At 41.0% G+C, this 72,089-nt stretch overlaps 2 protein-coding genes across 6 annotated transcripts in view; both read left to right on the top strand.

The window, feature by feature from the left end:
• The window catches only part of muc13b (mucin 13b, cell surface associated), a 91,485-nt gene extending 73,843 nt beyond the window's left edge, over nt 1–17,642 (top strand). For 3 of the 4 annotated variants that reach the window (XM_048614797.1, XM_048614799.1, XM_020511295.2), the window contains exons 10-12: nt 1,864–1,951; nt 4,499–4,676; nt 13,962–17,642. In XM_048614797.1, the coding sequence (XP_048470754.1) occupies nt 1,864–1,951; nt 4,499–4,676; nt 13,962–14,084 (389 nt within the window). In that variant the 3' untranslated portion in view covers nt 14,085–17,642. The remainder of the gene's footprint in view (nt 1–1,863; nt 1,952–4,498; nt 4,677–13,961) is intronic. The other variant, XM_048614798.1, reaches the window with a different exon arrangement.
• Nucleotides 17,643–31,554: 13,912 nt separating this feature from the next.
• On the top strand, nt 31,555–57,892 carry LOC109911920 (all-trans-retinol 13,14-reductase). 2 transcript variants are annotated; one of them, XM_048614768.1, is made up of 11 exons: nt 31,555–31,739; nt 32,605–32,787; nt 35,393–35,634; nt 38,799–39,000; nt 43,592–43,789; nt 43,881–44,000; nt 48,325–48,463; nt 50,813–50,922; nt 52,178–52,344; nt 53,597–53,756; nt 57,029–57,892. In XM_048614768.1, the coding sequence occupies exons 1-11, from the start codon at nt 31,580–31,582 to the stop codon at nt 57,172–57,174; spliced, it is 1,827 nt and encodes a 608-aa protein (XP_048470725.1). In that variant the 5' UTR covers nt 31,555–31,579; the 3' UTR covers nt 57,175–57,892. The 2 variants fall into 2 exon arrangements, with proteins under 2 accessions (XP_048470725.1, XP_048470726.1); XM_048614769.1 differs by lacking the exon at nt 57,029–57,892 and adding an exon at nt 56,257–56,833.
• The last annotated feature ends 14,197 nt before the right edge of the window (nt 57,893–72,089 follow it).

Genomic DNA, 72,089 nt, shown 5'->3' with positions numbered 1-72,089 from the left:
CCCACTTAATATCTTCACCCCCTCCGTCACTCAGACAAGTGATAGTGGCATGCACCAGCTACAAGATCTCTGATGCAACTCACCAAAGCTGCAGAGACAGCACCATCCAAACCGACAACCGCTGCCACCTAGAGGACAACAGGTGCATGGGGAACATCACTGCCTAACACATTTTGATCCAATTCATACACTGTCTTGACTTGGTGCTAAATTGCTGTCCTCTCACTAGCGCTGGATTTCCCTCACTAACAGCATTGTGAGTGTCCGTGCACTCTATGGACTGTCATGGTTCACCAACACCTGCTTGAGGACAATTGTGAATGGGTAATATATTCAGACCTAAGCAGTGACCCCCCATTCCATTAAATACAAAATATGAGTGGGCTCCATCGCCTTGATTCCTGCCGTGACAAATTTTCTTAGCAAGGATTATTTTAGAATGGTCTGTTGATAACAACTTATCAGATTTATGGCGCAATTGAAGTTCCTTTCAGAGTTTATCCTATTGTGTTTGAGTAGCATCATGGTATCGAAAATAAACTCATGCGGCAGGAATCCAAGGAGTAGATATTTTGCTAATAAACTGTAGAATATTTGATATCATGTTAACCACCTGGACTGTGTAGTTGGTGGCAAATGGGTACCCATTGTAGAGGAGACCACATTGTGAGCAGTGTGCACCTATAGGATGTGTTTGCAAAGTCACTCAATGAAGCTTCTGCATAACTTAGACAGCAAATTCCTGATTCTGATATTTAGCTGGCCATGTGCAGAAGTGAAATTATGCTTTAATTTAATTAGTACTGTAAATTGCCACAACTTTTTTTAAAAAATTCTCTCTTTATTTTGGATTGTGGACCAAAATGGAGAAAGGATTCTGCTTTACACTGAGAAGGAATTGCTGCATTCTTAAAAACAAGTTCCTGGAACTCATTGAGAGTTTTATTCACATAGTTACAGGGGGTGTATGCAGAGCAAGCTTCACAGAGAGATAAGACTGCTGATTAGTTTGTGCAATCAGGACCAGTTTTGGAGGTCAAGAGTTATCAGCGTGATAACAAATTTCAGATTTTGTTCGCCTCCAGACTATAACAGGGACAGAAATTGTCATGTGCCCTCTCTCTCTCTCTCTCTCTCTCTCTCTCTGTCATGCACACTGTCTCTCTCTATCGTGCTCTCACGCTCTGTAGCGTTCGCTCTCCCGGTCAGTCGCACACTCGCCCTCTGTTGTGTCTACTGCAGCTATTGAAACATGTCCAGGGACTCTGTCTTAATGTCCAAGGACTATTCTGATTATCTAGAAGAAAATGGATGTTAGTTACTTTTGGGTTTTCACTATGGAAATTGGTTATTGGTAGAGTCCGAATAAAATCACCTCTGGAACATGAGCCCTGAGGATTAAGAGACTGCAGTCTAAAAACTTATGGATCAATATTGAGGAGGTATAGCAGATGCTGCCTAATCTGCCCAGTCTATAGTAGTGATAAAGTGGAGATATATATACAAAAATGGGAATGTATGCATGACCTGCATTGATGTGCTTCGCCTCCGTAACCTTCAATAACAGTGTGGCTGAGAGCTTGAACGAATTTGTTCAGGGAGAGGGAAGACAGAAAAATTTTCCAACAAACACTTCATTACAAATAATCATCCTGTAAATTATAAGTCTATATCTACATGATTTGAAAATGGAATAATTTACATTTTTCTGTGAATTTACGTGTTTAGTTTAATATTTTTCTGATCACTTTAAAATCTGATTCTTTCTGGGTATGCTTGATAATAGGCATGTATCCCGTTTTCTATGTGTCAAGACGGTAAGATTTTGCATTGAATATTAATGCATGTTTTCTGTTTCTCCAGCATATTTACTGGCACTTGTGGTGATCTCCTGTGTGTTGGGTGGTATCCTCCTCCTCTTGTTGTTGGCCCTAATTGCAACCTGTCTCAGGTAAGGATGTGACATGAAAAGCAGTTATTTCTATCCTGCGCTGTTTAATGAAGGGTTGGGTTCTGGGAAAATAATGGTCTTTATTCCCAATGGTGAAAAAAGCACAACTGACCAGTCTTCCAAATTGGTAACTTCATGACACTGATGGAAATGTTTCTTTAGAATGTTGTTGTATTAATGGTCTGTCAACTGTGTTGTTACATTCTGAAGAATAAACTTTCACAGCTAGTTTTGAATGAATATCAAGCTGACGATCTGTTAAACATCCTCCCTCTCAGCTGTGAAATCCACCCCCCAAAGCCTTTTGGATACTATTATGATAACTGGCCAAAACCCTAAAGTACTATAGATATTTTTAACATGTACTTCCAAAATGTAAAAGATACAGTCAAAAATGGCTGTAGATATAAATTAAGTGACTGTCTGCATGTATAAAGAGAGAGAGATACAAGGAATGTCACACCTAAAGAGGTAAGAAGAACTTCAAACAACAGCCTTTCAAAGGGGAAGGGCCAAGTCAGAACTGACTGGACTGTGATCTTCCGTGACTACAAAAATAACAAGAGGCTGAGAAGCCCCTGCACAACAGCAAGCCACCTCCTCTGGAGCATGTCCCAAGCTGCAGACATGATTTTTAATTTTCTTTTTGAAGAATACACAAAGTCAGCAGTTAAAATGTCAGTGTTCTACTGAGACTGAATGTTCTCACATGTGCCAGTGGGCGAAGGTACCCTTTATGCACCGGCCTGGGTCCTACTGTCAATGTGCTGTGAAGATCACTGTCGAAGAACTATCCCCTAGTCACCCCTTTGTTGCAGGTGAAGGGACTCTCTACTCTGAGTGCCAGAAGCCAACGAGCTAGCAAGCCAGATGAAAGGAAACAGGACAACAGAAGAACTCTCCCCAATGCTGAATGCTGGATTTCAGTCTCAGTCAAAAGGAATGAGAACAACAGAATCTCAACCAGTCTGCAAAACTGAAAATCTTCAAATTACTTGTTCAACTACCAATGTCAATGCTACCAATAACTTTCATCCAAAGGCAATCCACAAAGGAAGGGATCCATTTTCAAATTAACCTATTGCATCCATCAAGTTGCTGGGTGAGGGTGGTTTATGGAAGAATAAACCTTCTTTTTGCGAGTTTGATGGTTTAGTGTATCCTGTCTAGGACCATAACAAATGAAAGTACCTTCCCTGGAAACTGCACATAACAGTACCTACCCTCCTTTAATAGTACACAGCAGTTACAGTGCTATTTTCTGTGACTGAGTTGCCTATCATACAGTTGTACATAATTTTATGTTTAATAGCCTATATTTTAGCCAAAATGCCTTGGTAGGAATAAATGTTGGAGAAGCAGTGCAGTGCCTCCGTGGCTGTTTTTCCATGGTTCCTTCAGCAGCATCAGTATGTTGATAAATGTTAGCCAACAATTAATTTCCCTGACTTCCAGGTGAGAAAATTAAAACTTTCACTTGTCCTTCACCTGCAATGCCCTTAAGTGTGAATTTGCTTTGCATTGAATGCACATTGTCATTTTCCCATTGTGTGCTTCATGTATAAACCCTCTCCATTGTCAGCAACTTGCATATCTCTTAACCTTACCCACAGCTAAAGTACTTATTTTCTGTGCCACTCTTTGACTGTACAGGAATTTAGAGATATGCAGATCAGGTGGAAAAGTGGAACTGAGATTCAGGTTCAACCGTGAGTTAAAGAGCGGAGTGATTCCTTGTTTTACAAATTGGTAGCTTAATGACACAGAATGATTTAAGTTTCTGAACTTGTTGCTCTAGCAATTTATCTCTAAGGAATAAGTCTTCACAGCTAGTTTCTTTTACTGTTCTTAGTCATGACAGTGAAGGCGTCAATCTGGTGCACATCATTGTCTGTTATTAAAAGATGGTGCTAAAAATAATTTAATTATTGAAATACTGCTGCTTTCTTCACTGCGGTAAAGGAAGTGTGATATTTTGGTTAGTCATACCTCAGTACAAATACTCCTTGGTTAATCGAAACTGCTCAAAGGTCATTTTGAAGCAACATCCTCAATCAGTTATTAACCAACTTTACTGCAAGGAGGAAAATAAACACAGTGCAGCAATTTATATTATCTCTAAAGCTTCAGTTCTATTTGGGCATCTTGGAGGTAGGCAGGAAGGAAGAGAATAAATACACATGAGTGCGCGCACACACGTACACCCAGACACACGCATGCACGCACACACACCCATCTAGACACACGCACATATACACACACACACACATGCGCAAACACATATACGCACATACACGTGCACACACATACACACACATATATATACACAGACACATACACATGCACACGCATACACACGCGCACACATACATACACACACACACACACACACACACACAGTTGGTGGGTTTAAAGTATGATTTGAGTACTGTAAGATTTGCATACCTCTAATTGCAGAATGTAATCCCGTTATAGAGTTACAGAAATTATATTGTCAAATGTTCAGATTGGAAGTGTAGCTAAAGCAATGTTGACTTTTATCTACAGGTCCAAGAGTGGTTCGTGCAGTTCCTCATCTGGTTCTCACGATTATGTCATGTGGCCCAAATCCGAGATGCCAAAGATTCCTCGTGCTACTATGCACTGGGATGGCAATCAGCTTGAAATGCAAGAGAATGGAAGCACCAGCAGTTTAAACGATATCCATCGGGATGCTGGGAGAGCAGTGAGTGCACTTAAAACTAGAAAGTGGAGGGTGGGGAAATAAAAAAATGGATACAAGTTGGGCCTTTACTTTGATTCAATTTTATCCTTGCTGGTTTCGTAAAGCCATTGCTGTCCAGCATTCTCTAGCCACCAATACAATTAACAAAGGTCCTCCCAGCTGAGAACTGGAAAGTGGATACTTTTGGCAAATGTTGATATCTGGTCTTGTCTCTGATTTTCCTCTGCACATTCTGTCTTTGATGGCCTACATCCTTCTCCAGACATACATGTCATTCAATGAAGTGATTTCAGACTTTTGTTTTAGAATTGGAAACAATTTCTGGTTCATCCCGAAATTTTGTGAAGCTTACTGGCCAAACAGATGTAATTAGTCTGACACAAAAACACAACAGTGTCTAAAGTTCTTCATTCAAAATAGTCTTTTGAATTTTATATTTGTCTCAAAAATTGCTGCCCAATTTTTCACAAACACTCTTGTACTTTGGAACTGGAATAGTAACTTCAGTGTGAGAATGTTTTTACTGATTATAATTATAGATACAGAAGGCCAATTAGCCCATGTAACTTCATGCAGCTAGAGAGTTTTTAATGTTCCCCCTATCAAGCTTCTAGACTTTTTGTCTCCACTGCGGTCCACCTGAAAGTCCATTTCATAAGTAAAGCACGCTTAATGCAAAAGAATCTCTGGACATCATAACTGGTCCTAGTCTAAACCTCTGTGCCTTTTCATGGAACAAAACTGCTTCATAAAATTGTAGAACCAGTACATGATCAGAACTTGGTGTTCCATTTCCTGAACAAACGTCAAATTGCCTGTGAAATGTATTTTGTACTGTTACTATTTAGCAGCAAGCTAGCCATTGTAAAGGGTGAAAGGTCATTTGGTTTGGTGCATGGCCATCTCATTGGCAAGCATCAGATATAAATGGATCTGTAAAGCTGCAAAGACTTGTTACCAAATAATGTTCAGTTACTCTAAATGGTATTTCCCCTTTAAAAGACTTTGATATGGGTAGATATCCTATCTTATTAATAATGTCACTTGCACTTCACACTGGCCCAATTCCAAAGGTATATTAATGGCAACCACTTAAGTAACAAGTGAATGGCTCCAATTCTCTACCCCTGGGAATGAACTTAGAATGTCCAGCTTCTCCTCTTTAGGAATATTAGTACATGTTGTTCAGATCCTGTAAGGGACTTTTAATGTTTAAAATAAATTTGTCATTAACTGAAAGAATGATGCTACAAGATTCCTTAGTTTCATTGAATAACTTTACTGTTTAAGTAAGTACTTAAAGCAGAACAGCAAACTTAACACTAACTTATAATAAATGTGAAGTCATACATTTTGGTAGGAGTAATAGTAAAAAGGATTATTACTTGAATGGTAAAAAGTTGCAGCATGCTGCTATGCAGAGGGACCTGGGTGTCCTTGTGCATGAATCACAGAAGGTAGGTCTGCAGGTACAACAAGTAAGTAGGAAGGCAAATGGAATTTTGCTCTTCATTGCTAAAGGGATTGAGATTAAAAGCAGGAGGTTATGTTGCAGCTGTACAAGGTGCTGGTGAGGCCACACCTGGAGTACTGTGTGCAGTTTTGGTCTCCTTACTTGAGAAAGGAGGTACTGGCACTGGAGGGGGTGCAAAGGAGGTTCACTAGGTTGATTCCGGAGTTGAGGGGGTTGGCTTATGAGGAGAGACTGAGTAGGTTGGGATTATATTCATTGGAATTCAGAAGATTGAGGGGGGATCTTATAGAAACATATAAAATTATGAAGGGAATAGATAAGATAGAAGTAGAGAGGATGTTTCCACTGGCAGGTGAAGCTAGGACAAGAGGGCATAGCCTCAAGATTAGAGGGAGCAGATTTAGGACTGAACTGAGAAGGAATTTCTTCACCCAGAGGGTTGTTAATCTATGGAATTCCTTGCCCAGTGAAGTAGTTGACGCTACTTCAGTAAATGTTTTTTAAAAAAAGGTAGATTTTTTTTGAACAATAAAGGAATTAAGGGATACGGTGAGAATGCGGGTAAGTGGATCTGAGTCCACGAAAGGATCAGCCATGATCTTATTGAATGGCGGAGCAGGCTCGAAGGGCCAGACGGCCTACTCCTACTCCTAGTTCTTATGTTCTTATGTAAGTATACTATGAATCCACTTTTACTTTCCCCTCTCTTTCAAAATCTAGAAGGCTCATTCACTTCTTGAGGGACCAACTCTGTATGCCACAACCAATCACAATCCTGTGGAAGGGTCACTAGACCCGAAGCATTAACTCTTGAGTTCTCTTCTCAGATGCTGCTTGAACTGCTGAGTTTTTACAGCAATTTCTGTTTTTTTATGACAAGTCATAGAGTCATACAGCACAGTAAAGACCCTTCAGCCCATCGAGTCTGCACCAACAATAACTACCGCTAAAGGTGCATTGATCCCAATTTCCTGCACTTGTCCAGTATCCTTGAATGTTATGATATTTCAATTGCCCATCCAAATTTGCTTTTAACTTTGTAAAGTTTTCGGACTCCACTACCTTCGCAGTTAGTGCATTCCAGATTCTCTCCACCCTACGAAAAAGATTTTCTTTCCTCAAATCCCCTCTGATGCTCCTGCCCCTTACCCTAAAACTATGTACCCTTGTGATTGACCCCTCAACCGAGGGGAACAGCTGCTCCCTAGTCATCCTGTCCCCGTATCCCTCATTATCTTATACACCTCAATCATGACCCATTCAGCCTTCTCTGATCTCAAGAAAATAATCTAGCTTATCTAGTCACTCCTTATCGCAAAATTTCTCCATCTCGGGCAAAATTCTGGTGAACCTCCTTCGTACCCCCTCTTAGTGCTATCATATCCTTCCTGTAGTGAGGTGACCAGAACTGCACACAGTAGTCCAGCTGTGGAAAAGCAATGCTGTGTACAATTCCAGCATTATCTCTTTGTTCTTATATACTGTGCTCTTCCACTGATGAAAGTAAGTGTCCCATATGTCATCTTAACTATCCCATTCATGTGTGCTGAAAATAGTAGCTTTCATGGTGACTTTGACCTAGAGCCAGTTCCATAAATGACCAGATTTACTCAGTTCAATTTCACAGTCTGCCTTTGTGCTTTTTCTTTTGGCTTTTCTCGCACCTTTTTTTGCTGTAAATCAACTTCACAGGGTATTGGAAGAGGACATTTTGCAATTATGAAACTGAAACCAAGCATCACATCAAGATCCATTAGAGACTCCTAATTTATTGAAACCTGACTATCAGTGGACTGTGAACTTTCTGATTTCTAGAATCTGCTATTCTTTGGGGGTTTTTTTCGTCTAGAATTCACGTTTGATTTCTCCTTAGTTTCATAGTCAGGCACTTGGAGACTTCTAGAGCTCTTATTCTGCAAGGATTCCACTGCTTTTCACCCAGACTTTGGAAACTCTAAGCCTGCCCTTCCACAATTTCTTTAAAGCACTCTCTGCTTTCTCCTTCAACAAGATCTTTCACTGGAGATTTCTTACTTAGCTCCAAATTAGGCAAATCTTCTGACTTTATTTTCCCCAAACATCAACTCCAAGTGAATAGCAACCTGCACAGATCTGCAGCTTCCTTCTGAGGATACCTGGATAAAAGGTAAAGGTAAAGTCACTGTATCCTAATCAGACCACCAGACTGCTCTCTCTTTAGAGAGACAGACAACTGGTGTGTTTAATCTGAGGTTCATCACACCTTGGGCAAGGGGTAAGTTTGAGGAGAGTCCTTCATGGTAGCTTCTGCCGGTGCAGGAATTGAACCCATGCCATTGGCATCAAAAGCCAGCCTTTCAGCCAATTGAGCTAACCAACCCTTTTACTTTATAGTTGGATAACATTTGAAAAAAGGACTTGTTACCCTCAAATACCATCTCCATGGCAATGTGGCAGGCTTTAGGAAGTTCATGACAGAAATATAAGCTAATTATCTTATCTTCAAGACAACCCCTTGTGACCACTGTGAATAATTTCTATCTTTAATGAGTTTATGATCCTCTTTCTCAGAAGTACTGGTCCCAACAAGAAACTCCCCATTGACCAACTGCCTCTAGCTTCTTCTCATCTGGGGACTGCACAAACAATTTAAATATCTTATTAAGACAAAGTTGGCATTCTGACTCCATTGCTAGCTTTTATCCAAGTTCTCACAACCAACTCTGACAATGCAAGATTAACACAGGTGACCTTTTAATTGTTATTAACTCAGGCTTGTTTCAATTGTATTTCTTTTGGATCGGTTATTAGTTTTTGATTCCATGTCTCCATTCATCTTGCATTTAACACTTTAATGCCTAAAACTGAAAGTTGCTTCTCAAACACATGAACGATGGAATGGAGACAAGTCTGCCACAAAACTGCCTAATGAAAAGACCAAAAGTCTTGGCTTCATTGGGAAATTTGTCATATTTAGTTCCAGAGGGAGCCATTTCAATAATGAAAAGCTTTTTGCAGATGAGCTGAAGAGAGTCATCACAAATTGCTTTGACCTGTGCTGCTGCTGGGAACTCTAATGTAAGGAAAAGTGTGAGAAACTAAGTGCTGAATTTTGAAAAATCTCTTCTCCAATCAGTTGCCTTGGGAGTCAGAAACAATAGGTGGATGTTACAGCATTGGTGAATAATCACAAAATATTGCACAATGTATTACTATTGAGATTTGTTTATTTGAAATCTGTTTACTACTGAGCCATCTTGGGATAGTGGCTGTCTTTTCTTTCCTTCATACTTTCACAATGAAAGCAATTGCTTCTCTCAGTGCCCTTCACGTAAGTGCTTGCTGCTTAATGTTCAAGCATTTATTTCAAGAGTCAAAAATGTAGTAATTTTTCTAAAGTTTTGCTATCCTTTTAACTCTTCCATAACCACAGTCTCAAATCTACTTGCAATTAAAATGTACATTATAATAGTGGAATGGCTGTTTCACACAATGACAGACTTTGTACTGGGTTACAATGACTTCTAACTTCAACTTTTCTGTCAGAATACTTTAAAACTTTTTTTAGACTTCTTTTCAATGTACTCATGAATTTGGCTGTGGTACCATTTGTCAAAAATATTGCACGATGAGGAAATTTGTTGAACATCAGGTGATGCATTTAATGACTAGAATGACCTTACTGTGCATGGCTTGTGCTCAGCAGCTGTGTTCAACACTGTACAAAATGTTTTATTTTACTTTGCTTGTTTCTTAATAATGATACAAGTAAGATTTAGGTTGTTAATTTCCTCTTCGCCACAAAGCATTGTACCGAGACAGTTTTGGGAGTCAGTACAGCACCTGCTCCCACCTCTTCAATTTCTCTTCATGCATACATTGCCTACGTTAACTGGCCAACCTCTTTGCATAAATGATGAACTGTAACTCATTAAAAGCTAGAGTCAAATCTGATTAGTTGCAGGGGTTTCTTGTCCACCCATGCTATCAGCCTGTATCTGGAACAGAAAGGAATATTTTATCAGAACAGGTTTTATTTAGACAGAAATTTCAATCTCGACACAATGAGGAAACATAGTGGAGCCCAGAGCAAAGGGGTATGACTTTAAAATTTAAGAATTTTTCCACCCGGGGGAAACGTCAAGAAGCACTCCTCTACACATAGGGTAGTGGAAGTCTGAAATCCTCTCCCTGAAAAAAAATCTGCTGTGGCCCGAACAATTGAAAATGCAAAACCTGGGATTAATAGACTTCTGGGGATAGTAGGAACTGCCGATGCTGGAGAATCTGAGATAACAAGGTGTAGAGATGGATGAACACAGCAGGCCAAGCCGCATCAGAGGAGCAGGAAGGCTGACGTTTCGGGTCGAGACCCTTCTTCAGAAATGGGGGGGGGAAGGGGATTCTGAAATAAATAGGGAGAGAGGGGGAGGCAGATAGAAGATGGATAAAGGAGAAGATAGGTGGAGAGGAGACAGACAGGTCAAAGAGGCGGGATTGGAGCCAGTAAAGGTGAGTGTATGTGGGGAGGTAAGGAGGGGATAGGTTGGTCCAGGGAAGACGGACAGGTCAAGGAGGCGGGATGAGGTTAGTGGGTAGGAGATGGGGGTGGGGCTTGAGGTGGGAGGAATGGTTAGGGAGGCGGGGATGAGCCGGGCTGGTTTTGGGATGCGGTCGGGGGAGGGGAGATTTTGAAGCTTGTGAAATCCACATTGATACCTTTGGGCTGCAGGGTTCCCAAGCGGAATATGAGATGCTGTCCCTGCAACCTTCGGGTGGCATCATTGTGGCACTGCAGGAGGCCCAGGATGGACATGTCGTCCAAGGAGTGGGAGGGGGAGTTGAAATGGTTCGCGACTGGGAGGTGCAGTTGTTTAGTGCGAACCGAGCGTAAGTGTTCCGCAAAGCGGTCCCTGAGCCTCAGCTTGGTTTCCCCGATGTAGAGGAGGCCACAACGGGAACAGCGGATGCAGTATACCACATTAGCAGATGTGCAGGTGAACATCTGTTTGATGTGGAAGGTCTTCTTGGGGCCTGGGATGGGGGTGAGGGGGGAGGTGTAGGGGCAGGTGTAGCACTTCCTGTGGTTGCAGGGAAAAGTGCCGGGGGTGGTGGGGCTGGAGGGGAGTGTGGAGCGGACAAGGGAGTCCCGGAGAGAGTGGTCCCTCCGGAAAGCAGATTAGGATGGGGAGGGAAAAATGTCTTTGGTGGTGGGGTTGGATTGCAGATGGCAGAAGTGTCGGAGGATGATGCGTTGGATTCGGAGGTTGGTGGGGTGGTACGTGAGGACAAGGGAGATTCTGTTTTGGTTGTTATTGCGGGGAGGGGGTGTGAGGGATGAGTTGCGGGAAATGCGAGAGACATGGTCGAGGGCATTTTCGACCACTGTGGAGGGGAAGTTGCGGTCCTTGGAAAACGAGGACATCTGGGATGTCCGGGAGTGGAATGCCTCATCTCGGAAGCAGATGTGGCGGAGGCGAAGGAATTGGGAATAGGGGATGGCCTTTTTGCAGGAAGGTGGGTGAGAGGAGGTGTATTCTAGGTAGCTGTGGGAGTCGGTGGGCTTGAAATGGATATCGGTTTCCAGGTGGATGCCAGAGATGGAAACACAGAGATCCAGGAAGGAGAGAGAGGTATCAGAGATGGTCCAGGTGAACTTAAGGTTGGGGTGGAAGGTGTTAGTGATGTGAATGAACTGTTTGAGCTCCTCATGGGAGCACGAGGCGGCGCCGATACAGTCATCGATGTAACGGAGGAAGAGGTGGTGGATAGGCCATTGTAGCTTTGGAAGAGGGACTGTTCCACGTATCCTACAAAGAGGCAGGCATAGCTTGGGCCCATGCGGGTACCCATGGCCACCCCCTTTGTCTGTAGGAAGTGGGAGGAATTGAAAGAGAAGTTGTTGAGGGTGAGGATGAGTTCGGCTAAGCGGATGAGGGTGTCAGTGGAGGGGGACTGGTCGGGCCTGCAGGACAGGAAGAAGCGGAGGGCCTTTAGGCCATCTGCAAGGGGAATGCAGGTGTATAGGGACTGGACGTCCATGGTAAAGATGAGGTGTTGGGGACCGGGGAATTGGAAGTTTTGGAGGAGGTGGAGGGCGTGTGTGGTGTCACGGACGTAGGTAGGGAGTTCCTGGACCAAGGGGGAGAAAATGGAGTCGAGATAAGTGGAGATAAGTTCGGTGGGGCAGGAGCAGGCGGAGACAATGGGTCGACCAGGGCAGTCAGGCTTGTGGATTTTGGGAAGGAGATAGAAGCGGGCGGTGCAGGGTTGGGGAACGATGAGGTTAGAGGCTGTGGGTGGGAGATCACCTGAAATTATGAGATTGTGGATGGCTTGGGAGATGATGGTTTAGTGGTCGTGGGTGGGATCATGATCAAGGGGGCGGTAGGAGGAGGTGTCGGAGAGCTGGCCTCTGGCCTCGGCGATGTAGAGGTCAGTGTGCCATACTACAACTGCGCCTCCCTTGTCCGCGGGTTTTATGGTGAGGTTGGGATTGGAGCGGAGGTAGCGGAGGGCTGCACATTCTGTTGGGGAGAGGTTGGAGTGGGTGAGAGGGATGGAGAGGTTGAGGCAATTGATGTCTCGACGGCAGTTAGAGATGAAGAGGTCAAGGGAGGGTAGGAGGCCTTGGGGTGGTGTCCAGGAGGAGGGGGTGTGTTGGAGGCGGGAGAAGGGGTCAGTAGAGGGAGGGTTAGGCTCACAGTTAAAGAAGTAAGCGTGGAGGCGGAGGCGGCGGAAAAGCTGCTCAATGTCCAAACGTGAGTTGTATTCATCGATGTTTGGGTGGAGGGGGACAAAGGTGAGTCCTCTGCTGAGGACTGACCATTCGTCCTCAGTAAGGGGGAGGTCTGGGGGGATGGTGAAGACTCGGCAGGGCTGGGTGCTGCTGTCTCCTCTGGAGCTGCTGGCTGTGGAGGCTGTGGGCGGAGCGACGTCGGCGGTGGGCGGAGCGACGGCCAGTAAGTGTTGGATGTTGGTGGCAGCGGCGTCCTCGATGTCTGTGTTGGCCTCGGAAACGGAGGCGGTGACATCAGCAGCGGTGTCGATGGCGTTGGCTGTACCGGAAGTGGCGTACCGGGCGGAGGCGAATGTGACGTCATCCGTGGGTGCTCCGAAGGTGGCCACATGGCCAATGGCGGCGGGCACGTTGTGGGGAAGGTCCTGGGTAGGGTGGCAGGCACCAGTAAGTTTAAAGTACTTTCGGTTTTTAGTGTCCAATAAAGCCGAGTAGAATTGAGAGTTCAGGTTGTGGATCTTACGAAGAATAAAATACAGGAGAGGTCCTTTGCAGATCTGGGAGAGGGAGGCTCTGAGCTGGGGTAGGCTTAATTGTATTATCTGGAGATGCTGGCGCATTGCAGCGAGTGTGTATTTCAGGAGTCGCAGGGAGAAACACTTCTGTAGGATACCAGTGTTCTGAATGTAGAGGTCGTCACGGTTGGGGCCAAATTGGGAAGGCTTAAATGTAGACTGTAGTCCGTTGGGGATGATCCGGTTCTGTAGACAGGTACTCAGAAAGTTTATTAATAGATTTCTGTTAGTTAACGGCATTGAGGGTTATGGAAGCAAGCGTTAACTGGAATTTAAGATATAGATCAGCCATGATCCAGTTGAGGGACTCAGTGACCTGCTCCTGTTTCTAAAATACATTCCTTCAGAAGATTCTATCTTTCCACTACAAGAAATAATGTCACTCATTCCTCACTCAGCAGCCTGTGCGTTTGCATTAAAAGCAAAAAGGTATCAAAATGTATTTGAACATTATCATAAAGTATGCATTCAGTCAGTACTCCTAACTGAAATTGGTATCTTGTCTGTTTCTATTCCAGCCTGACAAAAATGATGACCTGAAGACCTTTAAAGGGAAGCAACAGTCCCGGTACACCTATCTTTGCCAGGGTCAAGAGAATCCATACTATGTCAGTGATGAGAAAAAGCCTGAATATTTGTAAATGGAACGGGATTGATTTTTAGAGGGTGAAGCAGATATTCTTTCAACTATTGATAATGTTTGTGCTTCTGTGCATGTTGCATAGCAAGCTTAAGGGGTGGGGAAGGGGAAGAAAAAGGTGGAATTTTGTAAATTTTTTAAACCACGTTCTTGGGACATGTATCTGTAGTGAGGCAACTATGAAACAAAAATCTTCAATTTAGTATCTACAAATCAAGAATCGAATTTTCCTGGCCATTAAAATGTCAGACGAGGGACTTACAACTTCCAGCATTAACCTATTGGAACTTCACCTTTGCCTCTCTCTCTCTAACACCATAACAAAACACATTATTCTTCCAAATATAACCATGCAAAGCCAAGGAGAGCACATAGACTTAATGGGGAGGGTGGGAATGGCAGGGTAGCATTGGAGGTAGTGGGGTAGGGTGTGGTAGTAGTAGTTGACTGGTTAGCGCCCAGAGGTTTTTCTTTGTAATGAGGTGTTGAAAATAAATTGTAGGATTTTTCTTCTGTTTTTACCAACTGTTTCAGTACATTATCTCCAAACCATAATACCACATGTAAAGGTCCCTCCTTCACCAGCTAACTGTTACATCGTGCTGAACACAATATTATAGATGGTTGCAGTAGGAGGACGTTGTTCATTGATGGTCAGGAGTCTACAGCTGATTGTTGCATCCAAGAGTTCTTTCTAAATCTAGTATAAAATTAACAAGTTTCAAGTTTGCTTTTCACATCTCAGCATCCCTTTTAGTGGCTGCAAAATTACAGCATTTTAACTTTTATTTGAATGTATTTAAACTGGTTGCTCAGTCACACCACTAAGTGTTCCCTCTTTAGAATGGCATAGTTGTATAATTTCCATTGAGTTCTCATGAATATTCAATGACCAGCTCTTTTATATTGTGCTGCTGTTTTTGTTTGGGCTGGAATACACAAAGGAATGTGGTGGGACTTTCCTTTCAAATTTTAAGAAAAAAAAATCATTTTAAACCTAGCAAAGTAAAGGAAAATTAAAGCAAATCTTCTAATTTATGATTAAAATGTTGGTTAGTGTGTTATAGGAATTGACTATTTGTGACTTGAAATACCAGAAGGAGGAGAGTCTGAAATGGCATGCCGACAACTACCAGCCAACTGAAGAGGACACATTTCCACCTTAAAATGTTTTTTAAAAACATTGCACATTTTACTGATCGAATATGTGGATGTAAATTGTAAATACACTGGGGAGATAGCTATACTCCAAGATGTATATTTAGTCTTGTTTTTGGTTTTAATCTTTTTTGAATTCCTCGGTATTTTTTGATTTTTAGGTTCTTCAATATTTTTCTTCAATGAAGACTTTCCATGTTTGGCAATCTAAGCATAAATAATTTTGCCAAGCAAAAAGTGGTGGTATTAAGCTTTGCAAATAAATTAGACAGTCCTTCTGATTCTTTTTTCCTCAAAAAGACTTTTGTTAAGTTTGATTTTTAATATGCTGAAAAATTATTGTAAACACTAGCTTGTGTTCTGAGAAATGCGAATCATTAATTATTATCCAGTAATAATTAATTTGCCTCGTCCTAAAAGCTACTTTATTTTTGCACTCTGGGTCTTGGACTGACAGGACTAACTCTACTGCTTGCCATGATTAATATTTGTAATGTGTGGTTTCCCCATAAACTGGCTGCACCATAGAAACACTTGTAGATTGACCATGACATTTTGGCTAGCGTGCATGTATGAACTAAATGATCTCATGACCAAGAATAGTGATGTGCGCACACACACTGACTTCATGCTGCATAGTTACTGCTGGGGCAGCAACTTTATGGGCCCACAGAGACTGACTGCAACCAAGCAGATTTTTAAGATTGACCTTACAGGCTGCCAGACTTTCTTTGGTTGATTTAGTTTAATATAGCAACCGGCTGCATAAGGCTTGAGTTACAGTAACTGGTAGCTCAAGACCAGAGTAAAATATTATCTCTGAATAGCTGTTTGGTGGAATTTAGGGTTTTGGGCACTTTTCTATTTCTTTTCTCTCTGACCTTTGTTAAAGGATATTAAACAAATGAGAAGCACTAGTAGCACTTGACTGCTCAATGGTAGGAGATGTTGTGACAAAGTGTTATTGAACAGTGAAGCTCAATAACCTTTTCCAGTTTTCATTCTATAGGAAATAACTCCAAAGATTAGAAAAGTAAAGCACACAAACAATGGTTTGTCCTTGGGAACTTTAGATTCCAAATCCAAATGTTGGCATCTCCTATTGTTGATGAATGGATGTAGACCAAGTTCCTGCAGAGCTTTCCTCAAAACAATGGTTCTTTCCTTACAATATTCAATTTAAGTGTCTTAAATAATTGAATAATGTAAACTTCAAAGCATGTTTGTTGAAATACTTAAGCTTGTGCATGTATAAAATTTTTGTTTCTACGTCAAAATGGAACAGCCTATAAATAAAGATGTGACTATTTTTCCCCTTATATAAATGATATATTTTTGCAATACAAAGAATGACTATCAGAAATGGAAATGAATTTACTGAACTGAAATGTACTCCAGCTTTCACTGCACGAGCAGATTGTATCTAATCTGTTTTGAGTTTTAGTTAGGATTTATGTTTTTCCTTTATGTGGAAGTTAGGTTTTGTCTTGTCTCTCCTTTTCTACTTAGCCTCATTCTGCTTTGCACTTTGCCTTCTGTTCTGCCGATAAACAGACTTTGTATATTATTGTTTGCCAAGGATAAGAACTAACTGCTTCATGAGGTGGGAGTATTCAGTGGGAAATTGGAAGTAGCCAACAACTGAGGCATAGAGCAATTACTAAGGCTACATTAGAGCACAAAATTTTTTTTATGGATGTAGTTATTATGGTTCATGGGGTCTGAATGCTGTATAGATTTCTTTTGACTCCCATTGAAAGACTTGCAACTGTGCTAGGTTGCATTGTTTGAATTTAGTTTTGGGGGGAAAGTGTAGAGGGAAAGGAGAGGACACCATTTAGGCTCTGATCAATATTGAATATTTATAGGTAGGAGACTGGTTTGAGCTTTGTACTATGCTTTCCAATTTGGAGATCACCTCTGCACAAAATAGAACCAAACTTTAAACAAAGAACCCTTCAGAGATGGCGTAGTTTCTACACTAATTTTAAAAACATATGTAAGGGAGACACTTCCATGTACCCAATGAACCTGCTTCATGGCTGTCACTTGTGTCTATGTTCTATTACGTTTCAGTAAATGTGTAATGGAAAATGTACTTCCTCGAGCTTAAATATTTCCATTGCTCAAAAGGAATTTAATTTGCTGCTCTTGCATGGAATAAAAATGGCCAAAGTTGCATTCTCAATTTGGATTGATGGTTTTGCTTGTACCTTTTATTTTGTACATTGTAGTTTTGTGGAACATATAAAAGAATTTCATGCCAAATAGGAGTAAAATTATGAGAATTTCAAGTAACTTTGTTAAAATCACAAGTATTATAATACAGATATGTTTTTCTATTGATCACCATCGTACAACTTAAAAATGTTTAAATTTAAATAAAGAAAAAATCTTTCCAGTTTCTGTCTTACAAAGTTATTTTTTAAACTTTGAGCTTTTGACTCCAGATAAATTCAAGATGAAGAATGAAAATGGTATTGTTTTGTACAAATGGTGCCATCATTGTTTGATGGACCTTCTACCAAAGGGCCAGGTGAGAACATGTTTTTGTCTGCAGGTGCACTGCCAATCGAACATTCAATTAAGATACAGCTAACAACTCTGTAACTAACCAATCTATCCAATAGCCCACACGGATGAGAGAGCTAGTACAAGACTGGTTGGGCAACTGAACTTCCTTGGAGATTGATTTTAAATTTATCTGCTAAAGGATCAATTGTCTTTATTATTCCATGCCTCTAGTATTTAACTTTGAAAGTTGAATGTTCCAAACCCAGGTGTTAGGTGGTTCAACACTGGAAGTGCTTAAGGAGTCAAAACCTGCCATCTGCAAATATTTGTTCATGTAGTAGTGAGGTTCCTCAAGATCAATGTTCAAGTTAGCACCTTACTTATTGTTGTTTCTTGCAGGGACATCAAAAGGTAGTGACAGTGCAATGACGTGACCTTTTTTTGTAGCATTCCCCCCCAACACCTCCCCCGCCCCCTTCCCCACCTCCCCCCACAACTCCCCAACCCACTTGCTGGCTGGCTGTCTTTTGTACTTTATTAAAAAATTGTATGGGATGTGGACAATTGATATCCATCTGTAGTTGCTATTGAATTAATCAACAGTTAAGAACCAATCATATTGAGGTGGGTCTGGACACACATGTAGGCCAGACCAGATAATGAGGGCATTAGGATCCTCATGTTGCAGTGATAGTGTCCCTGCCTGTGGACTGGGAGGCCTAGATTCAAGTCCCATCTGCTCCAGAGGTGTGTAATAACATCTCTGAAAAGGTCGATTGTAAAAATAGGTGAAATAAGATTTTAGTGGAACAGATATGCTTTTACAACAATTGTAAGCCCTTATTCCAGATTTTGTTGAATTCAAATCTCATTAGATGCCATGGTCCTCTCCCTCACCCCTCTTCCTACTTCTCCCTCACCTTTGATGATTTTCATTGCCTTTAATGGGCTTAGCACGGAAATTATTCAATTGGAAACACAGGTGATTTACAGGTGATGGTGAAGAGATGAAAAAAATACTCTGGGTGATTTGACGATGGGGGAGAAACCATTCAGTTGTGTGTAAGGGTACTTCTGGATACAAAAGAAACCATGTCCCCAGACCATGAGCCCAGCATTACTAGTCCGATGACCCCATCACTGTGCACTGCCCTCCCCTTTAAGGGTATTGCGCTTCTTTTATAAAACTCTCTAATTGTCTCCAGTGAATGCATTTGTGGTGTTGGCACCCTACTGTCTGGGCAGTGGGTGATAGTGGTTAGATTGATTTTTCAGCAATAATTATCAGACCATGACCTAAGCAGTGCAGGTACTGCTCCTTAGCGTATACTTTGTACTTCAGTTAATTCATTCAATTAATCATTCGCAGATGGACAAAATCCAAGAGGTGTTTCATTCTTTTGAATTTAACCTGTATATGAGCACTTCCTCTGCAGTAAGAAAAAGCCGAAAACACACTGTGGGCTAAATATTGGTAAGGGAAATAGATTTGCATTCATATGATTTCTAATAGTCCATCACTGCCACCAGGAGGGAGATGGTGGGACTACATCAATTCATCTCAGTCGTTAAAATGACGTGATCGTTGTTGCGATGTTATTTGGGCTTCATAAGTGGATGGATTGCAGAAGTGGAGCAGTCATGCTGAGCCTCTATAAAGCCCTCTTTAGGACCCAACCTTGAGTATAATGCGTAGATCTTATTCCCACATTTTATGAAGGATGCAGCAGAAATTCACCAGATGGTACTAGGAGGAAATGGGGATTTTAGCTATAAAGTTAGATTGGAAAACTTGGATATTGTTCCCCTTATGAAAATGAAGGTTGAGGGGAGATGTGGTAGAAGTATGCAAGGTTATCACCAGTCTAGATAAGGTATACAAAATAACGTTAACACTGCAAAGAGGATGGGACACAGATTTAAGAGTTTGGACAAGGAATGTAGTGGGGTGGGGGTGTGTAGGGAACAGAGTTAATGAAGGATGCTTTATGTAATGAGTGGTAATGAGCTGAAACACTGCTTACAAGAGCAGTGGATGCACAGATAGCCGGAAGCGACTGAAGGATCTGGATACTGCAGAGGCTAAAAATCCTGACCATGTTCTGACAAGAATACTGAAGACTTGTGCTGCAGAACTAGCTGCATTCCTAGCAAAACTGTTCAAGTACACCTCAATACTGGCATATACCCGGAAATGTGGACAATTTCAGAGGTAGGTCCTGTCCGTGAAAAGCAGGACAAATCCAACCTATCCATGCCCTCTCAGTCATTAACAAGGTGATAGAAAGTGTCATCAAGATGCTATCAAGCAGCACTTGCTCAATAATAACCTATTCTCTGACACTCAGAGACCATTCAACCCATCATGTCTGCACCTGTACCTGAAGGAGCTACCCAGCTAGTCTCACTCTCCAGCTCTATCTCCACAGCCTTCTCAGTTCATCACTCTTACATATCTATCCAGCTCTCTTTTGAAAGAGAATCTACACCTACAGAGTCCGTCTCCACCACTCTCCCAGGCAACACATTCCAAATCTGAACAACTCTCTAAGTACGGAAGTTTCTCCTCATCTCACCCCTAGCTGTCTTGCTACAATCTTGAAATTGTATTCCTGAGTTGCTGACGTCAACTAGTGGAAACAGAATGTCATAATTTTGAACATCTCAATAATGTCAACTCTTGTTTTTCTCTGCTCCTAGGAGAATAAGCCCAACCTCTCTAATCTTTCCTCCAATTTAAAAGTCTTCATTCCTGGTAATCATTCTAGTAAATAGTGAATGTTGTTGTTGTTTTGCTGCATTGTCTAAAATTGACAGGGAATACATTCAGTGATGGACTTGAAGCGTTAACTCTGTTTTCTCCCCCTCAGATGCTGCCGGACCTGCTGAGTTTCTCCAGCAATTTCTGTTATGGTCTCTGATTTCCAGCATCTGCAATTCTTTCTTTTATTTTAGTAAGAAGTGTATTTTGACTCCATTTAACCACATTGTTTCTATTAGCCCTTGATAATGAATAATGTTTCAAAGATCCAGCAAAGATAAATGGATCACTGGTGCACTGTTGTGTATGATTCTAAGATCAATAAATAAGTCTCCAATACTTAATATGGTATGTGGTACAGATAGAGGAATTCAGGGTGAGATAAAAATTGTGTAGAATGAAGTCAGAGAGACCAGCAGACAAGAATATTAGAAACCACTCAGTCTGGGAATATTATAGTTGGTATATGCGAAGATCTATTCATAACTGATTTTGCTTTCTTATACAAGGCCTAAGGGACTAAAAGGTTACACTGACTTAATGTTGATCAGGCTGCATCAATTCAATGTTCATATGATCCTAGACTAAGTCTCTCTGTGTCTCTCTGATTGCTCATGAGTTATTGAGTAAGTTCTGATGTGATTGTTGCCAGTTAAAATGAAAACAGCAATTTGCAGGAGGTATCTGGTATTCCATTTGATCAGATCCACTGGGCATTTTGTATTTTCCTAAAGGCTTGTCTTTACTTTGCTCAAGTCTTCACTGACCAATTAGCCATGTAACTGAAAAATCAATTGTGAGCACAAGAAAGGTATTTATCTTACTTTCAGGCCATGTGAACCTGAATACTTTAAAAAATAGCTTGTTCTCCTGGCTGCCTGGGTTCAAGTATATAGTGTATCTCAGTTTAGAGTAGGTTCAGTAGAAGGCCATTCAACCCATCATATCTGTATGACCTATTCATTTTGATGCTGCATCCCAGATTTATTCTCTTGATCCTTTTGAAGTACACATTGTTTTGAAAGTCCACTGGAATTTGCTTCCACCAACTGTTCAGATATGTTCCAGATTTTAGCAGCCACCTGTGTGAAAGCATTTCTCTTCCAGTTCTTTTGCTGATTATTTTAAATTTTGACTCGGTTGGCTAGATGTCTACAGCGTGATGCAGAAGAATGCCAATGATGTGGGTTCAACTCTGTACTGGCTGTGGTGGATCATGAAAGATCTGCCTCCTTGTCTTGCCTCCCCTACCTTTTGGATTGGTGCTTCTCAAGCCACACAAAACCAATCATCTCTCTAATGGATAGAGATACAGACTGTGGCTAAATATCTTTTAATTACCTCTGACTTCGTGTTGTCAAAACATTTGCCAGGAAATTAGTTTTTCCTTATCTTCATAAAAACCCTGCAATTTTAAATATCTCTCCTAACCTTCTCTGAGAAGATCAATCACAGTTTCTCCATTGTTTCCAAATATCTAAAGACCCATATCTCTGATATAATCCCAGTGGAGTTTCTCTTGTGCAATTTCAAGCCCTTGACTTCCTTCTTAAAGTATAATAGCCAGCACTCCACTTAATAATTCAACTGAGACTCAGTTTTTATTAATATTTGGCATGAATTCATTATTTTTGAAATTAATGTATCTATTTACAAAGCCAGTGCATTTCCTTCAATGTCTTATCACATTGCCATAGCACCTTTGAAGGTTTGTGAATATTAATCCCTGGGTTCTTCTGTTCTGACGCCACTTCAAAACTGTACCATTTAGATTCTGTGGCTTCTGCCACATCATTCCTCCCAGAGTGCCTCACTTTACACTTATCCACGGTTGGTGGAAGCAAATTCCAGTGGACTTTCAAAACAATGTGTACTTCAAAAAGTCAAGAGAATAAATCTGGGATGCAGCATTAAAATGAAGATCTCACACAGATATGATGGGCTGAATGGCCTCGTACTGAACTGTGACATCATTTAACATCACCAGCCCAAGCCTATGTAAGTCCCCCTTTATCCTCCTCACTATTTATTGTTACCAAGTTTTGTACCATTCACAAATTTTGAAATGGTTTCCAAAATCCAATTTACATGCAACAAGAAAACCAATGACTCCAATAACAAACCCGGGGACCTCCGGGAACATGCCCCTCCGCACAGCAAAAGTCTTGGGTCAGAAAATTTGTCAAGAAACACCTGCAGTCATTTTGTGAAATTGTTCCATACATTTTGTGAAATTGTTCCATACATTTTGTGAAATTGTTCCATACATTTTGTGAAATTGTTCCATAGAACTTAATGTAGTGAGCCTGAGGTGAAAAAAGAAATGCTCAGTTGAAAGGCAATGTGGAGAAGACATTTATATATTTTTAAAAACCTCAGCATACCCAGTGGGTTGATTACAGGAATGACGTGGCCTAATAAATTTCAATGAATGGGAAGGTCTCCTTTTCTTATCAACTTCCCCAACTATCCCAGCGACAATAAGCAGGACAACTCTCTCAGATGGTGGGGGTAGAGCTCTCAATTGGTTGCAATAACAAATTACATGCTAATTACTTGCTCAATTGCTGCTTCCATCACACAGCAGGGGATTTGGGTAAGAAAGACATCATTTCTATAACATTAGTGGACATTTGCTTAAATTGACAATGGCACAGGATTAGAAATGAGCTTGTATTCTGTGTGGCTCTATTACTGTTCTTTTTAAAGTACTTTGAACCTTTCTTCCACGCTCATTTCCTGGGCTAAGCCTGGAAACACAATCATACCATTCATCAGACTAAGAAAATGCATTTTTTCTTCTCTTTTACCCATCTTCAGTGTCTTACAAATGCATTGATGAGAAACTGGAAACAAATATACAAAAATGACAGACAGGAAAAACGGTCCTTCAAACCTACCCAAGGTAAGAAACATTTTCTTAAACTCATATCTTTCCCATTTGATAAGGTAATTATCAGAAATACAGAATGGATTATTTCTTTGATAACAACATGTAGAGCTGGATGAACACAGCAGGCCAAGTAGCATCAGAGGAGCAGGAAGGCTGATGTTCCGGGTCGGGACCCTTCTTCAGAAGGAGCCCCTTGTTATCTCAGATTCTCCAGCATCGGCAGTTCCCACTATCTCTGAATTATTTCTTTGTCTTGTTTGATGTTTCAATAGTAAACTTATGGTTTGCAATAGAACCCTTTATTGTGTTGGGCTACGAAGCATTTGGCACAAAAAACCTCATTAGAAGTACAGAAGAAGAAATGGTATTGCACGTACAATACTCCAAATCCAACAATTTAGAAACAGGAATGACCATAAATTGATCATTTGTTTTTTGTGTGTACCACCCAATGTTTAAAATGTATTTTACAATTTATCCTAAAACAAAATAAAATAGTACAGATCCTGAACATCTGAAATAAATAAACAGGAAATGTGGGCAAAGCACGATGGGTCTGGCAGCATCTGCAGCATGAGAAACAGAGTTAACATTTCAAGGCAGCTCATTCACCATCTTCTCAAAAGCAACTAAGGATGGGCAACTCACTCAGAGATAGTAAGAACTGTCGATGCTGGAGTCTAAGATAACACAGTATGGAGCTGGAGGAACACAGCAGGCCAGGCAGCATCAGAGGAGCAGGAAAGTGGATGTTTCGGGCCGGGACCCTTCAGGAATGAATTTCTTTCATTCCTTGTTCCTATTATTGATTTTTACTTGTAAAAGTGCATTCATCTCAAACCTGTACAAAGACTAAGATCAAAATGACTGCTAATAGTTGGGTTAGGGACGAGTGTTAAAAGTGTTTAAAGATAAACTGACCAAAATGGTTGCTTCTTCTGACTGATTAGTTTCTTACAAAAATGTATGATTTAAACTGGTAATCCAAAACCTGGGAAACTCTGAAATCTGGCACAATCCCAACCATGCTGGATTCGGGACACCTGTACACTCTTATTCCTTGAATAGAGAAATAACTTAGTTGATCCTTTTAAACCTGACTCTCTTTACAAAATTTTGAGGAAAACCCAAAATCTTTATGGGCCTTTAACTACATGCTGAGCTTGTAATTCATTATGGCATAAAAAGTTTTGTTGTATATAAGAATGCCAACAAATTGCCAGATGATCAACTTGTTTAACATATGGTCATTAAATGCATTCTCCTGAAATCATCAACATATTTCATTACCTCCTGATTATTTTCACTATCTTATTTAACAACGGGGCAAGAAATGGAACTGAAAAAATATGAATTATGCATCATACACCCCACATCCTGGACTTTTGCAGATTTTAATTCATACATTCAACTAAATTGTGCCCTGACACGTTAAAGTATAAAGCATTTCATTATTTCTCGCTGCAGCACAAATCCTCAAGCTACTTATATGTAAGAAGAATGTAAGAACTTTAATCATAAGAAATAGAAACAAATCCTAATCTTATGCATATACATGACTAGGGTATTTCACAATCGGTGCTGAGGGCTTAATCTCCCAAAGCATTTTTCAAATGTCTGGCAAACATACGATTGATTGATTGTCACGTGTACCAAAGTACAGTAAAAAGCTCTGTTGAGGAATCGCAACAAGTTTATATCCTAGGACTCAGTAAAGTTGTCAAAAGTTTTAGTTGAAAATAGTTACATTCTGTGTATCTCTCTCATACACCAGAAAAAAAAGACAAAAATATTTAATGTTAAATGAAACCATGGAGTTTGCAAATCTGACATTATTTAAAACATTTGAAATCTTAACTGAACAGAACAAAAATGTACCATGTGATGTGCACATTGGCTACAGCAGGATACTGAGTAACAATGCCTGGGTTATTCCTCATAACATAATAAACTAGGCATGGATAGCAGCTTGCTATTGAAATATCCAACAAACATTTATTGCAGCTCAGTAATATAGACAAATATTACATTCACAGGCACATTTAGTGCCTTGGCTAAAATTAAGGTGTTGGATCACAAAAGAATAGAATGCTTCCAACAGAGTATCATGCTTCAAGTGATCACAAGTAAGATGTATCTGAGACCTTTATACCTTGAGGTCACATGCTATGATACCATAGTAATATCATAAGCATGTCTCTTGACGGTATGCTGCATTCTGACTGTGAGACATAACTGTTCCGTTTTCATTATTTCACTTCCTCGGATAAAGTCAGAAATTCTATGACTTCTCTCCCTTCTCTAAGTAACCTGACTTTCAAAATTTAGATTGCAGACTTTTTCTAAATTACTTATCATGAAAAAATTCAGGGAGATTACTGTTATGAGCCAGGTCATAGAGAATTCACTTTCCAACAACATTGTCAGACTCACTCTGCACTGTTGACAATGTCACACACCTCAGATCAAAACCAGTATCCTAAACCTTCACACTGAAATCAGGATTACCATGGTTGTCAAAGTTGAGAAGTCAACAACAGCAAACTAATAGAAGCTAAAACACAGAGCAGAATGTGTGTCAGTCTTATGTTCTCAGCACCCTCCTTTCTAGCAGGGAAGCAGAGGCAGGTTACTCAAAACAGCTTCCATCTCTACTGCCTTAGACATATACTGGGCATCTCCAAGCAAGACAGAATTCCAAACATGGAAGTACACCAATGTGAAAGGCAGGAGTTCCTGTTCCCCAGGAACAGCAGCAGTTGGCCCTCCTGCCTGACCAAGTTAGCCTGGATGAATGTCACAGCCACATTTGTGATTGTAGAGCCCACTTCAGAACATGTCTGCAGTGCAAGGTCCACCAAGGTAAATGGCACTTTATAGTCACTGCAGAGTGATAAGAATATCTGGCAGAGATGCTTAAGTGAAAAGAGAAGCATTCTGTCTAGGTACTGACTGTTATCGCAGTTGTATCTTGGCTCCCTCCACTGAAAGAGTGGCAAGTGCCTTGGAGAGCCAGGTCCAGCAGAACAGTCAGTAGCTGTTGGATATGCACTGTAACTTGCACTCAATTGTACTAGCTGTGGGTCAATGGCAGCAGTGGCTATGCAACAGGGATCAAGGCACTTTGACCTGCTCTTCAAGGAAGGTCCCGTTGTGCACAGACAAGGAGGACGAGAGCCAGACAGGCAACCCAGGGACTTTGTTCCGGGACTCTCCACAGGTTCCCTATATCTGTGGAGGAGGACCTCAAAAGGCCAGAGCCATTAAAGCCTAGGACTGTCAAAAGACAGCTGTTAAAGTTATCTCATGTAACAGAGTAGAGCAGTCAGCAGGCTGCCTCCACATCAGCTGTGCAGGTTAGGATTGCACTGAGGTGTAGGAGAGAAAGATGAAGAGGTTATAAAGCCACAAAGGTGACATTCATTGTATATGTGCAACACACTTGTAAATATATATTTAACTTCATTGGTTCTCATGCATGTTGCATTTGCATTATGTTGACAAAAATGAGGTCGGGTCCAGCAATGGGGTTGGGAGTGGGTTGAATTGGGTGTAGGTCTGGCAGCATGGGGTCGGATCCAGCAGCAGTTTGAGTCCAGTCTGGCAAAGTTGTGGGGGGGGTGGTTTCGGTTGTGTCCAGCTGCAAGTTGCTGGCTTGGGTCATGCAAGGTGGAGAAGGGTGTTGTCTGATCCCTGGGTGTGGTGTAGCTGGTCTCGGGGATCTGTAGTTGAGTGTGTGTAAGGAAAGTATAGGGTTAGTTTAATAGTTTGCTCAGGATTTAGACTATATATTTAACAGTCCAACTTTCCCTCGAGTAGCTGTTTTACTTAATTTCATCAAAAGTCTTAGATTTAGATGAAGACTTTCAGAGGGTTCCAAGCAGAAATTAATTGTCCAGAAGAAAATTCAATTTCCCAGGCAATTCTTTCAGAGTATGTTATGAGGAAAATTCCACGGAATCCCCTTATGCAACTTCCATTAACACTGGAATACAGCTGTCTGGCCAGTGGAAAGTCCAGGCTAGCACACCTTGGTCTAGAGTGTGACAGGCAATGCAGTTGAGTGGCACCTCGTCTATAAGGCTCCTTTTTACGCATTTTCTAACCACTGGGAGCATCAGCAGAACCTGATCTCATGTTTATATCGATCAAGCAATTCACTTTCTAGCAGAAGTCTCTGGATAACAATCGGAGCTCCTCTCTCACCTGAGACTATCTGCAATATCTCAACACGTGCACCACCTGAGAGAAGTTAGCTTCACATGAATAAGGTCCACAATTTGAAACCTTCCTGGTCTTTATAATTTACCACTGTGCTACATCAGCTATTTAACTCATTTAACTATTGGGCTGTCAATATTTAAATGTTATGAGAAGATTACTCCTTCTCAAAAAAATGGTTTTCTGTCAGTGACTGCATGTGTCATTTGAATATTAGCAAACACTGATTCACTAATTAACTGGTTTGCCATCTGTCAAAACATTTCTGTCTTTTCATTAATGTTATTCTTGAATGAATATTCATCTAACATGTATTGCGGAGATGCTGCCGTGTAACATCGTATTATTTTTAAAAAGTTGAGATTGGGTATTTTTTTTTTCTAACATGATCATTAATTCAATTCATTACCTCACTTCAGAATGTGGATCTTTTGTTCATACTAGGTTTCACTCATTAAAAGGCATATTGAATCATGAAGAAATGTTAATGTGTCAGAGTTGCTGATGGGTCAAAGCAGTTTGAAAAATTTGGATGTAGTCACTATACGTAGTGTGCAGTCCCAGCATAGCCTCACAGATAGTTATTTCACAGAATGGAGCCTATGAAACATCTTGCACACTTTCTGAGTGCATTTACTACCAGTAGACTTTCATGCTTCTACACAATTAGCCTTTTACATGTTTAAGAAGAGAGCCAGGTTTCCAATATCATGCATCAAATTACTTTCTACAAATTAATTAATGAATAATATCATACACTCAATTAAGGTAGCAGGTAGAGATCAAGTATTTCAATGAAAACCTTTTTTAATTGGAAATTTAATAAGAACTTCAAGTAAAATGCAGTAGCAACACTCAAAAGAAAAAAAGAGACCTGAATTCTAAAGGAAATAGAATCTTCTATCTCAAAATAGTCTGCACAAGAATATTTTCATCCAATTTCAGCTGGGAGAAATGATGCATACTATGGAATAAAATTATAGAATTCCACAGAAACAAGCCATTTAGTGCATTGTGTCAACTCTCCTTGAAAGTGATCCCCATTTTGTTGCATTCCTTTGCCATCCTGTTATTTTTGAGCTCCAATATATATTCACTGCCGTTTAAAATGTTTTTGACTCAAATTTTCAGGTTACAACCAAAAGTGGAACTTTCAGCGCTCACTGTTGCAGGTTGAAAGTGATAGCAATCTCTGGTGTATGTAGGTAGTTTTAATCAACCCCTGTTCAGATAAATATGAGGTGCTGCATTTCAGAAAGGCAAATCAGGGCAGGATTTGTGCACATAAAGGTAAGGTCCTGGGGAATTCTGCCAAGCATAGAGACCTTCAGGTGCAGGCTCATAGCTCCTTGAAAGTGGAGTCACAGTTAAACAGGGTGGTGAAGAAGGCATTTAGTATGCTTGCCTTTATTGGTCAATGCATTGAGCATAGGAGTTGGGAGGTCATGTTGTGGCTGTACAGGACATTGGTTAGGCCATTTTTGGAATACTGTATTCAATTCTGGTCTCCCTGCTATAGGAAAGATGTGGTGAAACTTGAAAGGGTGCAGAAAAGATTTACAAGGATGTTGATAGGGTTGGAGGGTTTGAGCTACAGGAAAAGGCTGAATAGGCTGTGGCTATTTTCCCTGGAGCGTAAGAAGCTGAGGGGTGACCTTACATAAGTTTATAAAATCAGGAGGGGCCGAGATAGGGTAAATAGTCAAGGTCTTTTCCCCAGGGTAGGGGTGTCCAAAACTAGAGGGCATAGGTTTAAGGTGAGAGAGGAAATATTTAAAAGGAACCTAAGGGAAACTTTTTCATGCAGAGGCTAGTGTGTGTATGGAATGAGCTACCAGAGGAGGTGGTGGAGGCTGGTACAATTACAACACATAAAAGGCATCTGGATGAGTACATAAATAGGAGGGGTTTACAGGGATATGGGCCAAATGCAACTGGATTAATTTAGGATATCTGTTGGGTTGGACGAGTTGGACCAAAGAGTTTGTTTCCATGCTGCACTTCTCTATGACTATGTGTTATGGCACACCTATGGTGTATCTCACACATCTGGAGCAGGTAGGACTTGAATCCAGGCCTTCTGGCTCACAGATAGAGACATGATCACTATGCTATGCAAGCTCGCCTCTGGCATATGTCCATGCACAGTTTAACATCAAAATGCTGACGTTTCTGTCAATCATGCCCAGATACTACACAGTTTGTGCTGTTGCAGACTTCAGTGGTGGCATTGCAGTGATTTTTATGCAGATTCTATCACCTGATACCATTACAGTAATTAGATATTTTTAATCAAGCTGCTCAGAGATGGTATTACACCGAATTGGAGCAGGTGAGACTTGAACCCATGAAGTCTTGTCCCAGAGGTAGGGATACTACAATTGCATCACAAAAACCTTATTACAGTCATTACCCACTTGTCACATATTAAAGACAGCTGAGAAAAAGAAGGATAGTGCATTCAGAGGTGAATGGACTTTAATAAGTGACAATTGCTGCTGAACAACATATCTAGCTTCAAAGATTTTTTTCAAGTGTGAATTCTCATTCTCTCAGAAGAAATTTCATGCTGTGAATTTTTGAATTTTTTTTTTAGATTTGATGTCCCTTTTAATCCTATGTTCCCATTTGAATTTTGGACAGTGATTTGAATGATTTATTCCTCTGCTTTGGAATATTTATCTTTGAGAATGTTTACCTACTTCCTGGGAGATAGCAAGAACTGCAGATGCTGGAGTTAAGACACAACACATTGTGGAGTCGGAGGAACACAGCAGGCCAGGCAGCATCAGAGGAGCAGGAAAGTTGACGTTTCTGGTTGGGACCCGTTTTTGATGAAGGGTCCTGACCCGAAATGTCAATTTTCCTGCTCCTTTGATGCTGCCTGGCCTGCTGTGTTCCTCCAGCTCCACACTGTGTTGTCTGCCTACTTCCGGGCATGTTTTTAGTACAGAAACGTGCCCAACAAGAGCAGGAGTAGGCCACTCATCTTTTTGGGCCTTCTCTGCCATTCAATACGATGATGTCTGATTATCCAATTCAGTACCCTGTGCTGCTTTTTCCTCCATACTATTTGATCCCTTTAGCCCTAAGAACTACATCTAACTCCTTCCTGAAAATATTCTATGTTCTGGCCTCGAACGCTTTCTGTGGTGAAGAATTCCACAGGCTTACAATCTCTAGGTGGGGAAATTTCTCCTCATCCTCCGTCTACTCTGTATCCTTAGACTGTGATCCCTGGTCCTACTCAAATTATATTGTCTAATTGATCAGGGTCAAATCTTGCTTTCTGATGCTTCTGTGAAGGCGGGGAACATTTCAATTTGAGATTCTGTAAAACGTAGGTTGTTGTTGTTGTTAGGCATGTTCGATGAATCATGATTTTTTTGTTCCCTTTGCCCCTCACAGCAAAACCTTGGCCTTATAAATGACTTTATTTACCCTGTTATGACTCACTACTGGGGCTGAGACCTCTTAGGCTTGAACCTAGATTAGAGGCAGGGTCACTCTGACCTCATGCTCTTTCTGATTTATAATTATGCATTTGCATCCCTCAATAATGTATTCATTGCTCTACCAAGCAAAACCCAAATTTCTACTATAAATGCAATTCAGCTACTAAGTCTCTCCTTGCATCCATGTCCGAGTGCAAAATACACAGGTTGTAGGATTACACATTTCATTCTCAATCCCAGCTCTGTTCAGACACTAGAACAACCCAATATTGAACTAACATTCCTTGTTGAAGTAGTGCGATATAATTTTTTAATGGAGGCCTGTACTATTTTCATGTCTATAAACAACTGTGTCTTTGAGCTTTAGTTTTGTTTTTGGTTGCAGTTGACGAAATAAAATCTTTGTTACTTTCCCTTTAATTGCCCGGAGATCCTTTAAACGGAATAGGAAGTAGACTGTACCCTTTTGTGAGCGGAGCTAAGTGGGTGAGGAGATGTGGCTGTATGCGGGACTGGTGTTGATTTTGTATTTTATCTTCCACAAAGTTTTCCGCCGCTCCTCCCCGAGTCTCAACCCTTTCGCCAGGGACACCAGGAGACCACCGGAGCCTCTGGTCACCGATCCAGAAGCCAGGAAGCGGCTTATCCACAAAGGTGCCATATATTGTTGCATTAGAAAAGCTGTCCAAAGTCTACATTCGTGCAGCTTTAGCTGTTCAGTTCATATTTAATAACGCTAGGAAGATCACATAGTCTTGCGCTGAGTTTGTTTACGAGGCTTGTGACGAGCCCTAAACCAGGTATATGTAAACGGCAGTTTCGGGAAAAACAACCTCGTCCCCGTCCCTCCAAACTGAGAACTTGTGTGTATGTCCTCTTTAAAAGCAATCTAAAGGTCAGTTTTGTCAGGCGGCAGGAACCGACTATTTGGACCACAAATCAATCCTGTTAGGAAGAAGCCTTATAAATCACAACACTGATCTATCCTGAGATAGTAAGAACTGCCATGCTGGAGTCAGAGATAACACAGTGTGGAGCTGGAGGAACACAGACAGCTGCCTGGCCTGCTGTTTTCCTCCAGCTCCACACTGTGTTATCACTGGACTATTCTGAACCTCTTTGGGCCAACAAGTCTACAGCAACTTTGCCAGCACCTGGCATAATATAAATTGCAGGTCCTAAAACCAAATCTCGAAGATTGGGTTTGTTTCCCCAGTGAACTGAAACAATTATCATGTTGCTGACAAGGCACAATATTTTGGAGAGGGACAGAGGAACATAGAGATATGAGAACCACACTTTGAATTTTATTTTTTTCTCTTTTGATCTTCATCCTTTGTTATGCATCCTCAATCCCCTGATGGGTCCAGTGAGCATGTTTTTTTCTTAAATGTATCCCTTGCCATGTCTTTTCTGCCCAACTTGTCACTTTGAATCAGTATCAGTTTACTGGAGAATGATGTATTTGAGGACGCCTAACCTTTCATTGTGTCTAATATGTCATTGTGATCTTATTCAGGCTTTACTGCAGATAAAGTGCCCGAAAACCTTGATGCCATTGTGATTGGCAGTGGAATTGGAGGGCTCTCGGTAGCAGCAATATTGGCAAAAGCTGGCAAGCGTGTCCTGGTGCTGGAACAGCATGACCAAGCTGGAGGATGTTGTCACACATTCATTAAGAAGGGTTTTGAGTTTGATGTCGGTAAGAGCTTTGCATTTGAAATCCACTGTACTGCAAAATAATATTCTTTATTTGGTGTGGACCCTTTTTGCCTCTTTCGCTTTTAATATCTCAACAATGGCGATTCTTCAACTAATAACAAAAAGTGCTATTCTTGGCTTCCTTTCTGTTCTTGGCTGCTAATATGGGAAGTCCCAAAGTCAAGTACTTTTAGTTGTAAAGCTGAGTGCTATTCATTACAGGAAAATAAACCTTGCAAGTATAGAATTGCCTACTATATTTTAGGATACTTTACAATCACTGAATTACTTTTAAGACCAACCGCTGTTTAAGGTCAGTCTGGCAGCCAATTATATGCAGTAGGATCCCATAAATACCTGAGGTTTATCTCTCTTTTGATGGCATTTATCAAGAGACCTGCTGGCCTGACACAACAATGATGTATTTATTTACATCTTTAACATAATAAAGCATTCTCCGGGCTATTATAAAACAAAGTATAGCTTCGAGCGACATTAGATCATGTGACCAGTAGCTTGTTCAAAGGACTGTCTTAAAAGAAGGTCGCAGAAAGAAATGAAGATTTGAGCAAGGGATTTTCCAGAGATTAGGGTCTAGACGACTGAAGGCACATATATCAATGGTGAAGTGATTAACATCAGGGATGCACAAGATGCTAGAATTAAAGAATCACCAACATCCCTTCTGTGGACAGTGCTGTGTGAGCATTTCACATTCGTCCACAGTTTTGGTACAGCCAACGAGGATTGACATCTTGTGCAATAAATGACACCTCAAACAGTAAGGTGCTCCCTTTGCACTACCCTGAGATAACAACCTCAATTATATGTACAAGCTCTGCAGTGGGAATTGGTTTCTGACACAGAGGCAACCATGCAACTTGCTGAGTGAAACTCAGTTTCTATGACATGAACTGTTGTGCTTTCTGCCGTTGTTTGGGTACAATTTGATAAATGGACTTTTGTTTCCACCTGGATCCCTCCTAAATTTTAAAAAGAAATGGAGGTGAGCTAATCTGAAGAATCAGTTTCATATTAATTCTTGGTGGATTGTGGGAGTTATGATGAGCTATAGGAGCTTTGCAGCTGTTTTATTATCAATGGCAGCAAAATAATATTACAGGTTAACATTGAGGCAAGTGACACATACCCAGACAGTTCTTTGTGGCTGGTAACTCTATAGAAAGGGCTTCTCCATCCAGTTTGAGATATCCTGGACTCCTGTGTGAGGTGGCAAAAACAAGAAATAGCTGCAGTGGAGAAACGTCTGCCTACTGCAGTCAGTTACTAGAGTGGAGTCTACCACATGGAGGACATACCTCTTTCTCAAAGTTCCTTTCATAAGGATGTGGATTAATTTAATTCATAATGATTAATCTTTAATGAATACGACATTTGAGTCTGACATCTAAAATACCAGGTACTGATATGGTGCTCGTATACGCTCTTCCATTGTGCCGGAGAGTATTGCTGATCATGCAGAAAATTTTCTGAAGAAGGGTCTAGGCCCGAAACGTCAGCCTTCCTGCTCCTCTGATGCTGCTTGGCCTGCTGTGTTCATCCAGCTCTACACCTTACTTTCAATAGCTAGATTGTCCTGGTTGGACAAGCATTGGTAGCAAGTTTACTACTGCCCTGTAACTAGTCTGTACCTGGTTAAATGAAAGCCATATCCCTGAGGGCAATTGCTAACCTTGATCTCCATTTACTGGATATTGATAAGTGGATTATGTGCTCCATCCTGGCAAACAGAAACTGTAGCGATGTGGATTAGTTAGTAACTTGGATTGGAAAGTACTAAGCATTGTGATGGATTGGATTGGATTTATGTATGTATTAAGCGTTGGATTTATGTATGTCTCGGCCTCTTTAAAACTGTTGATGTATCCTGCTTTTAATATAATTGTAAAAGATATGTACACTTTTATAGTTCTTTTAAAATATAGTTGTATTATAGTATTTTTGTTTTTAGCATTCATGTGAGCATATTGGGTAGGGAATTGATGAGTGTGTTGAAACACTGCATGCCGAAAGCACAGCAGGGCATGTAAGGTAACAGACCCTTTGGGGAACCCAAATATTTGGCACATCTCTGTATGGCAGGACAGTAAAATGAATTAATGGAGTTTCCCAGGAATGCCCTGACCCCGTGTGCAGTTAAAGAACATCTTTTGAAAAGGCTGGCGGAAACAACAACCTATATTTACACAGTGCCATTCAAACAACCAAACATCCCAAGGTACTTCATATTAGTGTTATTGAACAAGGTTTGACATAGAGCCACATAAAGAAGTAATAGGACAGATGACCAAATGCTTGGTCAATGGGACAGTTTGCAAATGAGTGTTTCATTGAAAAAGAGAGGTGGAGAGGTTGTGGAAGCGAATTCCAGAGCTTGGAATACAGGCAGCTACTTATCAATAGTGAAGTGATTAATATCAGGGTTGTTCAAGATGTCGGTATTAGCTTAGTGACAAATGAGCTCTTGACTGAGTGAGAGCAGAAATAAAAGATAAATTGTGTGGTTGTACAGTGTATATATGACCATAAATATTAGGTGTCATTCTTTTGAGAGTTAACCACTTATCCACACTGCACTATTTCAGGGATTCATTACATAGGGCAGCTCTATGAACGATCCTTCCTGCGGACATTACTAGAACAGATTACAGATGGCCAGTTGGAATGGGTGAAAATGGATGACCTTTTCGACAATGTAATCCTGGGAGACCAACAGACCCAACGAATATATCAAGTCTATGGTGGGAATCAAAATTATCGAAGTTGTTTGAAGATGCAATTTCCTCAGGAAACAGAAGCAATTGATCAATTCTTGGAGCATATAAAGGTGACTTTTGAAAAATATACATAATGGGGATCCCTTTTGAAGTATTTAGAATTGTAAAATCGTAGAATGAAAAGCATCCAATAGATGGAATGAATTGTAAGCATTTAACAGAGCAAGGAGTTTTTTGATTAGTTTAAGCACAGTTCTTTGGAAGATATGATTTATTCTATTCTGAAATGCTATAGCTGGACGTTAATTGAATTTAGCACTCAGGGAACCAGTCATTGTTGCTGGCACTGCTGCTACTTTCTCATTGGCATTATCTCTTCTTGTCATGTTATCCTTTTCTGTGTCTACAGGCAGAAATTTAGGATGGAGCATGCAGTAGGTGCAACACTGTAACTCCAAATCAGCATTTGCACATGTACAGACAGTGTCTCCCCTGATCTTGCAGTACAGAGATGCAGCTGTTAATGCAGTGTCACTGTCAGTTTGTCAACTAATGGGAGACCAGGCCAACAGCGTAGTGATCTTGCAAACTCTATTATGTTTGTCAAAGTGTAGCTCTGCGCTCTCAATTATATCTGTCCAGCTGAGCAAAGAATAAGTCATTCAACCAGTTGTGAGAATTAAATAATTATTATTTTGAGCAGCCTCATAAGAAATGATGCATTTATTTTTGCTCATGGAAGAAGAAAAGTATAACAAAGTTTTCGATAAGATTTGTGGCTCAGGTTGTAGACATGCTCACTGAGCCGGTGGGTTTGGTTGCAAAATTTGGTCACCCTGCTAGGTAACAACGTCAGTGCGTCTCTGGTGAAGCGTCAGTGTTCTGTCCTGCTTGTTATTTATATGCCTCGGTCTAATTTTTTGTTTGCATCGACTGTGACAAATTTCAGGATTTAGTTTCGTAATAAGTTCCTTAATTCTGCTACAATGCATAAGAGATTAAAAATCACAAACAAATTGCCTCTCATTCTAATTTGCTAAACTGTTGTAATCTGTCAGAATGTTTAAATTTTCTGAAGGCCACACAAAACAATTCAACCACAAAACATTTTGTTTGTGAATGTGTTTAGCAGGCTTCTTAGAATTTATCAAACCGTTGTTTAAATTCTGATTGGGCTCACTGACTGATTCTCTTTGTTATTGTCTCTCTTTCCTCAGATGGTTTCTCTGTCCCTCATTTGAGCTCTCAACCTTAGTATATGCCTCCCCTTTTAAAAATATCTTTGTGATATACAATTACCTCCATCTCTAACTTTCAAAGTCATAAACCTACATCACAGAAGAGGCTGTTGGCCCATCGAGTCCGTGCTGACCTATCTACACTCAACACACCTTCCAGCACTTGGTCCATAGCCTTGAATGTTATAACATTTCAAGTGCTCATCCATGTACTTCTCAAAGGTTATGAGGTTTCCTGCCTCTACAGCTCTGCCAGGCAGTACATTTCAGATTGCCACCATCCTCTGGGGTGGGCATGGTGGCTCTGTGGTTAGCACTGACTGCCTCATAGTGCCAGGGACTCAGGTTCACTTCCACCCACGGGCGACTGTCTGTGTGGAGTTTGCACATTCTCCCCGTGTCTGCGTGGGTTTCCTCCGGGTGCTCTGGTTTCTTCCCACAGTCCAAAGATGTGCAGGCTAGGTGGATTGGCCATGCTATATATGCAGGGTAGGTGGATGAGCCATGGGAAATGCAGGGTTACAGGGGTAGGTCTGTGTGGGATGCTCTTCGGAGGGTCGGTGTGGACTTGATGGGCCGAATGGCCTGTTTCCACACTGTCCGGATTACAAGATTCTCTGAGTGAAAATGTCTTTTTTTCCTCAAACTCCACTAAACCTTCTGCCCTTCACGATAAAATTATAATCCTTCTTTATTTTCTTTGCAAAGTCTTTGAATGCATTGTTGCCTCTCAGTTCTGTGCCCACCACTCAACGTTCAATGGATAAATTTCTCTATTCCGGCTTCAGCTTTTCCCAAAACGTGGGATCCTCTGGCCAAAGCCATAATGACCTCCGCCGTTACCCGTCCTTGATGCAGTGTTTGAGATAGTGACCATGCTAACCATCTGCAGCCTTCCCATAGCCGGTCATTTTAACACAGCGTCCTGCTTACATGCCCACTTGTCTGTCCTCAGCCTCCTGCAGTCCTCCAGTGAATCAGAGCACAAACTGGAGGAACAACATCTCGTCTTCAGTCTCTGCACTTTACAGCCTTCTGGACTTAATATTGAGTTCAACACCTTCAAATTGTGAACCAACTCCCATTTCTTCCCTTTCTTTTAGCTTTACTTGTTACATTCTCTGTCCTCTCTCCCCTCTCCCCCCACCCAAGTGGGACTGTCTTCTCTTTCACGCCTGGCAGTTAGACTCACCATTGTTCTGCCATTCTCACATTCCAATCACTTAATCTGAACTATCCACATCTTTTCTCCACCAGCACTCTACGCCCACCACCACCACATATCAATCTCCCCCCCGCCAAACTATAGCATAAATGGTGCCCCCCTCCACACCACTTCAGCTCTGATGTAGAGTCATCTAGACTCAAAACGTTAGCTTGCTCTCTGTCCGTGTATGTTGTCTGACCCGCTGTGATCTCCAGCATTTGTTGTTTTCAGTACAGATTCCAGCATCTGCAGTAATTTGCTCCTACCATCTCTGTCAGCTCTGCTCCATTTTGTCTTCTAGTGGGACTGCCACTGCAAATTTTACTTCTATCAGGAATAGCCAGCATATTCCCAGCTTCCTTTGATGTAAGGTATCATGTTCTCTAAGGATCTATCCTTGCCCTTTCCTTATTTACATGTTGTTCACTTTGCATCATTACAAAATGAAAGAGGAAGGCTTTCATCACATTCAAGATTCAAATAATATCCTCAACCAGAATTGCCCAATATCAATGATGTGGAAAATAAATATTTTATGTAGTAGGACCTTCTGGAAGACATTATAAATGGCAACAAGATCTGAGAGCAGATTGCTCTAAATATGCTCCCAATTGCATATTTAGTGCATTATGAAAATGTTAGCATTTATTCCATTAATTTATTGTGTATAAGGTCTGAATTGGATAGGGGATCATTTGGATCAGAACTCTGGGCATTAAACTGCTTACCTTGGCTCAGTGACATGGGCTTCTTCTCATCTGTGTTAGACAAACAGGAGGACACTTTTGTTCTTTCTCACTGTTGACCCACATTTGCTGTTTTACTCTAGATGGTCTCAAAAAAAGCATCGTTGTTGGTAATCATTAAAATGATCCCTCTTCCACTGGCAAGGTTCCTGATAAAGAGTGGCATCATCCATTGGATCTCATCAATTTTCAAGCTGGCATCCACCCCACTTTCAGATGTGGTTAACAAGCTGACACAAAATAAAGACCTTCGAACAGTCATGTGCTATGTCTGTGGGGATTATGGTAATGTGCTTTCATTATGTCACTGTACGATGCTTTTGATTAATGAAGTATGTGGAAAATTTAATCTAAATTTGCTTTTCTCACAGCCTTTGGTTCTGAAGATCGTAGATAGAGCAGTTTTTGGAGCACTGTACAACTTCAAAACTAGAAATCGGCAAAGTTTCATTTTTTTATCGAGTACCAGGGAGGGCTTTCCTCTGCGTGGCCTCGCGAATTTTCTCATGCCATTGTACCAAATCCGCTACTACAAGTAGAGCTTTTTTCTTCCATCTGATTATCTCTGCCTTACGGGTCCTTGGAAATCGTTACAACTCTGATAAGTAATTATTCAGACCTCTGTCACTGAGCTGCTCAGTGACTCACAGACACCGCATTCACCTTGGCATAGAATGAGTCAGGGTTGGCATGGGAGTAAATCAGGTAGAATAGTGCTGTGTGACTTATTTTCTTCAGTTTCAATTTTTTGGCTCCCAATTGCATATTTAGTGCGTTATAAAAATGTTAACATTTATTCCATTAACTTATTGTGCACAAAGTCAAAGAATTATGTAGGTTCTGATTTGGATAGGGGATCATTTGGATCAGAAACTTGGGCATTAAACTGCTTACCTTGGCACAGTGACATGGATAATGAGCCTTTATATGATGGTCGTGTACCTTGTGACATAGGTCTACCATATTATTGCCTGGAGGTCGCCTAAGGTCTAGCTTCCAATGAACAATTCTGGCTCCATTATTCCTCTAGCTCTGTGCTTGATTCCTATGATACTGAGGTAGCTGATTTACACAAGATACATGGGGTGCTAATGCGCTCCCAGTATGACCCCAATGGTGGGGCATTGCTCTTAATATGCTGTACTGTTTGAATCTGTGCCTCACGCATCTCACACGGCATCATAATGCAATGTCTCAACATCCAATGGCTGTCGTTGGGGAAAGGGGATGAGGCATATTCAACACGGGCATGAAACCCAAATTTTTCCATTTCATCTTGGTGCTTAATTCAAACAGACCTCATTCTAGCAATAGCCAGGGCCTTAATTATTTATGAAGAGAGATTGAGCAGTTTAAGCCTGTTAAAGCAGGTTAAGCAGTTTAACTCTCTTGAGTTTAGAAGAATGAGATGAGATCTAATTGATGGAGATAAGATGCTAAAGGGGGTTGACAATGTAGGCATAAAGAGGATGTCTCCTCTTGTTGAGCAATCAAGAATGAGAGGTCTCAGGTCATAGTTTATATACAGTGCAGTCATACAGCATGGCAACAGACCCTTTGATCCAACCAGTCCACGCCAAACATAATCCCAAACTAAACTAATCCCACCTGCCTGCTCCTGGCCCATATCCCTCCAAACCTTTCCTATTCGTGTACTTATCCAAATGTCTTTTAAACTATATAATTGTATCTGCATCCACCACTTCCTCAGGAAGTTCAGTCCACACGCGAACTCCCATGTCTTTTTTTTAAACCTCTCTCTTCTCGTGTTAAAAATGTGCCCCCTAGTTTTGAAATCTCCGATTCTAGGGAAATGACATCTGCCATTAACTCTATCTATATCCTTCGTTATTTTGTAAACTTCTGTAAGGCTGCTTCTCAACATCCTATGCTCCACTGAATAAAGTCCTGGCCTATCCGGTCTTTCTTTATAACTCAAACCTTCCGTACCTGTCAACATCCTGGTAAATCGCTTCTGAAACCTCTCCAGCTTCATAATAATGGACAGCAGATTTAAAACAGAGATGAAGAGAAATTACATCTCTCAAAGGATCATGAATCTGTGGAATCCACTACTCCAGGGTGTTGTGAATGCTGGGACATGGAGTAAATTTAAGGAGGAGGTACATTTTTAATTAGTAACGTGTTGAAGGATTATGGAGAGGGGACAGGAGAGTGGAGTTGATCATCCATGATCATATTGAATGGCGAAGCAGGCTCAAGGGGTTAAATTGCCTACTCATGCTTCTAGTTCTTATATTCTTAACCCATAGTGTGTGTGTCATAAATTTATAGAGTTGGTATAAGTGCTGTTAAAGGATGGATATGGTCTGTTTAATGTCACCATCTGAGTTTCTTTTAAAATCTCCTTTTTATGTGAAGTAAATGAACTTAAACTGCCAGTGCTAAGCTGACAGGCTAACTGGTAGAGGTTTAAAAAATGACCACCTGACCTTGCAATTCCAATAATGGTCTTTGTTGACATTTCCCAAAGAACTTTTATCATATTATTTTGAATACTTCACTGAGTTTCTAAAACTGCATTTATCTTAGCTAGAGGTTCTGAGTTTACAGTTTTATTGATGGTTTAGAGAATCTAGAAAAGATTTGATGTTTAATAAATGAAAGTATATTTGTTTTTGTAAAAGATCAATGAATTGAGACTTCGCAACTTTGTGTTTCTTCAACGGGAGATTTCTTGTTCACTGAAGTGTGTTTGAGTGAGAGTTTTATTATTCTTAGAAGCTATCTTTTTAACCATCTCAACATGACTCGTGAAGTTTGTGCCAACATGAATACAATGTGGTTTGACATGTAGTTGGCAAGGGGTGTGTTTATAGGAGGCCTGGGAATTTTAAGGTGCCATGGCAGGAGAGCAGATAAAGGTGCAAGAGTGAAGGTTAGACCTCACTTAAGTGTCTAAATCAACTGTGAAAAATTACCAGAGAACAAAAGTAAATCTTCTGACAGTGCTGCAGCTTCCCTTGTCCACTCACTTGTCTGCTGATGATCTGTCCCTGGGATTGGACCAGGGGGAAGGGAAGCATGCCAGATTTAATCATTTGCATGCCTCCCAGTGCGAAATTAGGGTCTAACATGGTGTTTTAAAATGAGGCAGATCTATCAAGTGGGAAATTTCCCCAACTGAACATAGATCACATTTGATCGTAGATCATAGAATCCCTACAGTGTGGAAACAGGGCCTTCGGCTCAATAAGTCCACACCGACACTCAGAGCACCTATCCCCCTATAACCCACCTAATCTACACATCACTGAACACAACGGGCAATTCAGCATGGCCAATCCACCTAGCCTGCACATCTTCGGACTGTGGGAGGAAACCACAGCACCCGGAGGAAACCCACGCAGACACAGGGAGAACGTGCAAACTCCACACATTTGAACCCGGGTCCCTGGTGCTGTGAGGCAGCAGTGCTAACCACTGTGCCACCGTGCCGTTTGGGGGAAAAACTCTGGCTTTTAGCCCAATGTATTGCTCAAATTAATCGCATCATTAATAGGAAATTTGAGCTAGTGCCAGTTTCAGGCTACTTCTCATTAATTTTCGAATAGGCGAACACTCAAACTAGAAATTGTTAGTCCCTCCTTGGATAACTGACATAAACTTTAATAATTAATAAATATGGAGATAGCATTGGAAGGGTTAGCTGAGGTGGGACATCAGCCATAATCTTATTGATTGAAAGAAAAGATGCAAGGGACCAAATAGGCTACTCCTGATCCCAGTTCATATGCTCCAATATTCGTAATAAAAATACATAGTTTTGCCTACACTGTTAAAAATCTGTTGATTAAGTTCAGTATTTATGTTTAGACTTTCAATTTAATTTAGTTTGGCAATTTCTTCATAAATCAATTCCTCACTCCCATATCAAACTTCAAAATTAATTGATTGATTATTTATATGATGATTGATAGCACAATCTGAGCTCACCAGGAATTTAAACGTTAACTGAATCTGACCTGATTATTATCTTGGTAACAATAACTTAAATTTGTTTAATTTCTGCTTTAAGAAAATATGCTAAATGTTAAATTTATCTTCATAGAGCTATCTCCAGGTAATTAATTAATTTTAAGAAAGATTTGAGCAAAGTTGCCCGAATATATTTTAGAGATAGTAAGAACTGTCGATACTGGAGTCAGAGATAACACAGTGTGGAGCTGGATGAACACAGCAGGCCGGGCAGGATCAGAGGAGCAAGAAAGCTGACGTTTTCGGTCGGGACCCTTCTTCAATATATTTTATGCTACTTTTGATATCCTTCTCTTGCAGTGAATAACCGAAGCTACTATGTAATTGTCTTTATATGATTTATTTTTATCTTATCAATGCTTGGTGTCACATTGATGTTGAGACCTCATTGTATTATGGGCATTTAGAAAAGGGACATTTACATTCTGGCTCAAAAATTTAAAAACTTAAGTCAAGCATGTGTTCATATTTGAGTAAATTGCACCGTAAGTTCTCCTGGTAAACAATGGTAACATCACCACCTCTGGACCAGTAGCTCTTGGTTTGAGTCCCACACCAGGACTTGTTGCCCGCACTGTGGCATGTGGCAGGACTGGTAAATAAGAATCAGCCTGTAAATCCTTCCCGTATGCCTGGTGGTAGCTTGGAGAAAGACTCCTGCTCCATCATGCTGCAGGAAGTGTGTGCAAACCACTGTAGCATTTGACTTGTAAACATGAACCAACCCCATGGATGTCCATTGGCCTAACCCTCTGACGTGAGGACAGGAGAGAAGACAGTGAGAAATAGTTTGTATTTTAGAATTGAAATTTGTAAACCCATTGTTTATCCTCTGTTTGAACTGCCCCTTTGTTTCAAATGTGTTTTCTTTTTCCAGGAGTCATCCCTAAAGAGGCCAGCTTTATGATGCATGCCTTAGTTGTCCAGAGCTACCAGAGCGGTGCCTGGTACCCAAAGGGTGGCAGCAGTGAGATTGCCTTTCACATAATTCCCGTAATTAAGAAAAGTGGGGGTGATGTTCTAATGCGGGCACCTGTCCAACGTATATTAATAAATAAAGATGGTCAGGCCTGTGGTAAGTGTGAATTAAATGTTTTCATTGGTTTAAGTATCAAGAGACAGCATATTTAATCATTGCTACTTAGGTTTGTCCTCTTTCTGGCAAGGTGTGACAGTGAAGAAGGGTAAAGAAGAAATAAACCTGTTTGCTCCAGTTGTGATTTCTGATGCTGGAATATTTAATACCTATGAACGACTGTTACCTCAAGAACTGCAACGTAAACCAGGTGTGTGACTATTGCAATGTATTATTTTTCCAATGGAGTATTAAGAGCAACAAAACTAGGCTTGATTACATCGCTAATCTGTCGCTCGATGATTAAAGAATGATGAGTTCTCACTTTCTGCTAACTTCAATGCCCAGAGAATGTCTGCCTTGCCCTGCCTGGTTTTTTTGAGCTTTTTTCCTTAAGCTAAAGCTTAAAGGTTCACTTGACGTTTAGAGTGGATACAAAGGCAGGAGGCGACTTGTTGTAATTGGCAGCAATCATCAGTCAAGGGGTAGACATGTTGCTGCATGATGATGTGCTATGTCAGTATATTACCCGTACCATGTGCCAGCAGGGTATGCAGCACTTCAACCTAATTATCATGTCTCAAAGGCTAAACAGAGTAATCCTCAGTCAGGTCCAGAGAGCCATTCTTCTGTCAGGGAAACACTGCACTGTAGGTCTAAGGCAGCATTGATATTGGTACATGACCTTGAGCACAGGTCAGTCAGTAGATCAGGACTGTCAGGTTCATAGGGTCCACGCCTCTACAGTCCACGGAGTGGTCTCAGTCAGCCCTGTGAATCCAGTGCAACCAGTATGGGGAGTCACATGACATCAATCGGGGATTTGCACGAGGATCAATCAGGTATCTGGTCAGTAACCAATTGGAGCTCTTCATCCAAGTTGGTCAAGAGAGTGGGCTATGGTCAGGCCACTAAAGGTCAAGGGGCTTTATGAAGGTCCAATGTTATAGGAGGGAAGCTGGGGAACTCACTTGTGGGGATCAGAGGCAGCTTGCTGGTTTGCAGAAGGCATAACAATTGTTAAGGTGGGCAACTCAATATACAAGGAGAGGAGATGATAGAGCATGGAAGGGAAAGGGTAAGGCAGGAGGGACTAGGCCATTGACAGTCAGCACCATCCTGGCTTTGAAAGGAGTATATTGCGCTACCACATTTGGCACGATGACTCAATGTGTCTGAGGCTCAGGGAGTAAAATGCAATGATGAGCAGTGAAATAATGGGGTTAGGTCAAAACATAGGGAACATCAAAGCTGATGTAGTTGACAGCAAGCGCTAACAAGAATGGAATGTGAAGATTTGGATGGTTACCTAGACTGAGAGGCTGACTACGTGACTCACTACGTGAATCATGTTTCCTACCATCGGGTTTGCAGTGGAGATGAAAATGGCGGACTCTATAACCAGAGTGGTCAGGGAAGTGTGTCATTCTGAGGGAGGGAACTTCACTTTCACCCAGTGTGAGGCCCTTCAAAGTACAGTAGCATCACATAAACAGCCATACAGTACAGGTGTAAGATACTTGCAAGCACTTAGGCTACTGTGTGGAGTCCAAGTCCTGGCCCAGATAAATATATCTTCACCAGTGATTTTCAGTCGTGAGAGTGAATATCTTTCTAGCTGCAACTACAAGCACCCTCGACAACATTATGTAGCATCAGGAATCAGTCCCACTAAAGGCTGTGTGTACAAGCAATGTATTGCAATCTAGATTAACCCTAGCTGTCAAAGTGTCAATCACCTTCCAAGTTCCCATAGCCTGCATACGGTGTAGCAGTTGTTCAGTTCAAATCTCGGACCATAAACACATGGTGTAGCATTAAGGATGATTGGCTGTGAACCTTCGCTGTTGTAGTTGCAGCTACAAAGACATTCACACTCATAACTGATGATGAACAGTGAACATATATTTACTAATGTAAGAATGGATTTCTAATGAAGAGTCACCCATGCCACCTATGTGCCCTCAGAGTGTCGTCATCTTCCTTTCCCTCCCACTACATTGTAATGCAGTCCGAGGGTCTGCAGCTTGGGTGCCTGCCCAGCATGGAGCCCGTCGACCTTGAAGGTTTGGTTGGCTGACCCCGGGGACATTTTTGTTGAGTGGGCCTACACATACAGAGTGCGTCCTGCAAACTGTTCAAGGTAGCTCACAGGCTCCAATGGGTTCCCAAAACTTTGCTTCACTGAGTAATAACTTTCAGAGGCCATCTTCAAGTGCTTTGGTCAGTTCTCGGAGAGTTTCTCAAATCCACCATCGGGGTAAGGCCTGCTCTGTTGACTCTTCTTCCCCCTTGACTCGTCTAGAAAAATCTCCTAGAATTCTTAGAAGTCTGCAGGATGTGTCATTTCGAGTAGAGTCTGTCCCCTTCCCACACCTGGCTGTAGCAGCTTGCAAAACCAAGCAGCTTTTTATTCCAAATAAAACCGAAAGAACTGCAGATGCTGTAAATCAGGAACAAAAACAGAAGTTGCTGGAAAAGCTCGGCACGTCTGGCAGCATCTGTGAAGAAGAGATCTGAGTTAATGTTTTGGGTCCAGTGACACTTCCTCAGAGCTGTTCTGAGTAAGGGTCACCAGACCCGAAATGTTAACTTTGATGTTTTCTTCACAGATGCTGTCGGACCTGCTGAGCTTTTCCAGCAACTTCTGTTTTTGAGCCTTTTCCTCCAGCTGATCTGTCCTCTCTGTCTCTTTTTTTTTCTGCTCAAGAATCCTGGAACCAACAAGTTTACTCTCTGCTCTGGTTCTTCATCCAAACTGTGAGAATTTCTCACCTCCCATCAAGTTCTTTGACTTGGAGTCTCTTGTTCCCATTAGCAACTAAACCAGGTTCATTGTAGAGCAGCATTCGGAACCAGTCACATGACATCTTTTACTCCATTTTACCTAAAACTAAACGTAAAGGTTACAGCAATCAACAATCTTACAGAACTGGAAGCCTTTTAATCATTACAGGGAGGTGATGGTGTAGTGGTAATGTCACTAGCCTAGTAATCTACAACCTGGGCTGATGTTCTGGGACATGACTTCAAACCTGACCATGCCAAATGGTTAAAATTTGAATTTAATTTTTAAAAAAAATCAATTAAATGTTAGTCTAATCATCACAATGTCAATTATCATAAAGGCCCATCTGGTTCGTTTTCAGGGAAGGAAATCTGCCTCCCTTACCTTGCTTACATGTGACTGCAGACCTGTAGCAATCTAGTTGGATCATAACTGCCCCCTGTGGACAATTATGGATGGGAAATTGGCCTAACCTATGATGCCCAGGTCCCATGAACAAATATTTTTAAAAAAGCGTTGACACTCATCAATTATTTATTCAAATATGTTCCTCCAACCAAGCTACTCAGTGGTGTAATGCACAGGAGTGAGCTTTTTCATTTGGCAGTGAGGTTTCCAAAATATCAATCTAATGGAGGATGACTCATTAAACAGCAAGACTGTTGATCCTCTGGCTAGCTGGAGGGGCATATCAGAAGGCTAGCAATCTTCTAGATCTTTACTTTGAATGAAACAAAATGATAGTGTTAAAGCAGATGGAAAGAAGGTTTATGTTTGCAATTCTCTATTTCAAACCTATTTTCAGTTCAGCCGTTTATCCCACGGAAAATAGAATTCCAAATCTTACCAAGTGTCATGAAAGGTAGTGACTGGAATTTGAGGAAGTGTTGTCAAGAGGGTGATTTAATTATCTAACTCTTGTACTTTCATCCTGGACCCAACCAGAGGAAGACATGGCTGAAGAAAGCTATGGGCAGGGTGGAAAGAATAGAAGATGGTGTTAGATCCTCGCAGCAGGATAGGAAGACAAGATGGAAAATGTTCCAGAAGCTCCTGCAGCCTTTCACAAATATTAGTCTCGTGGTATTTTAGTGCAAGAGTACTCGGCCACATTGGAACAGAAATTAAACTTGTGTGAAGTTGGCACAAGTTTATCTCACCCTGTGGGTTTTAAAATAGTAAATGGAAAAAGGGGAAGAAAAATTTATAGTAAAATTGCTTGGTGAACGATGCTAAGGTCACATGATGACAATTGGCTCCTGCTTTTCATTATGCTTGACTAGACTAAGGAGTGTAGACTGATTGGATTCTTCAACTGATCACCAGAGTACACAATAATAATAAAAACCGAAAGAACTGCGGATGCTGTAAATCAGGAACAAAAACAAAGTTGCTGGAAGAGTTCATCAAGTCTGGCAGCATCTATGAAGGAAAAATCAGAGTTAACGTTTCGGGTCCGGTGACCCTTCCTCAGAACTCCAGTTCTGAGGAAGGGTCATTGGACCTGAAACGTTAATTCTGTTTTTTCCTTCACAGATGTTGCCAGACTTGCTGAACTTTTTTCCAGCAACTTTGTTTTTGTACACGATAATAATCTCTTTTGAGAATCATAAGTTATATTACAACAATTCAGAATGTCAGAACTTATTCTCTGTTTATATTTATGCTGATATTCAGGAGCATGTAAGTTATTTCTTTAGCTATGAATGGATTCTGATGGTTATTGATCATTCTGTTGGCCCCACAGCCATCCAGGCTCAGCTCAGCATGGTACGGCATGGAATGGGAGGATTCAGCGTTTTTGTCGGGCTGGATGGCTCGAAGGAGGAGTTGGGGTTGAAAGCACAAAATTACTGGTTTTATCACAAGAACAACATTGACGAGCTGTAAGTTCATGCAGTGCGTTAAACTTACTGTCACAGCATCCAGTGCATGAGAACCCGCCTTTTATTTAGTTGCATTCAGCTTTGTAAAATAACATGATTCCACTCCATAGTATTACACTATTTTCTACTGTTGTGTGTGTTTCTAATTGTTTTAGTTATGTCTTCTGCTTCATCCTCTAATGCTTCTTTCATCTATAATCTGTTTTTATATTAATACCTTCCAAACCTGTAGCCTACCCATAAAAGGACGAGAGCAGCAGATAAAGGGAAACACCATCACCTGCAAGATCCCCTCCCAGCCACACATTATCCTGACTTGGAAATATGTAATAGTTCCTTCGTTATTGGATTAAATCATCATTCCTTACGTAACAACGCTGGGGATAGACCTACGTCACACAGACTGCAATAATATAAGACAAAGAACCACAGATAAACACAAAGTTATGGATGCTGGAAATCTGAAACAAAAACAGGAAGTGCTGGAGAAATTCAGCAGCTCTGGTAGCATCTGTGGAGAGAAAAAAACAGAGTTAACATTTTTAGTCCAGTGACCCTTCATCACACAGGCTGCAGTTAATGCTAGACAATAAAGGCGAGCCTACAGCCCTTGAATGAATAATATGTATCAAAAAAAAAGTCTCCAAATCTGTCCCCGTGTTACCAAATGTTCTTGGTAAGCTTGACTTGGCTTTTCTCAACCATTCAAGTTTCCTGTTTATGGTGATTTGAAACTGGTTTGTCCTTAGTGCAGGAAGCATCTGTTTTTCAGTGTTAAGGATCCAAGGAAAGTGTTTTTATATTGGCAGTCACAGTTGTTAACAGTCAAAGAATTATGAAATCTAATCCATCAAACATTACTTTTTGATTTTTTTCTCTTGATTTCCAGCTGTTGATATCTGGATTGCATGTTCTCATTTTCTGTCCTCAATTTTTCTCCACTTAATATGTGCTAGTCCTGGTTGGGAATATTTCTATAGAATTCATTGTCGCAGCCTAAGCAAACCATCTTTCCTTTTTCCATTTCTTTAATATTTTTGTAACTAATGGCTGAAAACATTCAAAGAAAATGTGGGAAGGTAACAATTTCTTTCAATGCAGTCATGACTTTTTGCCTGAGTTGCTTGGAACAAAGTCTAAGACGTTAGAACAATGAGCCAATGCATTTCCAGAAGCAAGTCAAAGGGTTTGTAGCCAATCATCATTGGTTTTTAATTTCTAACTGCACCCAACCTTTTTCCATTAAAGTCCACAGAATAAAAGTTTAGGCCTATATGGAAGACTCCTTTTATAGTCCCATGATTTCTTTTACTTGGTTAGAAATTTAAAATCTTGAATATTTTCCAAGTCAGTAGAAAATACAAATTGGAATGATGAAAAATAAGTTGCTGATGCAAGCTCCTAGCATCAATCAGTTTCTGCTCCAGGGAGTTCTGATACCTGCAAAGTCCAGGAAGAGTTGGCAACATTTCTGCATCCATCTTTCATAAATGGTCACTATTAACTTTCTGTCTTAATTTCAAATAAAGTTTCAGTTCCAGGAAACACCATACACCATCTTCTGTGCTGAAGATAAATAGAACTGATGATGCGTGTCATGGTCATGGCTCCTGGTTCCTTGTCTCTTCCTCTTAGGCACCCACGCCCCAATCCTTTTCCACCATACATCATTCTCATCCTAATGACTGGCAGGTAATTGACTTTGAAATCTTAGTCCATTATCTAATTGGTCCCTGCATTGCATAGTGGAGCTTAACATCATCCAAAAATGAAAAGAGGGAAAAAAGCATATGGAAGTTGCTTTCCTTAGACATTGGCAGTGTAAATCAGGAATTTAAAAACATCTTATTACCAGCAAGGGCAAAATATGCAATTGCAGTTCAGTTCTTCAACTTGTAGAATATGCAACACTGCCTGAAAGGCTGTGGATACTGAGTGAACTAATGCTCTCAGGACTGAGAGTGATTAGATTTTTCTTAAACGAAGGTATCAAGGGATGCAAAGCAGTATGGGTCAGTGTGCAGCTCAGTCATGATCTAATTGAAGGATGGCACAGGTTCAAGGAGCTGAATGGTTTACTCCTGTTCCTGTGTCCCGACATTTTTTCCCCATTTTTGTCCTCCTCCCAGTTAAAAACACATTGGAGCAATCGTTAGCAGGAACTTCACAGTAATTGGAATAATGTGAACTGAAATGTCCTGATGAAAGCTGGAAAGTAGTAAGAAAGAAAGAACTTGCATTTATGCATTGAAATTACATATGGCTGTGTAATTTCTTCTCCATTTAAGTTGCTTTCTGGAACACAATTTAGTTGCTTTGTTTATTAACATTTACTTGCCATTATTTAAGTTTCAGTAAATACTGCACACTCAGCAAAGAAGATATCACTGAAGGGTATCCCTTCATGTTTGTCTCCTTCCCATCTGCTAAGGATCCAGCTTGGGATGCGCGTTACACAGGTAAACAACACCAGACATATATCAAAAATATTAAAGCCAATATTGCATGGTATTCTCTTTTCCCTTAGAATCTCATTCAGGAAGAAATAAGCAACTGAGCCAAAATAGACCAGAATATTCCAGGTTAAGTGTCCTTTTGCACTCAATTAGTTAATATCACTTGGGCATTAGGAATGCTTAATAGAGGAATATCATTCAGGGTCTAGTTCTTAATATCTATTAATTGCTTTTCATGGATTGCTATCCATGAATCCATGTTAGAAAATGTGCAGAAAATGTGCCCGTTTGGACTTTGAGTCAGAGCAGGATTGTCTCAGTGTGCTGTCACTATAATTAGCTACCTTATTGACGCATGAAGAGTAACCACTTCAAGAAGGTATCGAGAGGGTGCTCAACGACCATGGGAACATAGCCCAGCTAGAGTTAAAATACTTTTGATGTAACGAAAGGATGACAATAGGGAGAAACCTGGAACAAAAAGGCGTTGCCCTTGCAATTTTAAAACAAATGCCAAATTTCCCATTCTAACAGACAATTACCAAGAAAGCAACTTTAGATCATATAGCAGGAGCTTCCCCAGCCTGGTGAAAGATCTTAGATTTGGGCAAGACAAGAATACAAATATTCACAAAAGCGTACAGCACAGAATAAAGGGCTATGATGTCCATGCTGACTTCTGTCCAACTAGTTCCCCTACTTACTTTCTTTGCCCCAATCACTACAAATTGTTCCTTTAAGTTTTTACCCCTTTTAAAATCACTATTCAATCTGATTTCATTACCTGTTTAGGCAGTGCAGTCCTGATTTCATTCGCTATACAGATTTTTATTCTTCATGTCATCCTGCTCCCTCTGCCAATCACCTTAAACCTGGAACCCAGTTATCTACCTATCTGCCACTGAAAACATCCCTCCGATTTACCCCAACAAATTACACATGATGTTGAACACTTCCGCCAAATCTTCTCCTAACTTTCTGTGCTCTAAGGAGAAGAACCCCAACCTCTGCACCCTTTGCAGTGTGAATGCTCCCATTCCTGGTACCATTGTAGTAAATCTCTTCTCTAAATTCCCTCTTCACGTTCTTGGTGTCCTTCCTAAAAAGACCAAAATTTCTTAGGCTTTTCACATAAACAAGATCATCATAGGTAACAACTTGATTTTCTAATCCTTAAAATAGTTCAAAAGAATGTATTTGTTTTACTGCTGTGAAATTTGTGTTGGATAGGGTTGTAATTTAAACTTGTCCGCTTTAGGGAAGTCTAATATGGTAATTGTGACATTGGCACATTACGAGTGGTTTGAAGAATGGAAGGACGAACGTGTGAAAAAGAGAGGAGAAGACTATGAAAGTTTAAAAATGGATATTGCCAGAAAACTGATGGACCGAGTTATCGAATATTTCCCACAACTCAAAGACAGGGTATGTCTGTCAGCATATATAGTCACATAGCTTTCTTTTAATGACATAATCTAGGCCAAAGCAGCCCACTAGATTGGTACCCCATCCATGACCTTAAATATTCCTGCCCTCCACAACAACATACAGCATTTAACAACTACAAGATGCACTGAAGCAAATCAGAAATGTTCCTCTGACATCACTTTTCAATAGTATGATCACTATCACCCAGAAGGATGTGGGAACTCCACTACCGACATGTTCCCTTCCAAGCCACACACCGTCCTGATTTGGAACTTTCATTGTCACTGCGTCAAAATCCTGGAGTTCCTTCTGTAATAGCACTGTTGATACATCTACGCCACATGGATTGCAGCGATTCAGGAAGGGAGTTCAACACTACCTTCTCAAGAGCAACTAGGGATGGGCAATATATGTTGCAATTGCCAGCAAGTCCATATTCCATCAACAAATAAGTATGAAAAGCATGATAAATAACAGTCTTGTTTGGCATTATCTTGCAGGAGTCAAAAGTTACATTATAGAATGGAGTCTGTATTACAGTCTGAGATTGAAATGGCTTAGTGCTTCTTGTGTGGTCTGTTAAAATCCTAAACTCCCTTTTAGGGCTAATCTGGATCAGGTCTGCTTCCTGATTAGCCCCCTTTCGTCGTCTCGTGTCAGAATTTAAGGACACTTAACTGGGTCTGCAGAGTTTGATGAATCTCTCCTTGAAGGTAAAGAGCCAGTCAACATGATTACCTTCCTCCTGATAACCTTTTATTTTTAAGTAAATATTAGCCAGATTGTAATTTTCTCAGGGTCTTGTCAAATTGCTCAGTTAATTATTTCCACACAGAAAGGGAATGAGAGGTGGGTTCTGTAACTTATTGTTACAGAAAATGAAGTGAAACAAATTAAATTAAAAAACATGCGTAAAAAGCATGCAATTTGGTGTGTACATGAAAAACATAAATCCCAAAATAACTATCTTTGAGGTGTACGTGTTTTCTTATCAGCAAATCATTTTCTCATCGTTGTGAGGTATTCGACCATATGGCATTTTGCGTGCTTGTTTCTTGTGAGAAAATATGTTCCTCTTTGTGTTTTACAGGAAAGTAACTTTTGAACCTGATATTCCTTTCTTATTACCATATCATTTGATTCTTCTTCCTTTGCACTTTTAAGCTTATAATTGCTTATAACGAGTGAAAAAAAATCATTTCAGTTTCCTTTGGCTAACTTGACTGGTTTGTGTCTGAATGCTCCACAGATTGAGTACATTAGGGTTGGGTCTCCACTATCACATGAGTTCTACATAGCTTCTTCTCGTGGAGAAATTTATGGTGCCAATCATGATGTATCGCGTTTTAAACCAGAAGTTATCGCTTCCTTAAGAGCGGGAACACCCATCAAGAACCTTTACCTGACAGGTATGTTACCCTAAATGAAGCAATAAAGAGGATTTAGAATGCATAACAGAAGCTGAAAATTTCTTGTTTAATTGAATGTGTTGCTTGCCAAGTTGTAGCATTAAATTGTCAGCGATAAGACAATTTCCTGAAACTTGCAACTGCTGACGAGGGTAGTGGCTAGTCTGAATTGGAACGTGTGGACTTTTGACAGGAATAACGAGGTGGGCATTTTGACTGTAAACAATGGTCTTAGAAGAAAAAGTGTAAGCACAATCAAAAGGCATACATTTACCTAAAATGCATCCTTGCTAACAACATTTAGAAAGTTTTGGCTGTTAAAGGTGGCAGTTTCAAACTGTTAGTTGCAGCCAATAGTTAAATAGGAAGGTGACAAGGTAAAGAATTATAATTTAATGAAAATGCTTTAAGAAGTTGGTCAAACCAGCAAACAGCTTAATGTAATTTTAAGCAAGATTTGGATTAAGCCTAATTTATTACAAAATTTAAAATAGCAAATTTTATTAAATTGGATATGTTAGAGAAATCACTATGGCCTTGAAATTATAATGTGGAATAAATTAGGTTCAAAATTCCTAACCATCCTCCCAATTTTAGCTACGGATTGTCCATTTATTTCAAAATATAATTTCAAGATTTGTGTGATTTGCAACACATTCAAAGAATGTTGGGATCAAAGGTGTCATTTTTAGATTGTAAAACATCCTTTTATCTGTAATAAATGAAATTATGTTAAGATAAATTGTTTTGACCTTCCATATGCTGTTGTTATATAAGAAACCCCTATCTGACAAAAAAAACTGCTGAATTTTAAAATACAAATCCGTTAGAATAAAGAAGTCTAAAATATGTTCCAACATTTCTCTTGTGTGCAATTACTGGAAACAGCAACATGTTAAGGGCGGTTAGCTCAGATGGCTGCTTCGTGATACAGACTGACACCAACAGCATGGGTTCAGTTTCCACAGTGACTGAGGTTACCATGAATACCCCTCAACCTCTCCCCTCATCTGAGGCCTGGTGATCCTCAGGTTAAATCACCACAGTTGGTCTTTCTGTCTCTCTCAGCACAGTGGCTCAGTGGTTAGCACTGCTGCCTCACAGCACCAGGGACCCGAGTTCAATTCCACCCTCGGGCAACTGTCTGTGTGGAGTTTGCACGTTCTCCCTGTGTCTGCGTGGGTTTCCTCTGGGTGCTCCGGTTTCCTCCCACAGTCCATAGATGTGCAAGGTAGGTGGATTGGCCATGCTAAATTGCCCATAGTGCGCAAGGATGTTTAGGTTAGGTGTGTTAGACAAGGGGAATGGGCCTGGGTGGGATGCTCTTCAGAGGGGCGGTGTGGACCTGTTGGGCTGAATGGCCTGTTTCCACACTGTACGGATTCTACGATTCTATGACATGATTCTCTCTCTCACGCGTGCGCGCTCTCTCTCTCTCTTGCTCTGTCTAATGAAAGAGCAGCCCTAAGGTCTGGTAAAACTATGGTAACTTCAGCTTTACCTCTTTGTTATTATCCTAATGACCTGGATTGCGAATTAAACTCCCGTTGCAAAGCTGAAGAATTCAGATTCAGTTAATACATGCTGTTTCCATATTCTATTTATCAGTAACGGTGATCTTGTAACTGTCGGATTGTTGTGTAAAATAAAATAAGTCACAATCTGGTTCACTTGTACTCTTTAACTCTGCCATCCTTACCTGGTCTGTCTTCAGATTCACAGCAATATGATTGACACTTAATTGCCCTCTGAAATAGCTAAGCAAACCACCCAGTTTAGGCAGTTAGGGATTAGCAATAAAAACTAATGAAGACCATGGTTTGCAGATTTCTTTTAATCAAAACAAAAACTAACCCAAGAGCAAAATGTTTCAGCATCTGAACCATTGTCCATCTCACAAATATTGTTAAACCCATCACAAAACTATTAATTCAAAGAGTCTGTCAAATGCTGAAGTTTGTTTGTTTTTGTCGTAATGTAAATGGGAAGAGTGCACCAATAACCATGCTCCATTGTTTCACAAGCTATCGTAAAATGTATGTATGTATAAAATTCCAGTGGGTCCACTGAAATGACCAATTTAGCTGTGGCTGACTGCTGCTCAAGACAAAAACAATTCACACTGGGTTTTGTCATTAGCGGTGCATAACTCTACTGTAACAAACGTAACCTTAACAACAATCAGAGAAAGACAGGAATTCTAATTTCAGAGTTTGTGACATAAACTACACCCCTTCAAAACCCCCAAATACAAATATAACCCATCATGATTAAGCCAGATAAAAGGCAGTTTAACAGATATACAATGGGTATGAAGAAAAAAGGAGGGTAAACAAAATTCCTTGATCAGAAATTCAAAAGCTGTAAAATTATTTTCTCACGTTCCTTTTGATATTAGCAATGATGACATAGGTCGATTCGATGGTTGATCAGGTGAACTTAGGTCATTTATTGTTTTAGATTTCTTTTTGTTTTAATTTTCTGTCTTTTTTCCCCACAGAGAGAGGGAGGGAGAGAGAGATGGATTCTTTCAATCTGCAGGCTCTGACCACTTTATTTTCTCTCTGCTGCCCTGGCAATTGCAGCTTTTTAACATCCTGAAGCTCAACCAATCTGAGGGCCGTTATCAGATAGCATTCCCTTAACTCGAAAGATTCTTCGTGCCATTCAGTCTCATTCTTCCTGTCATTGCTTCAAGCAGCAACATTGCGTCGCACAGTTTTAAAAAAAAAGCATTTGATGTTCAACTTGCAAAACACTCCTGGTATTTCAGTTGTAGCGGTGCAAATTTCATTTCAGTTTATAGTCCCAACAACGAAATTATGGACATGGAGAAGATGTTTCCACAATAGGTGAGACTAGGATCCAAGACCACAGCATCAGAGTGAAGAGATGACCCTTTAGAGCTGAGAGGAAGAGGAATATCTTCAGCTAGAGGGTGGTGCATCTGTGGACCCACTGCCACAAAAGGGTGGGAGGTCAAGTCATTGAGTAAATTTAAGACCGTGATAAATATGTTCTTGATTGGTAAGGGGATCAAGGGTTTTGAGGAGAAGGGTTGAGAAACACATCACGTATAATTAAATGATGGAACAGACTTGATGGACCAAATGGCCTAATTCTGCTGCTACATCTTATGGTCTTTTATGTAATTTATACATTGTGGAGAGAAAACAAGTGAAAGAGAGTGTAAATATAGAAATCAGAAATGGCTATTCTTGTTCATGTTGTTGTGTAATCCGTTCCCCTGTTTCTTGCTTTTATCATCCCAGGTCAGGATATATTTTTCTGTGGTTTTACGGGAGCCATCCATGGAGGCCTCATTTGTGCATCAAGAGTTCTTCATCGCAATTTGTACAATGACATCATGAACCTTAAGAAGAAAATGAAAAAAACAAAAGAAAAGAAGGAATCTTAACAAAGCTGTTGAAATTCTATCTTATTGGTTTTGTGATTTCTTTTTACATGGAGTTCCAATTTCTGCAGCCAGAGTCATTGAAACATTTATTTGTAGGCCAACCATTTCACAATATTAGATGAAAGCGACTGTTAAAGTTCTTTCAGGACTGTGAACTGAATACTACTAGAACTTAATCACTTACATCAGGAGACTTGTTTTATTAGCAGTGTGTACACAATTGACCTTTTAATTCAAAACATCCAACATCTGGCACCACTGCGCTGTCAGCTTCAGAATCAAATTTGCAGTCAAGATTGTTAATAATGTGATATGAATTACAATGATTTTCGCAAAAAACTGAGTTGATCAAAAATTAATCTTGGGGAATGAAGGATTAACTGTGATGGTTTGCACAGCGGTTTGTTAAGTAGACAGCTTAACATAGACATGGTTGGGCCAAGCATTTCTTCAGTGAAGAGGTTGAAAGAGTTGTGCTGGTTATAGAGATATATCACACAGCTGAAATATAAAAAATACTGAAAACACTGCACACTAGCTAGAATTGATCAGGAAATTCAAATGTGATCTTTTTGTAATGTTACTAGGTGCAGAGAATTCATAAGGATCTAATTGTAAATGATCTAAAAATGTTATTCCTTCTAATTGCTGTATTGTTGTTTGAACTTGCTTTAAGAATTAACTTGCCAGCAATAAACCTAAAGCCAATGTTTCTGAAGAAGGGTCTAGGCCTGAAACGTCAGCCTTCCTGCTCCTCTGATGCTGCTTGGCCTGCTGTGTTTATCCAGCTCTACACCTTGTTATCTCTTATAAAAGATCTGGTGAGTTAACTGGAAAAGGGCACAAACCCAATTACTTATCAAAAGAAGCAGGCACCTTTTTGTTATCTCCAAGTTTCTGATTACACTACAAGTGTACAAGCCGTCCTGTTCCTGAGACATCACAAAAGTTGTAAATTTTATAAAAGTATGCAAAATCCCCCAAAATTACCTTTCTTTTAGACCCAGCTTGAAAGGAAGCACGAACCAGGTTTCTGTACTTAACAAGAATGAGTATTTATTACAAATAAATAGATTCAAATAATGGATAATTTGAACCATCAACGTGTAACTTCACTAGTTGAATTTCTAACCCCCTTAGAGACTCCCCTGAACATACACATATAGAGACCAGGAATACTGGAACTTGACTTCCAGCTGACTACCCCAGTAAGTCTTGACATTGCTTTCCTACACTGATACTTATTCAGCATCTTTATTTGATATAATTGATTCTTCATGCTATGATCAGGTGCATTTATTAGATAAGTCACTTTAATAACCCTCTTAACTACTGTGTGTACGACTGAATTTCACTTTGAGGTTAACCTTGCAAAGGCTACAATATCAATACTTTGTTTTTCTGCCCATTCTTTCATTTTGCTTGTGAAACATTTGAAAGTCTACATGATCCTGTAAGATTTTCTCAAACTATGGACAGGTGATTTAACGTGGAGGATTCATACTTTTTAGTTTAGGAACTTCTACATAATCAATTGTAATGGACCTCAAATGTTATAAGATCAGTCATAGATCAGTTTGAATGGACTAAATTCAGTCGATTCATTTGTTGAATCTCTGGTAGCAAACAGTGAGAAACTGATCGTTTTGTCACAATTCTATGGGTATTCATGACAGTAAGCCTTAATTGGGGTTTTGAGAGACTTATGATACCTCTCCAAAACACTCTTTGTGGTTAGTACACAGTTGACTTCAATTGGTTTACACCCATGCTGTTAGTAATCTTTTAGAAAGCTTTAAAGTTAAAACCATTATCAAATTGTATTTCAATTCATAGTCCATGTTGCGGGGGAGAAAAACTGTGTCAACCTTTCCATTAGGGAAGCAGATGTAGGACTGAGGTCAGGAGGAACTTCTTCGCCCAAAGGGTTGTGAATCTGTGGAATTCCCTGCCCAGTGAAGTGGTTGAAGCTACCTCGCTGAATGTGTTTAAGGCAAGGCTAGATAAATTTTTGAACAGCAAAGGAATTAAGGGTTATGGTGAGCGGGTGGGTAAGTGGAGCTGAGTCTCAAAAAGATCAGCCATGATCTTATTAAATGGCGGGGCAGTCTCGAGGGGCCAGATGGCCTACTCCTGCTCCTAGTTCTTATGTTCTATTAGCTTCCTAGTTATCGTTGCCCTTAAAGGAATAGATCCTGGGAATCAGGTTGTTGTATCTTAAGTATGGTGAAGTCACCATAGTCCCAGAAAACCATATATCTGCTGTCTCAATAGAGAGTGACACTGCTAGTGGTTTAACCTGAGGATCACTAGACCTTAGTTAATGGGGGAATTTGAGAAGGAGGACTTCATGTTATCGCTAATTTTATGGAACTACTGATGTTATGCTTTTGTTTTCATTAATGGTTTACTAACACTCAACCGAATGGTCTTCAAAATTAGTGTATCACAACGCTGGTTTTATTACATCTTGAGGTCTTCTACCACCTGACAAGTCTGATATGTTGTACAGAACTGCACTATGTCTCAATGAAGTCTTGACCATGTAAAATGCCTGTTTATTGATACCCATGTTTCCCATACTCCAACCTGACCTGCCACAGGAATATCATTTGCCATTTGTAGTATCAAAGAAGAAAGAATAATACAGCACAAGAACAGGCCCTTAGGTCCACCAAGCCTGCACCGACACATGATGTCTTTTTAAATTAAAAACCTTTTGCCTCCACTGAGTTCATATCCCTCTATTCCCTGCCTATTCATGTATCTGTCAAGATAATGTTGCTATTGTATCTGCTTCTGCCACCTCCTCTTGCAGCGCATTCCAGGCATTTACCACCCTCTGTATTAAAAAAAGCCGTGACACTCACATTTAATTTAAACTTTTCCGCCTTTTACCTTAAACCTATGATCCCTAGTAATTGACATTTCTACCGTGAGAAAGAAACTCTGACTATCCATTCTATCCATGCCTCTCATAATTTTGTAAATCTCTATCAGGCTGTCTCTACCCCCCACTCCCCCCCAAAAGTCTCTAATGTTCAAGTGAAAACAAATCAAGTTTGTCCAATCTCTCCTCATATCTAATACCCTCCAAACCAGGCAACGTCTTGGTAAACCTTGTCTGTACTCTGTCTAAAGCTGCATATCCTCCTGGTAGTGTGGTGACCAGAATTGTACACAATATTCCATTTGTGGTTTAACTGAAGTTGTATGCAGCTGCAATGTGACTTGCCAATTTTTGTACTCTCTGCCCCGAATGATGAAGGCAAGCATGACATATGCCTTCTTGACCACCTTATCCACTTGTATTGCCACTTTCAGGGAAATGTGGACCTGAATGCTTAGCTCTCTCTATATGTTAATTGTTCAAAGGGTTCTGCCATTTACTGTTTACTTCCCTCCTACCTTAGTTCATCCAAAATGCATCACCTCGCATCTGTCCAGATTAAATTCCCTTTGCCATTTCTCCACCCCGATCCTGGTCTTCAATTTATCCTGTTTCTTAAAAAAAAACTTTAAGAACTATGATCTAAAAAAAACAAATAAAATGCACCGTTTCCCCTCTGCACTGAATTCTCACACTGTCTCCAAAGTCCCCGAACTATATACTCACTTGGGATGTGTCTCACTCTGGATGTGATCTCTCCTTCCTCACCGTGTAAAGCTTACTGATCCTTATGGGCGCTGAGAAAGACTGGGAAGGCAGTTTAGTTGTCCCTGTTCCATTGGTCTGGTGAGATGGTCCTTTTGGCTTTCCAAGACATGCTGTGCCTTGATTCTCCTTCTCCAGATACTTTAACTTGCTTGTTGAAGGTACAGGGAGGCTGGTTCACAAACATAATCATAGAATCCCTGTAGTGTGGAAACAGGCCCTTTGCCCCAACAAGTCCACACCAACCCTCAAAGCATCCCTCCTAGAGCCATCCCGCTATAGCCCACCTAATCAACACATCCCCGAACACTACAGGCAATTCAGCATGGCCATTCCACCTAGCCTGCACAACTTTGGACTGTGGGAGGAAACCCACGCAGACACAGGGAGAACGTGCAAACTCTACACAGATGGTCGCCCGAGGGTGGAATCGAACCCAGGTCCCTGGCACTGTGAGGCAGCAGTGCTAACCACTGAGCCACCATGCTGCCCATAATGTGTCAGCCTTACTAGTTAAGAGGCAAAGCTTACTGTAACCACTGAGGGAGCAAAAGTTGGCTATCTTCTGCTTGAGATGCCTTTTGCTTCAGAGTAAAACAAACAATCAACTCAATTTCACTTAACCAAAGATCAACTCAACTCAAAACAGCATTAACGTACATATATTTAGATGCATGGAGTACAGCAAACTTGATGGGCTTAATGATCTAATGATCTGCTGCAATATTTTATGGCTAATCCCAGCAACCACAGAACAGTTGGTTTAACTTCAAGAGTGAGGAAACCTTTGGAAACAATTAGGCGGGGTACAATCTGTAGTCACATGGTAAAGGGTGGGTTGATTAGGAAAAGTCAGCATGGATTTCTCAAGGGGGAATCTAACTAAATTGTCGGAATTTTTTTGAAGATGTAGTGGAAAGATTTCATGAGGGTAATGCTTATGAAGTAGTATACACAGATTCCAGAAGATATTTGGTACTTTGCCTCACAATAGACATATGAAAAAAGTCGTAAGTCATGGTGAAAAAGGGACAGTAGCAACATGGATACTCAATTGGTTGAATGGTAGAAAATAGAAAGTAATGGACAATGAAATTTTTTGAGGCTGAAGGAAGGTTTGTACTGGAGTTCCCTCAGGGTCAGTATTGGGACCCTCGTCTTTCCTGACATGTATTAATAATGTGGGACTTGTTGTGCAAGGGACAATTTCAGATTTTGCTGGTGACACTAAATTTGGAAGAATTGTAAACTGTGATGAGGATAGTACAGAACTCCAACAGTTTGTGGAGATGGCGGATAGGTGCCAAATAACGACCAATGCAGAGGAATGTGACATGATGCACTTTAGTTGTAAGAACACTGAAAGAGCATATAAAACAGGGCTGTAATTCTAAAGGGGGTGCACAAGTCGATGGACCTGGTTGTATATGGGCACAGATTATTGATGGTGACACAATAGGTGGAGAGAGCAGTAAATAAAGCACACAGTGTTCTTGGCTTTACTAAAAGGGCTTGGAGCACAAAAAGGAGGTGATGTTGAGCTTGTACAAGGCACTTGTTAGACCTCAGCTAGAGTATTGTGTACAGTTGTGGGTGGCACATTACAGGAAACGTGTGAAAGCATCAGAATTGAATGCAAAAATGATTTACTAGATTGGTTCCAGGGATCAGAAGCTTCAGCCATGAGGATAGATTGAAAAATTTGGGACTGTTCTTGCAGAGAAAGCGGCTGAGAGATGATCTTTGAGGTTTTACAAATCATGTATGGACTGAACAGAGTGAAGCTGTTTCTGCTTGTAAAACAAATGAATAAGAATTTTTTCTGAAGTGATGTACAAACGAAGCAAGGGTGATGTGGGAAAAAAAGCCTTTTCATGCAGTCAGTTTCGCGTGATGTGGGAAAAAAAGCCTTTTCAGGCAGTCAGTTTCTAGGGTTCAGAATGCAATGCCTGGAAATGTTTTTTTTTGGATAGAAATTGTGTGGAAGGATAAGGGAAAAATGCAGGAGATTGCCACTCAGTAATAGAACTGCTTGCACGATGGGTCAAATGGCCTCTTTCTATACTGTAATAATTGTGAACTCCCTCTCCTCCAGAGAGAATGGGATTTCAGTTCCTATGGGCAGCGTGTACAATGAACAGTTTAAACTGCATTTACAATATCACACCTTGATTTTGGTAGTCTAAATTTTCTGTTGCTGCGTGAAATGCAACTGTCTTGCACTGAGGCTGAACCAGGTACTTTGCAGTGACTGTTCCATACACAAAAATATCTATTTTAACCACTTCAACAAGATGGAGATAAGTTAGGCACGTGGAATAAGAGGGAGGGGTCGGTGAGGAGATGAACTTGCTCTGTTAAAGGCAATACCCCACTTTCATTGCAGATAGTTTGAATCGCCGGTGAAGTTTTGAAGCCTTGGCGATTGTATAGGACATCTTTAGCGGTTGGTTTTAGTCTGTAGTGGTTTACTTGAGACTTTGCTGCTGATTGAACTTTGTTCTTGAAGACAGGTTTCAAATTCCTAATAATTATATTTTGCAAATTCGAAATGCTGCATTACAACTATTTTCATTTATCTGAGTAGCTAAAAATGTCGTGCTAACAATTTACGTAGCCCTTAATTTGCTGAAAGGTTTTGGCCTTGGTTAATGTTTTTATTTCATACTAAAGAGTTATTTTTAACAATCTAAATTTGTGATGAATCACTTTTTACTGGTAAATATTATACAAAACGATCGGAATGCAAATCTCTAGCACTGGAGTAAACTTTTTGCAATTTAATGGGGCAAACTTATTTTTGGGTTAAAAACGCTGACGTTTACTTTTAACTAGCCCTGAAATCATGGCATAATACAGCCGTGAGTGACAATTTGAAATATTTGTAGAGGTCGGATGGAAACGATAGTTTTGTGGTGATTAACAGTTGCAAATTTAGCAACAAAGATGGAACTGGGAAACTGTTAACATCGCCTTTCCAAATGTGGTTGGTCCTGGGAACAGGGTATTTGCACTTTGATTTTGTAGAAGTGACGTTCCCTTTTCTTAATTATGTTTTGCAAATTCAAGATCATTCATTAAAAGAGAAATCTGTATCGCAAATCATCCTGCGATTGAAACATTTCCTTCAGTGAAGGTAAGGAACACAAAATGCTCTTTATGCATCGGATGCAGATTTACTTTGCAAACATAAAAATTGCAATGTATTAAGAATTAAATTACGACTTTACAAAACTAAGTGGAGATGTGAAATTCTTAATGACAATGCTTTGGCGTGGTTAAAATTCAAAATTTGTGCTGCATCTTGCACTTGCATATTGTTTAGTAACGAAGGCATCGTTGCAAACTGCACAGCGGGTATAAGATGCAGAAAAGGGCAATTAGAAAATCAGATACAGGTAGAGATAAGAAAGCCTCTGTTGACGCCTCTATATTCTCTTACTACTCCTACCGTGGTTTCCTTCTATTTATTGAATGTCCCCGGATATGCAGGAGCCTAGTTCATGTGTCAATCATTCCTTTCAACTTGTGGCTGTTGCAAGTATGCCTTTTACTTACCTCATCACATGTTATAGTTTAACCAGTTTTTGTTTTTTTCACACAATTTACAGAAAACAGAAAAACCCTCCAGGAATTGGATCTTCCTGCTCACTGCCTGCCTCAGTGGAGGACCACACAGTGGGAATCGCGAAGGACTCATTCTAGGTAGAGTTGTCATTCTGCAGCCCTGTAGATTTTCATCAGCTGATTGAAGCAGTGAGCACACCTCAGTGGCTGTGGACTAGGGGCGTTCTGTGACAGTTGAACTCCAGGTTTGGAGAGGGCTTAGGAGGGAGGGGATGGCAAGGGTGGGGGTGTAGAGTTTCAGTGTCCTGCTGCCACCCCTCCTCTAAATCGATTCTGTTTGGCCAGTGGGTGAAATCAAATTTTTTTTATGTTTGAACAGCTTTCTGCTGCCCTGAAAGCAGACAGCTGTGCACTATGTTATATGAGTGATCCATGCAGCTACTCAGAATGTTGTATGAGCTCTCTGTCCTTTTGCTCACTACAGCATAGACTTGTTGCCACCATCACCTTTCAGGGTAGGGATCTACAGGGCCTACCTGGTCTGGTGCGATGGAGTAAAACCACTTGGCAGTCTGACTGGGATACACACACTCTTTTCTTAATTGAGACATAGTTTATTGCATGAGAGCAGCTAGGTATTAGTTACATTCATACGATAGATGTTGTTACCAAGGCTAAGAGGAAGACACAAATGGTAGTCTTAGTCCTTCAAAAGCTGTACCCCCCGATCCTATATGCCATCATTGTAATTGGTGATGCTTAAGACACTTCTCAGACCCTCAAACCTTTGATCAACATCTACTCTGTCCCATGCTCCTCCCTATCATAAATACTTATACATTTGTGTTTAGAATTATTTCTGATTTTACAAATTCAGGTAGTCTGGAGGCTTCATCATTCTTCCAGATTGTGTGGTGAAAGCGGAGGATTCCAGCATTTCTCTGGACGATTCTTGCTCATTACAACCTAACTACATGACTCTTATTTCCTTGATGGCTTAAATGAATTTGAATTAAATTAAACTGAATGAACCTAGCTGCCATCAGCTTTAAAAAACACAATTCCCGTATTAGTCATGTTTCAGTAAATGACTCCTGCTATTTCAGAGTTATAAGATGAATTGTGTTTCTTTCAGGTTTTTTAATGTAGATAATTCCTGCTGACTGCAGCTCCACATAATAATTCCCGTTGCTTTCACAGCTTTTTTTCCTGACTGAATCCTGCTGTTTATGGTTCTCAGTAAATGCTTCCTGTCTTTATAATGGTTTAGGTAATGGATCTCCCACCTTTTTTACAGCCTCAACAGTCTCTTAACTTTACTCTTCTATTAAACTGCTGACTTTGCCCTTTGTTGCTTTAATTCTGTCCTTGTGTTGTTCGTAAGTTTGTAACTTTACACAAATACACTTTTTTTGTGGCTCTTGATTTATCTTACTGTAGCTGAACGTGGACTGCAGTGGTTTTAAGAAGGTAGGTCACCACCACCTTCTCAAGAGCAATTAAGGATGGGCAATAAAAGCTGGCCCAGCCAGCAACACCCATATCCCATGAGTGAATCGAGGAAAGTCTTGTTCACTGTGCTGTTGATATTCAATATGGGTTGTAAATACTTCTGTTGACATTTTGCCTTCCCAGCTTTTAAAACACCATTTTTTAAAGCTTTCCCTTGCCCGGGGATTTCATTTCTACTCATGGAGTCTACAACGTATGAGTATCCAGATCGTTGGCACTGGATACAACCTGTAACTGTTTTGGATTGACTACTAGTCCAGCTCTGTGGAATTCTGAACTGCTGGGTTTGAAGAGCTTGATCCAGTTGGCTGCGCCACAAGTTTTTCATTTGTAGTGTTTTCGTCAGTTCTTTTAGTTGCTCACTGTCTGACAAGCAGCGTTCTTAAAGTTGGTTCTGAAGAAATCTTTGACTCTGACCACTGCTAGTGTTGTAGGAGGTGACTGCTTGTCACTATGTGTGAGTGATCCATTCTGTTGGTCATTGTGTTGTCTGAGCTGTTTGTACCACTGCTGCCACCAGGTAGGATTTTTAGAGCCTGTTTGACCTATTGAGGTACAGCAAAACCAGCTGGAAGCCTAATGAGAAGAGGCTTTTGTCTTAAACACGTTGTAGGTTATTCCATGATAGCAGCTAGGTACAAATCACACTGATATCGTAGACTTTGTGACTGAGACTGAGAAAGGCCAGATGTTAGGTCTCCCTCCTTGAAGATCCTAAGATATTCTCCCAGCAGGTCCACATGAGGGTGATGCTTAAGGCATTTCTCAGCATTAATCCTCTCAGACACTTGCATCCTTTTATAACATTTTGTTACGTTCACCCGATCAGTTTTGCAGCCATCCACCTGGAGCAGATTTCCACAGGCGAATTGTACCAAAAATCGGCCGAGTGTCAATTTCGGGGAGTTTCATGGAGGGTCTCTATCTGTGAGCTCCAGTGAGTTTGCTTACCCGGTTTCATGCTCCTCACATCTTGTTTGCGCCATGTCTGCATGGTGCCACTCCCATTCTGCATCGTGCACACCAGCGGCAAGGGAATCACCGTGGCCAGCTGGGATTTCTGTAGCTGGTGCCATATGTAAAGCCCAGCTGTGTACCATTGGCAGTCAGGAAGAGCCCTTCACAGTGAACTGAGAAAGGAAAGCTACTGAAGGCATATAAGTAGCATGGGTGACATTTCATTGCAAATATGTTCCCAGGTTCAAAAATGTACTGCTATTCTGTATCATTAGCTGCCCGAATATTAGTAACTGCAGCTACAAGGATCGAGCAGCACACACTACTCGTCATTATTGTTTGGACCTCTGTCTAAGAGAGTGTCACTCTCTCCCTCACACCCAGTATACTATACCATCGTGTCATTATTAAAAGCAAGAGCATCACATTAGAAAACCTTCAAACTGTTGAAGACAAAAACGAAGAAAAAAAACAAACAAAAATGCTATTCAGAGGCAGTAGGAACTGCAGATGCTGGAGAGTCTGAGATAACAAGGTGTAGAGCTGGACGAACACGGCAGGCCAAGCAGCATCAGAGGAGCAGGAAAGAAGTGTCTAGACCCGAAACGCCAGCTTTCCTAAACAAAAGAGCTACATTTGTTTCTGGGAACAACCAGGGGCTGCAACATATTTACATTCAGTGAACATTTAGTGACCACAAAGCCGTGAGTTTTAAGATACTCGTGGATAGGGATTACAGCTGTGCTCGGGTGAATCTGTTAAATTGGGGGAAAAAGAACTACAACAATATTAGCCAAGAACTGGAGAATGTTGACTAGAGGTGGCTGTTTAAGGGTAAATCCATATCACACGTGGGAGTATTTCAAAAGGAAGTTGATAAGCGTTCAGGGGCAGCATGTTCCTGCAAAAATGAAGGACAGGTATGGCAAATCATGTGAACCTTGGATGACCAGGGATGTTATGACCTTGGTCAAAAAGTAAAAGGTCTAGGAGGATGGGAACTGACAAAGCCCTTGAAGTATAAAAGGAAAATAGGAAAGAACTTAAACAAGGAATTAGAAGTGCTAAAAGGGGTCATGAACAGTTGCTAGCAAACAGGATGAGGATGAATCCCAAGACTTGTTATACATTTATAGAAAACAAGATCATAGTCAGGGAGGGGGTTGGCCCACTCAAGGACAAAGGAGGGAATCCATGTGTGGAGCTAGAAGAGGTAGATGAGGTCCTAAACAATACTTTGTGTCAGTATTCACCAAACAGAAGGAATTGGTGGAGGATAATCTCAGGAAAGGGAATGTTGAATTTCTAAGCCAAGTTGCTATTAAAAAGGAAGAGGTGTTGGGCGCCTTAAAAAGTATGAAGGTAGATCAGTCCTGATGGGATCTATCCCAGAATATTGAGGGAGGCGAGAGAACAAGTTGCTGGAGATTGACAGACATCTTTGTTTCTTCTTTGGCCACAGGTGAGATTCCTGAGGACTGGAGAATAACCAGTGTTGTCCCATTGTTTACGAAGGATAGCAGGGATAATACAGAAGATTGCAGGCCTGTGAGCCTCATGCTGGTGGTAGGGAAATTATTGGAAAAGATTGTCAGGGACAAGATCTATATGCATTTAGAAGCAAATGGTCTTATTAGCAATAGACAGCATGGTTTCGTGTGGGGCAGTTCATGCCTCACTAACTTGATCGAGTTTTTTGAGGAGGGGAAAGCGGTTGATGTTGTCTACATGGACTTCAGTAAAGGCTTTGACAAGGGTCCTGATGACAGACTGGCACAAAAGGTGAAGTCACATGGTATTAGGGATGAGCTGGCAAGATGGATACAGAACTGGCTTAGTCATAGGAGACGGAGAGTAACAGTGGAAGGATGCTTTTCGGAATGCAGGGTTGTGACTAGTGGTGTTCCACAGGGATCAGTGCTGGGACCTCTACTTTTCATCATCTACATAAATGATTTGGAGGAAAATGTAGCTAGCCTAATTAGAAAGTTTGCAGACAATACAAAGATTGGTGGAGTTGCGGATAGTAAGGAGGATTGTCGGAGGATACAGTAGGATATAGATCAGTTGGAGGTATGGGCAGAAAAATGGCAGATGAAGTTTAATCCGGCCAAATGTGAGGTGAGGCATTTTGGAAGGTCAAGTACAGGTAGAAATTATAGAATGAATAGAAGAACTCTTAGGAGTATTAATATGGAGAGGGATCTGGGTGTGCAGGTCCATAGATCACTGAAGGTGGCAGCACAGGTAGATAATATAGTAAAAAAGGCCTATACCATGCTTGCTTTCATTGGAACGGGTGTTGAGTGTAAGGGTTGGCAAGTTATGCTGCAGCTTTATAGAACTTCGGTTAGGCCACACTTGGAATATTGTATACCGTTCTGGTCACAACACTACCAGAAGGATGTGAATGCTTTGGACAGGGTACAGAAAAGGTTTAGCAGGATGTTGCCTGGTATGGGGGGATTTTAGCTATGAACAAAGGTTGGATAGATTGGGGTTTCATTGGAAGGCATGAGGTTGAGGAGTGACCTGATAGAAGTTTGTAAGATTACGAATTGCAAAGATAGAGTGGAAAGTAAGAGGCTTTTTCCCAGAATGGAGGGGCCAATTACGAGGGGACACAGGTTCAAGGTGCGGGGAGAGGGGAGGTGTTTAAAAGAAGTGTGTGAGGCATCTTTTTCACATAAAGTGTGGTGAGTGCCTGGAACATGCTGCTGGAGGAAGTAGTGGAAACAGACACAATACCAGCATTCAAGAAACTCCAGGGTGAATACATGAACAGGAAGGGAACAGAGGGATACGGATCCTGTAAGTGAAGACAATTTTAGCACAAAAGGGCAAAATGTGTCGGCACAGGCTTGGAGGACTGAAGGGTCTGTTCCTGTGCTGTTTTGTTCTTTGAATAATCGCTTCACCCAGCTCAGTGCTGTTGGAACCTGGTGTCACTAAAGTCCTCTCTGGCTTGTTGTGATGGATGCTGCATTGCCCCTCTGTTATAGGGTGGTTGTAACTGTCAGTGATGCTCCCCCCACAGTAACACATGCTCTGATGTACTGTCGTTCCCCCCCCCACCATATATGTTGAGTTTCCCTCTTCACAATTATTCTCCGCTCTGCATCCTGTTTCCAATTCCCACTATTGACTTCCCACCACAGCAGTGCCCCCTGGACTTTCAGTGAGCAGACCCTGTGGACTGACCCCGCTCCACCCCCAGAAGGACAGCATTTGCTGATGAGTGAGTGCCAAGACAGCTGACTGATCTCTGCGCAGCTCCCTGACTGACTTAATACTAATCCCCTGATGGGTTGTACCGCAGGAATGTCTGGGGCCCCCTCCTCAGACTAATAGTAACAGAACCCCTGACCCCCCCCCCCCCCCCAGACTGAGATCAGACGCTGCCCTTAACTGAACCGTGACAGCACCCCTAACCGATGGCAGTGCCCATTGGCCTCACGGAGCACTTAGGCCCTGAGACATGGCTGTTTGACTGAGGTACCTGCACTAAGTTTGCTGTGTGAGCTGCTGGTACATGGTCATAGGTGTGACATTGATACAGCACAGTAATGTACAGCAACATGTCTTCTCCCTTACTAATCACTGCTGACAGTCATGGCAACTGTCAAGCCTTGTGTTTGTATTAAGTAGCAAAGCCAGATAGAAATACTATGAAAACTGAAAGAACCGCAGACGCTGTAAATCAGCAACAAAAACAGAAATTGCTGGAAAAGCTAGAAATACTGAGAGTCTGGAGCAGATAGGTGGGTCTGTCCCACCTATCCGCTCCTCCCACCTCACTGACCAATCCCAACCACTCCCTACCTGCACTCACTTATTACCATTCCACCTACCTTCTCCAGCCCAACCCCTCCTCTCTTCATTTATTTCTGAGCTCCCCCCCACTCCATTTCTGAAGAAGGGTCCCGAAAAAGAGTCTACAAAATCATGGCAGGTACAGACAGGGTGGATAGCAAGAAGCTTTTTCCCAGAGTGGGGGACTCAATTACTAGGGATCACGATTTCAAGGTGAGAGGGGAAAAGTTTAAGGGAGATATGCGTGGAAAGTTCTTTACACAGAGGGTGGTGGGTGCCTGGAACGCATTGCCAGCGGAGGTGGTAGAGGTGGGCACGATAGTGTCATTTAAGATGTATCTAGACAGATACACGAATGGGCAGGGAGCAAAGGGATACAGATCCTTGGAAAATAGGCGACAGGTTTAGATAGAGGATCTGGATCGGCGCAGGCTTGGAGGGCCGAAGGGCCTGCTCCTGTGCGGTAATTTTCTTTGTTCTTTGTTCTTTAAACGGAAAAATCAACTTTCCTGCTCCTCTGATGCTGCCTGGCCAGCTGTGTTCCTCCAGCTCTATACTGTGTTATCTCTGACTGCAGCATCTGCAGTTCTTACTATCTCTGAATACTATGAGCCTGTTGGTGCTGAAGGATTTGCAAAGTGTGAAAACAACACGGCGAGGCTATGTGCATCCCCGATGCACCATGCAGCATTGGGTGGGTTTGAGGGCCTATCCCAATGCACAAAGCATCCTGGTAGCATACAAAGTAAGGTGCTGATATTCTTCAAAGTTTATTATTGAAGGAGAGAAAAGTATTTCAAATGAGTTGTGTGATGGGCCTGGTGAATATCGAATGCTATCCTCTGTGGTTAGGATGTGCAGATAGTCTTTGCCCAAGGAGCATGCCCTGAGATGTTGGGGAATACTGGCCAAGGTAAAGGGCCAGAGGAACAGTTGGTGAGTTGGAGTTACCAGCTACCCTCTAGGGCTGGGTATGGTAGGCCTTGTTACAGAGACTGAGGAAGACATGATGTTTTACTCCTTTGAGATCCTAACTGTCCCACCGAGCCCAGAAGCCATCGTCATAATGGGTGGTGCTTAAGGAATTTCTTAGCATTTAGCTTCTCAGAACCTTGTATCCACTTTGCTGTTATGATCCCCCAATCAAGTTTGCAATCATTCATTGGTGGCAGATCTCCACAGCTCTATTGTACCAAAACATGTCAAATTTTGGGAGTTCCATGGGGCGCCAGGCACCTGCTCTGACTTTCACATCAGGAATTATTGCCATCTCCATCACCTGGGAGAATAGCAAATTGCATATAAATAAGATGTAAGTGAATGCAAATAGGCTTCTCATTACTCACCAGCAACATTTTCATCTCACCTTTCAAACCTCGGATGGAAAATCAGACATTTTTTCCTCAACATC

This window comes from Rhincodon typus, chromosome 30, assembly GCF_021869965.1.
Source record: "Rhincodon typus isolate 14 chromosome 30, sRhiTyp1.1, whole genome shotgun sequence".
Classification (NCBI taxonomy): Eukaryota; Metazoa; Chordata; class Chondrichthyes; order Orectolobiformes; family Rhincodontidae; genus Rhincodon; species Rhincodon typus.
The sequence above is the reverse complement of the archived record's forward strand: the minus strand, read 5'-3'. Positions and strand labels throughout refer to the sequence as shown.

What these genes read in the sequence shown, in the direction of transcription:
- LOC109911920 (XM_048614768.1), top strand. Translation starts at nt 31,580, where the DNA reads ATGTGGCTGTATGCGGGACTGGTGTTGATTTTGTATTTTATCTTCCAC. An exon ending in TAAAGATGGTCAGGCCTGTG is followed by an intron (nt 43,790 to 43,880) that starts GTAAGTGTGAAT and finishes CTTTCTGGCAAG; the next exon opens with GTGTGACAGTGAAGAAGGGT. An exon ending in CAAGAACCTTTACCTGACAG is followed by an intron (nt 53,757 to 57,028) that starts GTATGTTACCCT and finishes TTATCATCCCAG; the next exon opens with GTCAGGATATATTTTTCTGT.